Source organism: Schistocerca piceifrons, chromosome 2 (assembly GCF_021461385.2).
Source record: "Schistocerca piceifrons isolate TAMUIC-IGC-003096 chromosome 2, iqSchPice1.1, whole genome shotgun sequence".
Classification (NCBI taxonomy): domain Eukaryota; kingdom Metazoa; phylum Arthropoda; class Insecta; order Orthoptera; family Acrididae; genus Schistocerca; species Schistocerca piceifrons.
Window position 1 is genome coordinate 94,073,360 of NC_060139.1, and position 72,089 is coordinate 94,145,448.

Consider the following 72,089-nt stretch of genomic DNA (forward strand, 5'->3'; position numbering starts at 1 on the left):
ATCAATATCATTTACCTTACCTCTTGTCCACAAAAACTCCAATAATCATCAACTTCATATAATCTCTATACCTCAATAATACGTCGCTACATATAAACCTCAGCACCAATATCATTACACTTCCATAACAACTCTTTCCTCTAGTCAGTCTCCTTGAACAAGTACAGATAAAATCCTAATGCAACCTCAATTCAGCATCCCATACAATCCGAAGACACAGTGTCCACACACAACCTCTGTGTAATCCATCTGACCCAAGTTTTCTACTCATTATAAATTATAAGATACATTTTGGTTCCTTGTCCATCATTAAATAAAAGAAATGCATACCTGACCTCTAACAGACTTAGTTCGAATAACTCTCAGTAATTAAGTACGATTACGGAGTGTGAATAATCATAATGTTTCACAGTGTGTACACCACTTCAAGAATTATGGCAGACAGAAGCAAACATGTGGAGTATTTTTTGTGTCAATTGTCACTTCCTATTTCAATTGCTCACGAAAATGCACTGTAATACTGTCAATGGTCTAAACCTAGTTTCGGTCTGTCATGTCGTTAGCCTCCTTCCTATTAGCATAAATTTATACAGCTTCCATAAAACCTCAGCTCATGTGACTTCTATGACTTTCTTGTACTAATGTCGTTCCTCGAATTATAGCAGTTAATTTTCTTATCTTAAAAATATAAGGCACTGAGCGTAAGCAAAACAAGCAATAGCGAGTAAATATACCAGTAGAGAACAGAATGTCAACAAGTGGATGCAGCACAATCCCTACAACGAGGCTCTGCCAAGTGAACAATCTATAATTAATACCACAGTGTAACCTAAACTCTATGTTCGTACACTGTACAACAGCATTGCTATATACCAAATTAAAGAGCAGTTATGGCAACAAAACAGAAATGTGTAAATATGTAATCCATACAAAAAGCAGCAAACATATATCTTACGTAATAAACAAGTCATTAGCATCATATCAGCCTGAGCAAATAAATGTTCATATGTCATCTTAGCAAGTAAACATGGATGCGCAAGCAGATAAATCCAAAAAGTATAACTTACATACATAATCACAGTCAGCACAATTAATCAGGTTACAATTATAATCCATACGTAAAGCAGTAAACATGTCATTAGCATCATATCAGCAAAAGCAAATAAATGTTCATATGTCATCTTAATAAGTAAACATGAAGGCGCAAGCAGATAAATCACAAAGTATAACTTACATACCTAAACACATCAGCACAATAAATCAGGTTACCATTACAATTTAAATAAATAAGCACAGCAGGCACATAATTAAAAAAAATATGACATCAGTGAAAAAGCATAGCAGCCAAGCGATGCATAATATACACAAGTTACAACCCAGTTCATTAATAATCATTGTCAAATTCAGTTAACGTACGCAAGCGCGTCGCTTCACACGTAAATTCATAGAACATGAAATTAGCACAAAGTATGAATCACGTAATCGCGAGCAGCAAATTACGTCTAAGTACGTACCTAAGTGGAAATATGTTACCTGAAAAATAAACTCAATTAATAGTTACCTTTTTTAGTTTATTAGTTTCTTCTTCGAAATTACATTCTTCCTGAAAATTTCTCGATAGCAAGTCGTCTTAACGTCGGACACGCACAGAATTTACCTGAAGTTCTTAAATATTTTATACAACCGTATCCTGAAAAATACTGAATGTTAATAACAGAATTTATCAAGTCACTATAGCTTTATACTGAATTTAGTCGGAGAAATTAGACTGTGTGTTTGTTTACGGCTGTCAGTGCATTCGCACTGAGCGCTCGATCAGCTGTAGGCGCGTGACGTAGGAAGCAATTGTTTTCGGTCAACGACTGCCTTGTGCGGCGCGCAGACTTGACTGTTGCTTTGAGTATGTGCCGCCGCCAAAACACAGCGCGGTATCCTTGTACTCTCCGCATGTTTACATCTAGCTGTTAGTTCTCTAAAGTATGTCATTCCATAAAAATTTTTCAAAAGTATATCGTTCCACAAAAATTTTGAAAACTACGAACCTCACGTTTTGTGGTAGGAACAGCATAATTACGAACAGCGTTTAATTTTTTTGGATCAGGAAGAATACCTTCTATAGAAATAATGTGACCGAGAAATTTCACCTATGAACGACCAAATTCAGATTTTTCCAAGTTCACAGTAATGCCAACTCGTGCAAAAATACGTAACAATGAATCCAAAATTTTGTTGTGCTCACTCCAAGAATGTTTAGCAATAAGAATGTCGTCAACATAAGAAGTAATGTTGTCACGAAGATAAACAGGTAAAATTTCATTTATACGACGAATGAATGCTGCAGTAGGTACAGTAAGTCCAATCGGTAATTTCCAAAGTCACTTTTGGGTAAAACAGTCATATCCGGTTATTGTTCTTACTCACTAGATAGATTGATAGTCGAAGAGTTGGTTTGACAGATGTAAAGAATAGTAAAAGAGTAGGCAGCGGTCCAGAAAACTAAAAGAGAAATAGCACCACTACAGCTCGGGGCCCTATGCTCGCTACGGCACATATTCACTTAGAGTAGTGAATCCCCTGAGGACATTAATAGCTGCACATAATTTCTAGTTTGTAACTTAATGGCAACTTTGGCGGTAGTGCGTACGTAAATTGATCTAGCCATGAACATGGATGTATGTCATTCTTAGAGTTGCGGAAGATCTTAAATTTCCGGACAGTCATAAAGTGTTTATAATCAAAGTTTTCGCCTCGTGGCGACAAAGACCTACCGTGTCTGTCCCGGTCCGAATGTCGATTATTGTCAAGTTCACGCGCCTGGCGCTCTCTTGTTGCTTCTCGTAAATGAAACAAATTATTTTCTTCAAACCCCTCTGCTACCTGTGATTCTAAGTTCCTTCTGCTATCTTTTCCTACAATTTCGCCTTCGATCTGCTTGACTTGCTTTCGTAATGCCTCAAATTCCCTTTTCACGCGTTCATTAAATTTTCCCTGATTTTCAACATGCTTATTTATGTTCTGATACTCTTCGGTTTCTGCAAATGGTAATGGAGCTGTATCATCCGAATCTCTGTCCCCATGTAAACTAAGATTTGTCAATTTATCTGAAATTTCCTCAACTCTTTCCGATAAGTCACCTAATTGTTCTTTCTGTTTATTTACGTCTTCCGTAAGTGTCGCGACTCGGGTTTCAGTATTGTCACATTTGGTAGTTAACTGTTCATATTGTCGTGTTAGATTATTTATTCTATCATTTGGTACGGATTCCTCGATTCTTTCAAATACTTCTTTCTTATCGTTTGCACGTTGTAAATTTAACTCTGAAAATTTTTGTACTATCACGCGATCTCTTTCTTCCTGTTCTCTATCCTGTTCCCTTTGTCTGATTTCTACTGCAATTAATCTATTATTGTGAGAATTCAGAATCGGTTGTACTTCTTCCCTGATTTCTTTCTTTAATTTATCTTTCATATTTTTGAAACATGTCCCTATTCGTGAATCTATCCGTGTTTCCAAAGTTCCCATCTCTGTTTTAAATTCAGATCCTAACCGAGTTTCCATTGTTCCCATATCAGTTTTTAATTCAGCCCGTAAAGTTCCCATCTCTGTTTTTAATTCAGATCCTAACCGTGTTTCCATTGTTCCCATCCGTGTTTCCATTTTTAATATAGCACTCATCAGCTGCCCCATGGTAACTGTCTCAAAATTATTTTCGCCCCTAACATTTCCCGCAAAACCAGTTTCCTTCGTCATAGCTGTAAAGCTATCTGTGTTCGATACTATTTCAGAATCTTCTATCGTTAATCTCGGATTCTGTGAATTTTCTGATTGAGAAAAATTTTGAAATGGTTCCGGACTATTTTCCCGACTTATTACATTGTTTTCAACTCCATTATTCATCATACTGTCGTCCTGTGTTGGCGAGTTCGCCATGTTAACAATTTCGTTCTCACTATTCATAATTTTTGCCTTTTTCATTGATCGCGTAATCATTTACAAAATATACAAAAGATTCGTCACTGTACGAAAATTACACACAATGACTCTTTATCTCCAACAATACTATTCACACGAGATGTTTCCTTCAAACACGATTAACGAACAATTGAAATAATTGCACAAAATTGTCAAACGCGTATACAAGGCAATAAAAATACAACAAAAAAAAACTAAATTTTGAAAAATACCATTAGAAGAATGCCAATTACCAAATCTACACACTCAATATAACCTACAATTACTAAACTACAAATTACTACAACAATACTACAGTCTACAATTTTCACAATCAGAAGAATCCAAGGGACGATCCGAGGCAGCGGTCGCCACGTGCATGGGGGCTTATTTAATATAATGAAAATGATTTTGATTTTTCGTTGCTGTATGTCCGATTACGCAGTGTCTCGTAATCGGTTGGCCCTGACTAGAATTGTTACGCTATCTGACCGCAACAAACACTGTAAGAAAATTTTCGTAAACACAGTTAATTAATTAAGTCCCCAGCAACTATAAAACCTACAAAACCAATAAGCACAAGAGTAACTGTTCTGTATGTGGGAGTGTGACTCAACGTCCACATCTGGCACGGTTCTTTTCCAACAAGACAAGAATTTTTAAATACCAACTATGCTGACGTGACAAAAGAAATTTAGAAAAACTATAATTACGCAAGAAAACCAGAATTCACTCTAATACAAGAACACAAGCCAGATGCTTTGTTGACTGAACCTGTAGTGACGCATTATTTCAGACACACAATTAATAAAAGAACATTGTAGTTTTTACCTTCATATATATTGACGAAATGCACTCATTACAATAACATCTGCTTAAAACAAGGAACAACACTCTTTACTACCACATCTCACTCCGACTTCACGACAAGCAGTGCCCACTAGCACATCTCGGTACGAACTCTTAACACATACTGCCACGAGCTCTCGACAAGCACTGACCTCTACGATCTCTTCACAAGCACTGACTGCTACGAACTCCCGACAATCACTGACTGCCACGAACTCTTAACAAGCACTGTGAAGGCGGCTTAATAGTACTCTTTGGCGCAATCTCTGGCGCAGTGGCACAGTGTAGCCACCTTTCAAAGAATTGGCGCCGTTTGTGTTTGAATAAGTTAGGATTTTGTTTTCTTGAAAGACACGACATTGGGCACATGAACCACAGAGCATACTCTGTTTTTTTTTAAATGTAAGTCGACACATAAATGCCTTAGAACATGGGCACTTCCACCTCAGCAATACAACTTTGAAATTAAACTTATGCCAGGAAAAGAGAATATTAATCTCAAGGTAGTTTGACACTTACTTGAAATTCTAGAAGAAATGAATGCAGCCAAACCAACAGTGAAGAAAATCTGTATGACTAACATGAAATGTGTAGGAGAGAAACACATTACGAATTTGCTGCGGAAAATGATCCATTAACTGCCACATCTTTACCTTCAATTAGCATTTATTTCTGGGTTACCTTATTGACACATTACCAGGGAGAAGCAATGTGAAACGAAGAAAATTAAACAAAAAAGTTTAAAATAATTCCTAAATTTTAGTCGATCCAAAGATTGAGATCATGAGATATGCAAGTCTCATTTTACATTATATTTTATTTTTGTGCCAGCCAAATAACGTTCAATAAAGAGTACCAGTTTGCACACACACCAGTGCCTCCTTACAACTCTCTCGCAAAGTCAACATTTTCAACGTTTCGCCGGTGTCATATGTTCAATCACAAGTTCAGGTTCATATGTGCTGAGCCCGAATGGAACATGTATGATGGTCGTCTAGCCCTTTTTGGATCAGCGGCTGCGGACGATTGAGAAAGATAAGCTTTCGTCAACCTCATTCTGGACTGGAGCAATGGAATGTTTTCATTTGTGAGGTAGCAGGTATCTGGCCTTTCGCCAACACTATTATCTATTGTGTTGTTGAACAATGGAAAGTGCCATATCTTACCTAGAATTTATTGTCACACTATAATTCGACACACTCCCATCCAATTTTCCTCCCCCCCCCCTCCATGTCCCTCCTGCATTCTGTTATCACTCTTGGCTGTGGAATTTGTAGTTCCTGTCTCTCACCTTTGCTCCACCGCTTTATTTGGCTTGATGGGTGAACTACCTCACACTGTAACAAGTCTTAGACAGATGTTGTCTTTTCGTATTATTGACACCATCTCTGGATTCTTGTCCGATCTATAGTAATACGTTCTTCTTCATTCCGATCTTGTCTTGTTCTCACTTTCTATGGGATAGTTATTCATTCAGTTAATTCACATGGTTCCTCTTGCCATTTCTCTCATTACTGACTGCTCTTAGGTCAAATATAAACTCATAAAAAACCTTTGAAAATAGATTTTGTGAAGTAGAGGACACTGCAAAATATAAATGGTATTCAGTACAACTTATTTGCCAAGCCCCAAAACTGAAACATTACTTGGGTCCTTCGATTTTCCATCATACGCTGACATAAGGTAATAGTAACCTTTTCAGTAACACCATATACCCCATTGAATTCGAATCTCACAGGTTTCCCACGAATAAAGAGTCATCCATAATGGTGGCCATAAAACTAAGCATCAGCTCATGAACTCTTAGGCTATCAGAAAATACATGAAATATCATGGAATTATTGTACATCAAGTCCAGTAATGGATGAATTTTGAAAAGTTTATTCCTTTTTTCAACTTGTATTATGTTTAGATGTTGCTGTCGCTGAAGTGAAGGGACACTTGAGTTCCATATATTTCTTGCAGCTCATACACTGTCGTTTGTGCCTTACGTTAAGTCTCCATCATCAAGCCTATGTAACTGTTCTTGTGGGAGAGCATGTAACCAGCGAAGAGCAGTATACCAAAGAAATTTTTTATGCATTCAGTGGATAAGTCAGAGCTGTGATTCTTCTTCTCTGTAGCATGTCATACACTTTCACTGCCAACGAAGTTCAGTACTTGTTGATTAAAATATTAATCGAAGCTCTCTGCTGCTACGAAATTGCATTCATGCTGTTAGGTTTCTGCTAGATCTGAGTTGGTTTTGTGGTAAGTTGCACTGCATTTTGCTCGTCTTCGCTTACTTCATTAGAATGAATTTCCAATTCACTAGAGGCATGGGTATATTCCAATATAATTTTGTAGATACCATTACAGTGAGACATGTCATCTAGGCGATGTGGAGGGAACAATTTATTTATCTTACAGAAACTGCTTGACAATGACCATGTGTGCCTGAGGAGAAAAGATAAAAACAAAATGTTACTCTAAATGGAACCTGCCATAAGACCCAAATGGCGATCGTAATTCAGGATCCTCATTGGAAAATAGAATAAACTTTTTAAAGACGTAATCGGTAAAGATCTTCCAGATCTAGTACATAACATACCAGTACACAAATTCTGCAACTTATTTACATAATAATAACACTTGACTGATGTGAACATACTGAACTAGTATAACTCTGAAAAACTTTACTTCTTCACACCGTTAATTTCATTGCAGCTCACTCTTTTAACAACAAGTGACTGACAGTCAATGCATAAACTTGGCCAAAGTGTTATCCAAAATGAAAAATCGTAATAAGTGCTGCTAACATAATTACAAATATTACATTTCTGTTACAAAGACAATTCCCCAAATGGAGATCATGGCGAACAGAATCAAGATGAGATCTTGTAAATGATTAAACACATGTGTGATAAGTTGTTAAAAGTCAAGGTTGGCGCCTATAAACGTAAACAGCAGTATCTATCATACCAAAAGGCTCCTCCAAATTCAGATCTTTGTAGATTATATATGTCCCTAAGTACCCTGGATTATTTTATGAAACATATACACCAAATGAACAAACGTTTTGGGTCCAAAAACTGTCCAGTAAAGTTGCAGGGATCTGTGACTTCTAATAACATGTCTCATAGGTATGCGCACTGCTGAAAATGTGCGGTCTTTGGTAGAAAATGGAATTCCAATCTACATAACATAAGAAAACCAAGTGTCATGTGATCCCTGATAAATCAGAACATTTAACAGCATAGGATGTTTTTGGCCTACTGCTGAAATGTAAAGCAAACTGTTCGCAAGCTTTTCTTAGGGTACACAAAATTTTACCAGTTCTGAAAAGCGACCAGTAGCAAGAAGATAATGAAATATTATTTTGTGAGACAGTACTTTGGCATGCATTGTTCCATAACATGAATGAAAATGTTTTTCGAAAAAAAGAATGTTTAACAAGTACTGATCTCTGCTTATCACTCTGGATCCAACAGAGCGGGCCATGCAATTTATGAGCAGCTGTGAATGTGTAGGAGACGTCTTCAAAAACGTGGGCCAAAAAATGATTTAATTTTGAAAAATTCACTAATAACCTATGACATTCTATGAGCAGTACCAGTCTGCTGCTTTATACTATGTTATTTAAAGCAGAACCAAGCAGTAATTTAAAAAAAACACTTATCATGGGCCCTGCACTAGAAGAACTACAGCAATTAGCACTAGTTACAACAAAAGGGAAGACAGATGAATGCAAACATCCCCATGAGAAACAACTGTTCTGTTACATATCAAGTTGGCAATCAGACCATCATTAAGTCATATTCCAAGTTATTGAAGGGAAAAGAATGAATCCGAAAATATAATCCTGGGTTCATTGTGGATTAGAGTAAAAGGACGTCCAAATTCTGTCAAGGTAGTGTATTTGAACTTGCAAAAGATATGATGTACACCATGTGGTGACGGTCAAAACTTGTCATCATGACAAATGAGACAGTAAGTTATGTAATTGGTATTTTGTGTGTTCAAGAAATGCCTACAGAGCTTAATTTTCAATAATAAAATATAAATTATCACAAACTATTACTATAAATCCTGATAGTTCCTTATATTCTAGAATAGATTTAATACATTAACATAAGAATGTGGTTTTGGATGTTGGGTTCTTATCAACACAAATTAAATCTTTAATTCCTTGACAATTTGTAGATTTTTCATTTTGTTTTCTTCATTTTGTGAATATGTTTTGATCATTTCTGCTTTAATTGTGGATAGTATTTTTTCAGTGTTTACAGTCAGAATTTGTTTAAGATCTTCTTTGTAATAATATTTTACCCATTCTCAAAGAATTTGATTATTACATAATCTTTATAATATTAATTTAAACAGGATCTACACATTGTTCTGTAACCATCTTCTGCATATTCCTGTGAACTAAATATATCAGTTGATATCTCCACTTGACAAGCTTTGCATTTTATTTTAGATTCAATAGCTCACATGTACTTAGACAAAAATTTAGTGCAAGAAATAAAAACAAGTCGATAATATCAAGAATAGAAGAATTAAAATATTAAAAATTGAAATAATTAACGAAAGAAGAAATTAAAAATCAACAATGTTAACAATTAATTATAATAAAAAAGGGGTATTTAAAGATAAAAAACTTCGCACAAAAATTTTTGCTGAATTAATGAACAAATTAAATACAATAAACTTGTAGTTAGTAACCAAGTATATTAATTTTAGCTGTCGAAAATAATAATCACGGGTGTAAAGCAAAAGAAGTTTCTGGAAATGTACGATATAAAGATTCAAAGCAAGACATAAAAAAACATATTCACGAAGGCAATAAGATTAGTTATAAAAATCTAAAGGGCATCTGCCAGACAGGGTTAAATTGTGTTTAATAATACTAAATTTATTAATATATTTGTTAATGAATCCGGTTTATATTCTGTAATTTACTCTCAATAAATCAAGTAAAAATTTATAAAAAATTTCTACTAATGGTGTTTTACGATCTACAAGAAAACTTGGTGTGTACACAATTAGAACAGAAATAATAAATAATACAGAAAACAAACAAAACACAAAATTTATTGTATACAAAAGCTTTAACAAAGAATTTTAAAATATGAAGAAATGAATAAAATTAATGAAGAAATAATTAAATTCAAGGGGGGACAAATAGAAAACGAAAGAGACACTGCTAATAATTCTTCAAAGTTAATAAGTGAAAAGAAGATGAAGACGTAAATAGGCTATTGCTGCACACAATTTCTTGAACAAATAAGAAAGATGTAAAGCTAATGTTTGTAATTAAAATATTTACAGTGATACCCTTAGATAGATTCATTATTTTATTAGAGTACAAAGAACGAGACTAGATGTGCAATAAACGAAATTAGAAATGTTAAGAATGGGTTATTACTGGAATTCAATAAATTTATATCATCAAATTTAAGAAACTTTAAGAGTTGTATGTTTTATTTATATTATATACAACATAACGCTTTATTCATGGTGTTCCATCTCGAGTTTAATAATCTGCCCTTTCATAAAATAATTTTAATATTAATCACTTATGTTACTCAATTGTTAATATTTTTATACAGCAATATTTTTTGATACTGAACTACTAAAAGCCTTATCAAAACCAAGTGTTACTTTTTATATAACATCTATAAGATGTATTTCAGGAAATTTTATTTTTTATTACTTCTTCATACAAAATTATTTTTATTTCTTTTAATTGACATGGACCTCTATCTGAATATGTACATCTTCAATTTATACAATTTCTGTTAACATGATAGATGGGTAGATTCTTTCAAAATTTCTTTTAATTTACTGTTTTCGAAATTTAGCTCTTATTTTATGTTTTAGTTTCTTATTATATGCATTGAAAATTTTCATATTTTTTCATTAACTTCAATTGGCTTCATTTTTATTGTTGAATTTTTTTAATTATTATATGGATAACCAGTTTTTAAGCTGTATCATCCTATTTATAAATGCCTTAAAAAGCTAATTTTATCTACTTTTCTTCCTTTCGTATTCTATTACATGTTTCAAAATGGAGCCTCTAACTGGAAAAAATGAGTTGATTAATTTTAAATTATGTGATAAGTTATTGAAAATTTTTATCTGTTTGTACTTTTCTTGGAGTTCTTAGCGCTAAGTTTTTTTGAAGAGCCCCTAAAATATTTTCACCAGTTTTATCTTTAATTGAAATACCTACACAAAATGTTGAAAAAAATTAAAAAGTATTTGTATCCTTTGTTTATTTCTGAGATATCTTTGAAGACTCCATATTCAATTTCTACTAAATGTGTTTGATGATCACCTATACCAAAAGAAATAACATTTCTTCTTTAAACTGAAACAATATATTTAACAAATTACTTCTATATTTTTACAAACAGTACAAAACCTTCAACTCTATATCAACCATTTTTCATTTTTGTTCTGTTTGGGTGTAATATATTAGTAAATTTTTTATTTTTCCAACACCAGATATGTTTAAGTGTATCCATTGATATAAGATTAAATTTCATCTAATAAAATTACTTTAGAACTACTAGAACACTGAACATTATCTCATAATTTTAGAGTTAGAAAATGATATATTTTTCTTGAATGGTTAGCAGTAGTAACATTGTAAAAAAGTTTTTCTAATAGTGATTGTAATCAAATTTTATTCGATATCTACTAAGTATATGTATTTTTATCAACTTTTGACCGTAAGATTTCCACTAATTTTTCACATCTTTTTCTTATTCTATTGTCAAAAGTGTCCATTTATTAAATTTATGACATTATTACATCTGTAATTATGTGAGAAGAGTCTTAGCCAAATAGTCATAAATGACCACAAATAAATTCGTCAAACACATGTACCCTTTCAACAATACAATTTAAATCACTTTCCATATGTAACTGATTTATTCTTGGTTTATTGCCACTCAATGAATCTAGATCCATTTTAGTATTATTTGTTTCATAATATATAATCCAATGAATGCAAACATTATCAGAAGCATCTTAATTGACTATCACACAGTCAAAACTTCTTGATTTCTTAGATAACTCATCAATCATAAAAACGCCTCTAAAATATTTAGTATTTAATTGCTTCACTAAATTCCTTTATCGTAATTTGATAAAGATTTATTATATTTCAATTATGTTCAAGAAATTTTCCATTCCACATCTTTTACACTAGTGATTTCTTCTCTACTGGCAAATTACATCTTTTTGATTTTCTCAATTATTTATCATCTTTTTTATTTATTGCTCTATTTCGAAAAACAGCTGCTGCACAAGCTATTTCACCAGCAGTTGCTAAATATGGTAATGCTTTCAATAGTAAAGCTAGTAATTCACTTTGTTGTTTCTTTCGTGTTAACTGTTTAATACCTGTTTTCACAACAGGTATACAGACTGTTAAAAGTAAGTTCTTCCTTTTTTGGGCATCTGTCAAAAATTATCAGTTGTAATTAACTGTACAGTAAATATTTATTGCTTTACATTTACTATTATTGCTGGGCAGCGACAAATATCTGACACTAAAATTACTCATTTGTATAGATTAAAATTGTACTGTTTTATCGAATGAATTACCTTAAAAATGTAAAATTTCGAAAAAGTCTGATCTAAAATATTTATAAAATAATCTTATTTACAAAAATTTTTTAAACTCCAACCATATTCAGCAATGTGCCCATTTAATTTTCTTCTGTCAAGCATTATTCTTATTACACTGTTAATGCTAATTTTCCTCCTGATATTGAATCTTCATGATATATTCATTTCAATCATTGATAAATATCAGCATTTTTTGGCTTATACTCATTTTTTAACATTTGCTTTTTCTGCATCTTTTAACTGTTTTGTATTATTAACCACTTCTTCATACTTATTCAATACAACTTTTATTACTGAGGTAATTATGCAGGATGTACCGAAAAATATGAAATTAATTTAAATGGTCATTACAGCCATATTTACTAATGTAATAATCTAAAATTTGGTGTGTGTAAAGCAAAAGAGCTGTGTTGTAATGCATGAATATAATAAAATATTCAGAATTGCATTTTTCAAGAAATTTGAATTTTTAAATTTTTATTGTCTTTTCTATAAAAAGCCATAACTCAAATAGTAATCATGTGATTAATCTGAAAATGTTGAGTAGTGTCCTAAGAAGGTTATAAGAAGTCTGAACTACAGTATTAATTTATGACACAAATTGTATCATTAACAGAGTTTTTAGTTTTTCACTTCCAAATTAACTTTTTTCCTATGTACAGTCATCTAAAAATCAGAATGTAATTGTAGGATCTGGTTTTTTATAGTTCGAGGGAGACAGCAGCACATAGCAAAACTTCATAGCATTAGCGCATATACTTTTTGAGAAAAGGCTTCTAATAACGTAAACAATGCTGAATAGAGAAAATGAGGTTAAAACATTTTCTTCTCATACTTTTACATGTAATAAGCTTACCTCAGTTTTAAAATCCCCCGTATTCATTCTCCTCATTCTCCAGGTGTCTCTTCTCTCTTATTCAATCTGTACGGCCTATATTTGCAGGTAATACACTGATCTATTAGCTTCCTTGACCCTGATGTCATCGATGGTATTAAATGCTTTTGTTGTAAACACGCCAGGATATATAACAACTGTCTTCAGCACTTCAATTCTCCCTTTATTTCCGTTATTGTAACATAAAATTGTATCATAGACACCTCTTTTGGGTACTTCAAGTCCATAGAAAGTCCTTTTTGAGCATCTAATCCAAATTAAGTTACTTAGGCTTTCCGTTCATTTTGTGTGTTTCTGTGAAGACACTTCCTCAATAAATCAGGGTTTTAAAGAAACCTGAATGTGGGCTTAGTTTCATTCATAGCAGGTTCTGGTAATAAGTGTTTATATGAATACATCTCATTTCTGTTGTTGAACTTACACGAATCGTCTTTCGGACACACATTGTGCATTGGTGTTAGGTCAGTGGATAGCTTGTAGAAAAAACTGGAAACACAGCGCACCTCATTCACTCTAAATTATGTGTAGTTTTCTGATAGTGGTGATAAAATAACTGAAGATAATCAGTGTCTTTCAGAGTAAGCCCACCTTTTCCCACTAGTGGGTTTCCATCATCAATTACTTCACATTTCTTCTCTTTCAGCAAGTGACGAAGCCCTCCACCAGTCCCCTTTAGGATGAGGCCAACACAGTCAAACTTTTATATTGTTGTATTGTATGGATTTTTATCTGTTACATCTTTGAATGAAGAAGAGTCCCCATCACCAAAGAATTTATTATATCTAACGCCATACTGGTCCTTAGATCTGAAGGACATCCTCACAACTGTGGTAGCCTTCATGCCCCCACTTGAGCCACTATAATTTTTAGAGGTGCTACTGCATACTTTCCTTGCCACAGTTTCTCACTCCCTTCATTGTTGGATATTTTCCTTGTTGCACATTAGTGGCAGTATTTAGACATACTTTCTACATCTAAGAATTTACCTGAGTCAATACCAATAACAGACGCAACCTCATGCAGAAATGTGTGACCCTTTTCATCCAGGTCACATCTACAGACACACGCACGTCAGTAACATTTGCAGGAGGTTTACTGTCATGAATATCTACCCAAGGTTCTATTTATTTTTCAATTATTTCCGTCTATTCCTCCACTGCTTTTTTCACAGAAATTTTGACAGTATCAGATGCAGCAGCAGAAAATTCTTTATTTATTTCGTAAAACGTTACTGAAGGTGGAGGCATGTTCAGGACATCTACGTCTACATCGACATTCATATTTATGTGACATTCATATTTATGTGAGAGGCAGAGGCTTGACCCAGCCACCTTCACAATTCTCTATTATTTCAGTCTCTTATGGCGTGCGGAATGAACGAACACCTATATCTTTCCGTCCGAGCTCTGATTTCCGTTATTTTATCTTGGTGATCATTTCTCGCTATGTAGGTCGATGTCAAAAATTTTTTTTTCCAATTCGGAGAAGAACGTCGGTGATTGCAATTTCTTGAGCAGATTCTGTCGTAACGAAAAACGCCACTGTTTTGATGACGTCCAGCCCAAATTCTGAGTCTTTTCAGTGACACTCTCTTCCATATTTCGTGCTAATACAAAACGTGCTGCCCTTCTTTGAATTTTTCCGATATACTCCCTCAATCGTGTATGTTAAGGATTCCCCACTGTGCAGCAGTATTCTAAAAGAGGACGGAAAAGCGTAGTGTAGGCAGTTTACTTAGTAGATCTATTACATTATCTAAGTGTCCTGCCAATAAAACACAGTCTTTGGTTGGCCTTCCCCACAACATTTACTGTATGTTCCTTCCAATGTAACTTTTTCGTAATTGTAATTCCTAGGTATTTAGTTGAGTATACAGCCTTTTGATTTGTCTGAGTTATCGTGTAACCGATGTTTAATGGATTCCTTTCAGCACTCATGCGGATGATCTACCACTTTTCTTTATTTGGGGTCAAATGCGAATTTTCGCACCTTTTAGATGTCTTTTCTAAATCATTTTGCAATTTGTTTTGATCTTATGATGACTTCATTGGTAGATAAGCGACAGCAACATATGCAAACAACCTGAGGCGGCTGCTCTGGTTGCCTCCCAAATCGTTTATATAGATAACAGATAGCAAAGGACCTGTAACACTACCATGGGGAACGCCAGAATTCACTTTTGTTTTGCTCGATAACTGTCGGTCATTTACTACAAACTGTGACCTCTCCGACAGATAGTCACAAATACAGTCACATAACTGAGACGATATTCCATAAGGACGCAATTTCATTACAAGCCGCTTGTGTGGTACAGTGTCGAAAACCTTCCGAAAATCCAGATATACTCAATCAATCTGAAATCCTTTGTCAATAGCACTCAATTCTTCATGCGAAGAAGGAACTAGTTGTGTTTCACAAGAGCGATGTTTTCTAAAGCCATGTTGACTATGTGTCAATAGACCGATATCTTCGAAGTAATTCATAATGCTCGAACACAAAATGCGTTCCCAAATCTGGCTGCATAACGCCGCTAATGATATGCACTTGTAATTTAGTGGCTAACTCTTATTATTAGCTTTCTTGAATATTGGTGTCAACTGTGCAACTTTCCAGTCTTTCGGTACGGATCTTTCGCCGAGCGAAAGGTTGTATATCACTGCTAAGTATGGAGTTAATGCGTCAGCATAGTCTGAAAGGAACCTAATTTATATACGTCTGAAGCAGAAAACTTGCTTTTATTAGGTGATACATGTCGCTTCACTACTCGGAGGTTATTTACTTCTACGTTACTCATATTGGCTGCTGTTCTTGATTGGAATTCTGCAATACATACTTCGTCTTCTACTGTGAAGGCATTTCGGAGGGCAGTGTTTAGTAGCTCTGCTTTGGCAGCACTGTCTTCGATAATGAGATTTTGTACTCTGCAGTTGAGTGTGCGCTGATATGAAACATCCTGGCAGACTAAAACTGTGTGCCGGACCAAGACTCGAGCTCGGAACCTTTACCTTTCGCTGGCAAGTGCTCTACCATCTGAGCGAAGGTTAGGAGGAGAGCTTCTGTTAAGTATGGAAGGTAGGAGACGAGGTACTGCAGATGTAAAGCTGCGTAGTTCAGATGGTAGAGCGCTTTCCCGCAAAAGGCAAAGGTCCCCACATTGAGTCTTGGTGCGGTACACAGTTTTTATCTGCCAGGAAGTTTCACTATCTTCGATAGCACCTCCATTACGCCGGATAATATTGTGTTTTCCGGCCTCCAGCTCGAGTGCAATCAATGCTGGGCCTTGTTTAAGACAACCTCGGCCTGAGGAGACCAGGAGTATATAAAATCCCGTGCCAATGTGGGAAGTCTTATATTGGCCAGATGTGTCGTACGGTCAAAATCAGATGCGACGAACATAAACATCACACGAGGTTGAGTCAGCCAGAGAAATCTGCGCTTGCTGAACACTGCCCTGACACGGGACACGACATGAATTATGAAGAAACCAAGATCGTCTCGCATGCTTCCACATACTGGGACTCCATCATCAAAGAGGAGGTCGAAATACGTATAGGCAGTGACGTAATAAACAGAGACACAGGGTTTCAACTAAGCAAAGCTTGGGAGCCAGCCTTGGCGGCACTAAGGAATCGTCAGCCGCAGATTAGCAATCGCACCGAGTGAACGCAGATGGGGAGCCTTAGCGCAGATGGTTAAATCGCGCACCAACACCTCGCGAGTGCGAACGGCGTCCGTCGAAACCGTCCCCATTTCCCGCGCTGCGGTGCGCTCCCGCAGACCGCGACCCGTTTCTCCAGCAGAGGGCTCTGGTATTCGACGCTGTCTCTGATTGGTCTTCGATAACGTTATGCCCCGCTGGCACCTGCGTGGTTCTAGAAAGCCAGCATATAAATTGGCGAGCTTCTCAGCGACACGACAGTAGCACCTGAAGATGATGGGCAGTTGTCTCGCTGAAATATTGTGCGGTTTCTACATTATCATCCAGGGTAATTCCTGGGAACCTATCAAGCAGATGCAGTGCTGGGAGAGCCTCAAACAGCACAAGGCATCTATTGTTTCTTGCCGCTAACGTATTTCACATACGACCAGAATTTCTTCAGATTTTCTGCAAGGTTTCGAGACGAAGTATCACTGTGGAAGCAATTACAAACACCTCGCACTGAAGTCCTTGCAAAATTTCGAGCTTCTGGTAAAGACTGCCAATCTTGGGGATTTTGTGTGTCTTTAAGTTTGGCATGTTTGTTTGTGCAACAGTGTTCTGAAGCGTTTTATGTACCAAGGAGGATCAGCTGCCTCGTTTGTTAATTTATTTGGTATAAATCTCTCAATTGCTGCCGATACTATTTCTTTGAGTTCAAGCCGTATCTGGTCTGCATCTATTTTATTAATTTGGAAGGAGTCGAGAGACCACCTCTCTCTTAGGAAGGTGTCAAGTGAATTATTTAACTGCTTTTTTTAATAGGTATATCTTTCTTTTTTTGTGGGTTTGGGGGTTACAATTTAATCTCGCTACAGCAACTCTGTGTTCACTAATCCCTGTATCCGTTTTGATGCTGGCTATTAACTCAGGATTATTTGTTGCTAAGAAGTCAAGTGTGTTTCCAGAACCATTTATTATTCTCGTGGGCTCATGAACTAACTGCACGAAATAATTTTCAGAGAATGCCTTTAGCACAATTTCTGATGATGTTTTGTACGTACCTCTGGTATTAAACAAGTATTTTCGCCAAGATATTGAGGGTAAATTAAAGTCACCACCAATTATAATCGTATGAGCAGGGTACGAGTTTGAGACCAAATTCAAGTCTGTGGTTGTTTTGAAGGAGGATACCAGACAGTCAGGTCATCGGTCTCATTGGATTAGGAAAGGACGGTTAAGGATGTCGGCTATGCCCTTTCAAAGGAACCACCCCGGCATTTGCCTGGAGCGATTTAGAGAAATCACAGAAAACCTAAATCATAATGGCCGGACATCGGATTTGAACCTTCGTCCTCCCAAACGCGGGTCCAGTGTGCTAACAACTGTGACAATTTTATCGGTCAAATTCAAGACTTCTTTGAACCTTTCAGCTACTGTATCACCTGAAATAGGAGGTCGGTAAAACGATCGAATTATTGTTTTATTCCCGTTGCCAACAATGACCTCTCCCCATAATACTGCACAGAAAATGTTTTTGTTGTTGTGGTCTTCAGCCCATAGACTGGTTTGATGCGGCTCCCCATGCTACTCTATCCTGTGCAAGCTTCTTCATCTCCCAGTACCTACTGCAACCTACATCTTTCTGAATCTGATTAGTGTATTCATCTCGTGGTCTCCCTCTACGATTTTTACTCTCCACGCTGCCCTCCAGTACTTAATTGGTGATACCTTGATGCCTCAGAATATGTCTTACCAACGGATCCCTTCTTCTAGTCAAGTTCTGCCACAAATTTCTCTTCTCCCCAGTTCTATTCAATACCTCCTCATTAGTTATGTGATCTACCCATCCAGTCTTCAGCATTCTTCTGTAGCACCACATTTCGAAACCTTCTACTCTCTTCTTATCTAAACTGTTTATCGTCAATGTTTCACTTCTATACATGACTACATTTCATTCGAATACTTTCAGAACAAATTTCCTGACACTTAGATCTACACTCAATCTTAACAAATATATCTCTTCAGAAACTTTTTCCTTGCCGTAGCCAGTCTACATTTTATATCCTGTTTAATCCGCCAATCATCAGTTACATTGCTTCCAAATAAAATAACTCATTTACTACCTTAAGTTTCTCATTTCCTAATGCAATACCTTCAGCGTCACCTGATTTAATTTGATTACATTCCACTATTCACGTTTTGCTTTTGTTGATTTTCTTCTTACGTCTTCATTTCAAAACGCTGTCGATTCCAGGTCTTCTGCCGTCTCTGACAGCATTACAATGTCTCACCAAATCTTAAATCTTTTATTTCTTCTATACGGATTTTAATATCTGCTCCAAATTTTTCTTTTGTTTCCTTCAGTACTTGCTAAATACACATATTGAATAACATCAGGTATTGGCTGCAATCCGGTCTCACTCCCTTCTAAACACTGCTTCCCTTTCATGTCCCTGTGTCTCTTATGACTGCCATCTGGTTTCTGTGAAAACTGTAAATAGCTTTTTCCTCCCTGTGTTTTACACCTGCCGCCTTCAGAATTTGAAAGAGAGTATTCCAGTCGACATTGTAAAGGCTTCCTCTAAGTATAAAAATGTTATAAATGTAGGTTTGCCTTTCCTTAACCTAGCTCCTATGATAAATCGTAGGTTCAGTTATGCCTCTCGTGTTCCAACATTTCTACGGAATCCAAACTTATCTTCCCCGAGGTCGCCTTCTACCAGTTTTTCCATTCGTTTGTAAGGAATTCGCGTTAGTATTTTGCAGCCGTTACTTATTGAACTGATAGTTCGGTAATTCTGACGCCTGTCAACACCTGCTTTCTTTGGGATTGGAATTGTTATATCCTTCTTGAAGTCTGAGTGTACTTCGTCTGTCTCATACAGCTTGCTCACCAGATGGTAGAGTTCTGTCAGGGCTGGCTCTCAAAAGGATGTCAGTAGCTTTGTCTACTCCAGGATCCTTCTTCGACCTAGGTCTCTCAGTGTTCTGTCAAACACTTCACGCAGTATCGTATCTGGGTTTCCATCTGAGCTCTAGATATTCATATAAGTGGTTCTCCTTTCTCCAAAGGTCTCCTTCATTTTCCTGTAAGATCTATCTCACCTCTAGTAAGATATGCCCCTACATTCTTACATTTGTCCTCTAGCCATCCCTGCTTAGCCATTTGGCACTTCTCATAGATCTCATTTTTGAGACATTTGTATTCCTTTTTGCCTTCTACACTTATTGCATTTTTATATTTTCTCCTTTCATCAGATAAATCCAATGTATCTTCTGTTACCCAGGTATTTCTATAAGCCCTCGTCTTTTCACCCACTTGATCCTCTGCTGTCTTCACTATTTGATCCCTCAAATGTACCCATTCTTTTTCTACTGTATTTCTTTCCCCCATTCCTGTCAATCATTCCCTAATTCTATCCCTGAAATTCTCTACAACCTCAGGATCTGTCAGTTTATTCAGGTACCCAACTCCTTAAATTCCCACCATTTTGCAGTTTCTTCAGGTTTAATCTACAGTTCATAGCCAATTGATTGTGGTCAGAGTCCACATCATGTCTTGCAATGTAAAACCTGGTTTCTAAATCTCTTATCTTACTATTATATAATCTATCTAAAACCTTCCAGTATCTCCAGGCCTCTTCCATGTATATAACGTTCTTTCATGATTCTTGAACCAAGTTTTAGGTGTGATTAAGTTATGCTTTGTGCAAAATTCCACCAGGTGGCTTCCTCCTTCATTTCTTACCCCCATTCCATATTCACCTACTACATTTCCCACTCTTCCTTTTCATACTATCGAATTCCAGTCACCCATGACCATTACATTTTCGTCTCCCTTTACTATCTGAATAATTTCCTTTATCTCATCATACATCTCATCAATCTATTCATAATCTGTGGGTGTAGTTGGCATATAAATTTGTACTACTGTGGTAGGCATGGGCTTAGTGTCTATCTTGGCCAGAATAATGCGTTCACTCTGCTGGTTGTAGTAGCTTACCTTCACTGCTATTTTTATTCATTATTATATCTACTCTTACGTTACCCCTGTTCTTTTTTTGTATTTATAACCCTATATACACCTGACAAGAAGTCTTGTTCCTCCTGCCAGCGAACTTCACTAATTCCCACTATTCTAACATTAACCTGTACATTTCCCTTTCTAAATTTTCTAACCTACCTGCCTGATTAAGGGATCTGACATTCCATGTTCCGTTCCGTAGAACGCCAGTTTTCTTTCTCCTGTTAACAACGTCCTCCTGAGTAGTCCCCACCCAGAGATTCAAATTGGGAATTATTTTACCTCCAGAATATTTTACCCAAGAGGACACCATCATTATTTAACTATACAGTAAAGCTGCATGCCCTCAGGAAAATTTACAGCTGTACTTTTTCCTTGCTTTCCACTCTTAACAGCAAGGCCGTATTGGTTAGTGTTACAAGTCCAGATCAGTCAGTCATCCAGACTGGTACCCCTGCCACTAATGAAAAGGCTGCAGCCCCTCTTCAGAAACCACATGTTTGTCTGGTCACTCAACAGATACTCCTCCATTGTGGTTGCACCTATGGTACAGCTACCTGCATCACTGAGTCACGCAAGCCTCCCCACCAACAGTAAGGTCCATGGTTCATGGAGGAGACACAGAAACTATCTATTTCAATTCCATGACCAGATAAACGACTTGTAACTGCAACAACCTAGCCATCGCCGACTGTGTTTAGTCTGTCCTTTCGGAACACCGTTAGGTATATTGAAAAAATTTTGGATGAGCTTATCTCCAGCTTTAGCCAGCTTTCAGTGTCTATAATGATTAAAAGCTTTCTAATTGCGCTTGGAGCTTTGGTATTTTCCCAACACATCCACGACAATTTACATCTCTTAAACCGATCGTTCCTGTATCTACGTTCATCCTGTGTTCACCTGCACCCTTTGTGACTGAAGCCCTTCTTGTGTTTTCCTGAGGCACTCTAACCTAAAAACCACATAATAAAATAACTCCTTCCTTGTCCTGTCCAAGTCATCTCGAGGCATATGCTAACCTAAATTTTCTCTCATAGGTAAAATTGGCAGTTTTTGTTTTGCTGGAGGAAACTGAAAGTTCATAGACACACGAATTACAAACTAATTTAAAAACACAAGCAATTCCTACTCTTCTGTCTTCAACAACAATCATCCATTCTGTATTTTTGAAGCTAACACATGAATATGAAAGCCTTATAACCTGGCAGAGAAGCTTTAAATCAGTAAGTCTGAATCCAGTGGAATCCATATTAACATTATTCAAGGAACTGTACAATTCTCAAGTTGCGATGGAGAGGCTGCGACCTAATGTTCAACATTTCGAGCTGCTTCCTCGTTTTTGTTGGTAAATCGATTTCCATGGGACAATTTTTCCACCACCCATTATACTTAAATCTTGACATCCACATAAAGGTTTATAAATTCGACCTTTGACGTACTGGTATGTGTTTGTATTGTCAAAATATAAATACAACCCATGCAAGAAAGTTTTCAGGCAAAAATATATTTGTCAGCCAGAGATATAGATGTCAGCCAAAGATATCGAAAGAAAATAGCTTTTACACCAACAAAAATTGCGCTGAAGAAAGCAGTTTCCCAAATTTCAGAAAAGGTGTAAGTGGCCACCAGTGCAGAGTTGATAATTTCAACCATTTAAAGGCATTTCTAAAGCTGCTATCACGATAAAATTCACACACAACATAGATTAGACTGTGTAGTTCAAGGAAATGATATTGTGAAAAAAATTTTTTGTACCAAAAGTCATTACATCCCCCCTTAAAACAATTGTACCTTTATATGTCCTTTCACAAACATGTAATTTATCTCCATCATAGTAATTCACAAACAAATTGAAATCTACCAACAGCTGTTAACTGAAATACTTTATCATTGATATATTTCTACATTTTTTCATTTATAATAATTTTCTAACATTTGCCATTTCTTCATCTCTTAACTGATGTATATTTTTAACCTCTTCTTCATATTTATTCAATAAATCTTTTATTACCGATGCTATTGTTTAATTCTTGGTATGTCATCAACTTCTTCGAAACATTTGTGATGATAATAACTAACCATACGTTTACATCCTCTCTACTTCCTTCTACAGGTTTTAACACATTGTCACCTAATCCCACAATTCCTTCTTCATCCTTTTCTATTGTAACAATATCTGTCCAATCTTCTTCTTTTAATAATTTTTTCTAAGTGTTCTGTATTTTTAAATTGTAGTTTTTTTTTCTGTTTCGTCTAGTTTTTATGACGCCCTCAGGCTCATATTTTGCTAGCATTTAATAAAGGTAAAGAACATTATAATTTATTTTTTAACAGCTTTTGTTTTGACATATATTATGTTTTACTTTTTGTTTTATGTTTATTGCTTTATGTGTTTATGTTTTCAAATGTCACATTTTCAAGGTGTCTGTTTTATATCGTTAAAAAAGCGTTTAACTTTTTTCCTGTATTACCTTCATTGATTTTTCTTGTCATATCTATTGTAATAAATATAAATTTGTCATTATTCCAAAATTTACTACACATGTTCATAAAATCATGAAATTATAATCACCACCAACGAACTCATTGTATATATGATTTAAATTTGTATCATCTTGTCTAACAACATTCTAAAGACTTACAACATCTCTGTTTTGGAAAAATGCTTGGGCTTAATAGAAACAATCTGTTACTGTATGTCTACCTCTAGGAAAATATTGTTTGACTATATCATCACTTTCATGAGCAAAATCATCAAATAAAGGGATTGAATTATATTCATATTCATCTAATGATATAATTTCATCATAATTTTCAATGAAAGTAACATGGTCAACGAATCCATCTATAAATCGTTCATCACTTTTTTTTCACAAATTCTTAATAGTTTAACTGATCTAAACTTTTGAAACCTACATATAAATGATTAATGTAACTGCAGGCTAACTATCCTTAAGATATAACATAATTATCAATCATTAATGTTGCTTTACCACATCCACATAGTCCTGTTTCAGTACATCAAATATAATTTGGTAAAAGTGTACCATAGTTATATTTATTTTCTCTTGTATAATTCTTATTTTTAGTACCAATCAGTTTTCAGTGAATTAAATACTTTTTGTTAATATTAATGATTTTAATTAATACTGAATGAGCATTAAAGTCAATTAAAAAGTAACCCATCACTCCTCAAAAATGATTATCTTTTCCTGTGAGAGATGGTTATAAAACACTGCAATAGTTGGTTTTCATTCATTTCTAGTTCCAAATATTACTTAAAAAATGATAAATTGTATTTAGATGGAAAAGTGATGGTACTTCTACTCAGGACTATAGTATCCGAAGTGTAGAAAAAACTGTTCATTTTAAATACTAACAACATGTATTAAATAAGATTAAATGTTAAGTAAAGTTAGTATTGAGTTAATATTAAATTAAATTTGGATATACAAGATAGTGCTGGAGAAGTTTTAGACTTTAATAAGCAAATTGTTGTAGCTAAGAAGGACAATATCGCTAACAGTTAATAAAAATTATACCATCTGAGTTAATAAATATAAATTTTAATGTAGCTGATGGAATGTTTGATTAAAAAGAGTGAATGTTTTTATCAAGAAACTAATATAATTGCTTCTTTTAAACCGAGTGAGGTGGTGCAGTGGTTAGCAGACTGGACTCACATTAGGGAGGACGATGGTTCAATCCCGCATCGGGCCATCCTGATTTAGGTTTTCCTTGATTTCCCTAGATCACTTATGGCAAATGCCGGGATGGTTCCTTCGAAAGGGCACGGCCGATTTCCTTCCCCATCCTTCCCTAATCCGAGCTTGTGCTCCGTCTCTAATGACCTCGTTGTCGATGGGACATTAAACAGTAATCTCCTCCTCCTCCTCCATGCTTCTTTTAAACCTAATTTTAAATTTGCATCTACCATAATTTATAAACCATAATTTCTTTTACTTCTTCCAAATAACGATAAATTAATTCAGGATTTGGAAATAAATGTTACATATGAAAATATTAATTTGCTTGACATTTGATTGTTGCTGATGAAACAATTAATTTCAAAATGTATTAAAAATATTTTAATCCTTAGAAATAAATTAAAAATTTTGTTGCTATAAGTTTTAATCATGATAAATAAACAAGTCTGAGAGGTGTGAATTTCATTCTCTTCCAGTGAATAAGAAAAGCAATAATTATTAAAATATTAATATTAATATGAAGATACTGAAAATTAAATACGACAAATTTATATATATGGGAAGTATCCTATAGGTTTTGCTGAATGAGTCTGAGTATCAACATGTCTGCATACAACATTGTAGGTAGGGTAATCACAACTATTGGGTATTAATAAACTGCGTCAGCTGTATTTAGTCCTTTATGTTTACATCACTGTGGGTGTCTTGGCAATAAAAGTCATATCTTCAAGTGAAAAGCTTCAGTTGAAGCCGTTTTAATAACCAAGACTTAAATATATGACAAAATGACAACAAGTTTTGAAGGCACTGACTTAAAAGCTTGCATTTAATACACTGTCAAAGGACCATGGACCTTAGGATAATGAAAGAACTTTCAGTCTGGTATGTTTATCCATTCCTCAGGAAGCGAATTTTTAACTGTTGGACAGACAGAGAGAGTTGGACCAAGAAGTGTTCCCATAAGGTTTCGCTTTCACTGACTGAGGTAGGTTAACTAGCTAAAGGAACAACTTCAAAAGGAAATCAAGTACTGCAACTATATCTCATAAAGGTATGCACATACTGGTAAAAGTTAAACAAAAACTGTCAAAATGCTGGTGAAGTATTTAACTGACTCAGTTAAACATAATGCACACATGATTGGCCTAGAGGGTAACTGGAAATATGGTGTAATAGAGACACAACCCTCAACAACCGTGACATTTAAAAGATGTGGCAGAAAGTATTGCTTTTCCCACAGTACAGGGAGTGTACTGTTGATACATGCACAGCAACCAACACGTGCACATAGAAACAGCAGAAACAAAATTTGCTGGTCTAGAGGTAGCGTCTTTGATTAGCAACTGAACTGTCATCTGTCATGGGTGCGAACCCTGCCACCACTTAAATTTTGAGTAAATATCGCCAACAGTGGCAGCCGAAGACTTCTGGCATTGTAAGTCATCATCTTTCACCAAACAGCCTTGTCAAAGAGTGAGGAAGAGTGGACAGAGCATAAGAGCATTCTCTAGCAAGCGAGCTCCAATATAAATTCCACTAGCAAAACGGTAAAAGATCATGGAGCCAACGTGGTAACGATTGTGTGACATACCAAATGTTCGTCGAGCAGGAAATTCAATGAACTGAAAATGGATTCTGAATAACTGTGTAAACCGATGGCGATCCTCAGAGGAAACTGAGGAGTAAATACAAAATCAGCAAACATCACGTCGACAGTCGAAGAAGGTGAACCACTCTCCAATAAGAAAGCTATTGAACCCCAGCCTATAGATCAAACGGATTGTAAAATTACCTGTCATCAGTGTAAGAAACGGAGACCTCCATCGAAAAGAAATCGAAGTGCGTAAGAGCGATAATATTCTTGTAGGCAGAACTAAAAGAGATATGGAGACGAACCAAAAACTACACTGACGATACAGACAAGGGCGATAAGGAGATTGATAGTAAAAATGCCAATAGTAGGAGCAATAGAGAGAAGGAATGCAGTGACTCGAAGTGGCTAGGAAGAAAGGAAACCGAGGAACGGAAAGCAAGCCTATCCCTAGCCAAGGAAGACATAAAGATTAATATACTACTAAATTCAGAAAAAGTTGAAAGTGCGTTAAATGCATGGTGAGAGAGCTCACATCACGTTGTAGTAGTGGAGTGTGGTAGCAAGCAACAGTTTGTTGAGGAATATTTTCAAAATAGTAAAAATGCCAATAGTAGGAGCAATAGAGAGAAGGAGTGGAGTGACTCGGAGTGGCTAGGAAGAAAGGAAAACGAGGAACGGACAGCAAGCCTATCCGTAGACAAGGAAGACTTAAAGATTAATATGCTACTAAATTCAGAAAAAGTTGTAAGTGCGTTAAATGCATGGTGAGAGAGCTCGCATGACGTTGTAGTAGTGGAGTGTGCTAGCAAGCAACAGTTTGTTGAGGAATTTTTTGAAAATAGTAAAAACGCCAATAGTAGGAGCAATAGAGAGAAGGAATGGAGTGACTCGAAGTGGCTAGGAAGAAAGGAAAACGAGGAACGGACAGCAAGCCTATCCCTAGACAAGGAAGACTTAAAGATTAATATACTACTAAATTCAGAAGAAGTTGCAAGTGCGTTAAATGCATGGTGAGAGAGCTCACATCACGTTGTAGTAGTGGAGTGTGCTAACAAGCAACAGTTTGTTGAGGAATATTTTGAAAATAGTAAAAATGCCGAAGGTAGGAGCAATAGAGAGAAGGAGTGGAGTGACTCGAAGTGGCTAGGAAGAAAGGAAAACGAGGAACGGACAGCAAGCCTATACCTAGACAAGGAAGACTTAAAGATTAATATGCTACTAAATTCAGAAAAAGTTGAAAGTGCGTTAAATGCATGATGAGAGAGCTCGCATCACGTTGTAGTAGTGGAGTGTGCTACCAAGCAACAGTTTGTTGAGGAATATTTTGAAAATAGTAAAAATGCCAATAGTAGGAGCAATAGACAGAAGGAGTGGAGTGACTCGAAGTGGCTAGGATGAATGGAAAACGAGGAACGGACAGCAAGCCTATCCCTAGACAAGGAAGACTTAAAGATTAATATACTACTAAATTCAGAAAAAGTTGAAAGTGCGTTGTATGCATGGTGAGAGAGCTCGCATCACGTTGTAGTAGTGGAGTGTGCTAGCAAGCAAATGTTTGTTGAGGAATATTTTGAAAATAGTAAAAATGCCAATAGTAGGAGCAATAGACAGAAGGAGTGGAGTGACTCGAAGTGGCTAGGAAGAAAGGAAAACGAAGAACGGACAGCAAGCCTATCCCTAGACAAGGAAGACTTAAAGATTAATATACTACTAAATTAAGAAAAAGTTGAAAGTGCGTTAAATGCAAGGTGAGAGAGCTCGCATCACGTTGTAGTTTGTTGAGGAATATTTTGAAAATAGTAAAAATGCCAATAGTAGGAGCAATAGAGGGAAGGAGTGGAGTGACTCGAAGTGGCTAGGAAGAAAGGAAAACGAGGAACGGACAGCAACCCTATCCCTAGACAAGGAAGACTTAAAGATTAATATACAACTAAATTCAGAAAAAGTTGAAAGTGCGTTAAATGCAAGATGAGAGAGCTCGCATCACGTTGTAGTAGTGGAGTGTGCTAGCAAGCAACAGTTTGTTGAGGAATATTTTGAAAATAGTAAAAATGCCAATAGTAGGAGCAATAGAGGGAAGGAGTGGAGTGACTCGAAGTGGCTAGGAAGAAAGGAAAACGAGGAACGGACAGCAAGCCTATCCCTAGACAAGGAAGACTTAAAGATTAATATACCACTAAATTCAGAAAAAGTTGAAAGTGCGTTAAATGCAAGATGAGAGAGCTCGCATCACGTTGTAGTAGTGGAGTGTGATAGCAAGCAACAGTTTATTGACGAATATTTTGAAAATAGAAAAAATGCCAATAGTAGGAGCAATAGAGAGAAGGAGTGGAGTGTCTCGAAGTGGCTAGGAAGTAAGGAAAACGAGGAATGGACAGCAAGCCTATCCCTAGACAAGGAAGACTTAAAGATTAATATACTACTAAATTCAGAAAAAGTTGAAAGTGCGTTAAATGCAATGTGAGGGAGCTCGCATCACGTTGTAGTTTGTTGAGGAATATTTTGAAAATAGTAAAAATGCCACTAGTAGGAGCAATAGAGGGAAGGAGTGGAGTGACTCGAAGTGGCTAGGAAGAAAGGAAAACGAGGAACGGACAGCAAGCCTATCCCTAGACAATTAAGACTTAAAGATTAATATACTACTAAATTCAGATAAAGTTGAAAGTGCGTTAAATGCATGGTGAGAGAGCTCGCATCACGTTGTAGTAGTGGAGTGTGCTAGCAAGCAACAGTTTGTTGAGGAATATTTGGAAAATAGTAAAAATGCCAATAGTAGGAGCAGTAGAGAGACGGAGTGGAGTGACTCGAAGTGGCTAGGAAGAAAGGAAAACGAGGAACGGACAGCAAGCCTATCCCTAGACAATTAAGACTTAAAGATTAATATACTACTAAATTCAGATAAAGTTGAAAGTGCGTTAATTGCATGGTGAGAGAGTTCGCATCACGTTGTAGTAGTGGAGTGTGCTAGCAAGCAACAGTTTGTTGAGGAATATTTTAAAAATAGTAAAAATGCCAATACTAGGAGCAATAGAGAGAAGGACTGGAGTGACTCGAAGTGGCTAGCAAGAACGGGAAACCAGGAACGGACAGCAAGCCTATCCCTAGACAAGGAAGACTTAAAGATTAATATGCTGCTAAATTAAGAAAAAGTTGAAAGTGCGTTAAATGCATGGTGAGAGAGCTCGCATCACGTTGTAGTAGTGGAGTGTGCTACCAAGCAACAGTTTGTTGAGGAATATTTTGAAAATAGTAAAAATGCCATTAGTAGGAGCAATAGAGAGAAGGAGTGGAGTGACTCGAAGTGGCTAGGAAGAAAGGAAAACGAGGAACGGACAGCAAGCCTATACCTAGACAAGGAAGACTTAAAAATTAATATACTACTAAATTCAGAATAAGATGAAAGTGCGTTAATGCATAGTGAGAGAGCTCGCATCACGTTGTAGTAGTGGAGTGTGCTAGCAAGCAACAGTTTGTTGAGGATTATTTTGAAAATAGTAAAAATGCCAATACTAGGAGCAATAGAGAGAAGGAGTGGAGTGACTTGAAGTGGCTAGGAAGAAAGGAAAACGAGGAACGGACAGCAAGCCTATCCCTAGACAAGGAAGACTTTAAGATTAATATACTACTAAATTCAGAAAAAGTTGAAAGTGCGTTAAATGCAAGGTGAGAGAGCTCGCATCACGTTGTAGTAGTGGAGTGTGCTAGCAAGCAACAGTTTGTTGAGGAATACTTTGAAAATAGTAAAAATTCCAATAGTAGGAGCAATAGAAAGAAGGAGTGGAGTGACTCGAAGTGGCTAGGAAGAAAGGAAAACGAGGAACAGACAGCAAGCCTATCCTTAGACAAGGAAGACTTAAAGATTAATATGCTACTAAATTCAGAAAAAGTTGAAAGTGCGTTAAAAGCAAGGTGAGAGAGCTCGCATCACGTTGTAGTAGTGGAGTGTGCGAGCAAGCAACAGTTTGTTGAGGAATATTTTGAAAATAGTAAAAATGCCAATAGTAGGAGCAATAGAGAGAAGGAGTGGAGTGACTCGAAGTGGCTTGGAAGAAAGGAAAACGAGGAACAGACAGCAAGCCTATCCCTAGACAAGGAAGACTTAAAGATTAATATACTACTAAATTCAGAAAAAGTTGAAAGTGCGTTAAATGCAAGGTGAGAGAGCTCGCATCACGTTGTAGTAGTGGAGTGTGCTAGCAAGCAACAGTTTGTAGAGGAATATTTGAAAATAGTAAAAATGCCAATTGTAGGAGCAATAGAGAGAAGGAGTGGAGTGACTCGAAGTGGCTAGGAAGAAAGGAAAACCAGGAACGGACAGCAAGCCTATCCCTAGACAAGGAAGACTTAAAGATTAATATACTACTAAATTCAGAAAAAGTTGAAACTGCGTTAAATGCAAGGTGAGAGAGCTCGCATCACGTTGTAGTAGTGGAGTGTGCTAGCAAGCAACAGGTTGCTGAGGAATATTTTGCAAATACATTGATCATAGCAACGGGAATTACGAAATGGATAAAAACAGTGATGGACATGACATGAATGATGGATGAAGTTTGTGGCCGGATAGGCAGCCTTTTATGAACTGTATGAAAATACAATGAGACTGTCTGAACTACAGAATACACATGTGTTAGCCATAGCAATAAGACACCCGGTCAGGCACATTCATGCAAAAGGCTGTACCATAAATTTTCCTGTAATGGAGAAAGTTGATACGGAGGGACTGCAGATTCTGTTTGATTCTTGATACTGAGCTCAGTGTCAACAACTTGGCTGCAAATACGAAGAGACTGCAGATTCAATTTGACTCTTGATACTGAGCTTCTGTACACACAGATGAAAAAATGGTAGATATCGAAAAAGATGATAGAGGGATAGAAAAACAATTAAAATCTCTCAAAAGAGGAATGATGGCAGGGCCTGATGGGACACCAGTTAGATTTTACACAGAGTACGCGAAGGAAATTGCCCCCCCTTCTTGCAGCGGCGAACCGTAGGTCTCTAGAAGAGCATAGCGTTCCAAAAGATTGTAAAAGAACACAAATCATCCCCGTTTTCAAGAAGGAACGTCTAACAGATGTGCAGAACTATAGACCTATATTTCTAACGTCGATTAGTTGTAGAATTTTCGAGCACGTTTTATATTAAAGTGTAATGATTTTTCTGTAGTCTAGAAATCTAGTCAGTAGGATTCAGGATGGGGTTCGAAAAAGAAGATCGTGTGAAACCCAGCTCGCGCTATTTGTCCACGAGACTCAGAGGGCCATAGACACGGGTTCACAGGTAGATGCCGTGTTCCTTGACTTCCGCAAGACGTTCGATACGGTTCCCCACAGTCGTTTAATGAACAAAGTAAGAGCATATGGACTATCAGACCAATTGTGTGATTGGATTGAAGAGTTCCTAGATAACAGAACGCAGCCTGTCATTCTCAATGGTGAGAAGTCTTCCGAAGTAAGAGTGATTTCAGGTGTTCCGGAGGGGAGTGTCGTAGGACCGTTGCTATTCACAATATATATACTCCTGGAAATTGAAATAAGAACACCGTGAATTCATTGTCCCAGGAAGGGGAAACTTTATTGACACATTCCTGGGGTCAGATACATCACATGATCACACTGACAGAACCACAGGCACATAGATACAGGCAACAGAGCATGCACAATGTCGGCACTAGTACAGTGTATATGCACCTTTCGCAGCAATGCAGGCTGCTATTCTCCCATGGAGACGATCGTAGAGATGCTGGATGTAGTCCTGTGGAACGGCTTGCCATGCCATTTCCACCTGGCGCCTCAGTTGGACCAGCGTTCGTGCTGGACGTGCAGACCGCGTGAGACGACGCTTCATCCAGTCCCAAACATGCTCAATGGGGGACAGATCCGGAGATCTTGCTGGCCAGGGTAGTTGACTTACACCTTCTAGAGCACGTTGGGTGGCACGGGATACATGCGGACGTGCATTGTCCTGTTGGAACAGCAAGTTCCCTTGCCGGTCTAGGAATGGTAGAACGATGGGTTCGATGACGGTTTGGATGTACCGTGCACTATTCAGTGTCCCCTCGACGATCACCAGTGGTGTACGGCCAGTGTAGGAGATCGCTCCCCACACCATGATGCCGGATGTTGGCCCTGTGTGCCTCGGTCGTATGCAGTCCTGATTGTGGCGCTCACCTGCACGGCGCCAAACACGCATACGACCAACATTGGCACCAAGGCAGAAGCGACTCTCATCGCTGAAGACGACACGTCTCCATTCGTCCCTCCATTCACGCCTGTCGCGACACCACTGGAGGCGGGCTGCACGATGTTGGGGCGTGAGCGGAAGACGGCCTAACGGTGTGCGGGACCGTAGCCCAGCTTCATGGAGACGGTTGCGAATGGTCCTCGCCGATACCCCAGGAGCAACAGTGTCCCTAATTTGCTGGGAAGTGGCGGTGTGGTCCCCTACGGCACTGCGTAGGATCCTACGGTCTTGGCGTGCATCCGTGCGTCGCTGCGGTCCGGTCCCAGGTCGACGGGCACGTGCACCTTCCGCCGACCACTGGCGACAACATCGATGTACTGTGGAGACCTCACGCCCCACGTGTTGAGCAATTCGGCGGTACGTCCACCCGGCCTCCCGCATGCCCACTATACGCCCTCGCTCAAAGTCCGTCAACTGCACATACGGTTCACGTCCACGCTGTCGCGGCATGCTACCAGTGTTAAAGACTGCGATGGAGCTCCGTACGCCACGGCAAACTGGCTGACACTGACGGCGGCGGTGCACAAATGCTGCGCAGCTAGCGCCATTCGACGGCCAACACCGCGGTTCCTGGTGTGTCCGCTGTGCCGTGCGTGTGATCATTGCTTGTACAGCCCTCTCGCAGTGTCCGGAGCAAGTATGGTGGGTCTGACACACCGGTGTCAATGTGTTCTTTTTTCCATTTCCAGGAGTGTATAAATGACCTTGTGGATAACATCGAAAGTTCACTGAGGCTTTCTGCGGATCTCGCCTTGGTATATGGAGAGGTTGTAACAATTGAAAATTGTAGTGATATGCTGGAGGATCTACAACGAATTGACGCTTGGTGCATGAAAATGCAGTTGAATATCATTGTGGACAAGTGTAATGTACTGCGAATACATAGAAAGAAAGATCCTTTATCATTTAGCTACATTATCATCAACTGGAAGCAGTTAATTCCATAAATTATCTGGTCGTAGGCATTAGGAGTGATTTAATATGAAAAGACCATATAAAATTAATCGTATGTAAAGCAGATGCCAGACTGCGATTCATAGGAAGAATCCTAAGGAAATGCAGTCCGAAAACAAAGGAAGTAGGTTACAGTACACTTGTTCGCCCACTGCTTGAATACTGCTCATCGGTGTGGGATCCGTACCAGATAGGGTTGATAGAAGAGATAGGGAAGATCCAACGGAGAGCAGCGCGCTTTGTTACAGGATCATTTTGTAATCGCGAAAGCGTCACGGAGATGATAGATAAACTCCAGTGGAAGACTCTGCAAGAGAGACTCTCCGTAGCTCGGTACGGGCTTCTGTTGAAGTTTCGAGAACATACCGAGGAGTCAAGCAGTATATTGCTACCTCCTACGTATATATCATGAAGAGCCCATGAGGACAAAATAAGAGAGATTAGAGTCCACACAGAGGCATACAGACAATCTTTCTTTCCACGAACAATAAGAGACTGGAATAGAAGGGAGAACCGATAGAGGTACACAAGGTACCAACCGCCACACACCGTCAGGTGACTTGCGGAGTATGGATGTAGATGTAGATGTAGATCACAATATCTGTACGTAGCTGTAGGATCACATGTACTCAGGGTACAACTGGTATAAGTCCTGATATTTTTATTGATGAGTGAGGAAAGTGTGCAAATTACTACATCAGTATTTGTGGACTAATAATTAGAGGTATTATGATGGTTTGTTTTTAGGTTGGTAGTACCTCAAATTAAGTGTGGTAAGAGCAAGACATTTCTGTTTATTTTCCTCCCAGGCAGCGAAGTAATTACTGAGTTGTGGATTGTGGAAGTACAACGATTCGTCTATAATGCAGATGTAGTCCACTTAGTGGTCCAGTTACAACTGTGCTGAAAACTTCAGTTAGTGAATTATGTGGTGTGTCTGTAGGAGAACTGTTTGATGCAGAGAAAAAACAACCAAAACACAAACACACACTACCATATATTTATACAGGGTTGAAAAAAATTGGTCACGAAATTTTAACCCTGGATAACTGATTCCAGTAGGAACCAAAATCACTAAAGTTTCTTACGCCGACAAATCACCGTTTTTAATCTACGGAAAATGGACGCCATGCGCTCCGATTGGCCATGAGATTGCCCTGTTGCCGTTCGTTGGTTGACGGGCAGCGCTATGGTTATCGGTTCAGACATACAAACGTTCCTCGCCCCGTCACTGCCTCAGCGTGATAAAAACATGTGTCGAATAGGTTTTGCTGTTTGTCTCCACCTTACGTCAGAGGCATGTAAGCTTCGCTTCGGAGCACACACACGTCACCTGCGGTTTAATCATACAGTAAGCATGGCGGCACAGTATTCGTTTGAAGAACAACAAGATATGGTTTTCGTTAATGCACTAGCCGACGGTAATGCCCATGAAGCTCGACGTTTGTATGAGTAACGGTATCCAGCGAGACACCACCGACACCCATAAACGTTTACAGCAGTTCACCGGCGACTTGGCGAAATAGGCTTGTTAGCGGGATATTATGGCGATGCTGTCGAACACGACACGAATCTGCTTTTGATCAGATTGTTCGCGAACGCTTCAAGAAAGCACCTATGATAAGTACTCGAGCAATTGGACTCCAAATCTGAGCACTCATCGGTTAGCCTGGGAGGTTTTGAGGGATGACGGTCAGCATCCATTTAGTTTCCACCCTGTCCAAGGCCTAAATCCTTTGTCGGACTATGGACAGAGTCTAGGGTTTGGCCGGTGGTTTCTGCGACGTGTTGCACGAGATCCCGACTTCCCCGCCATTTTGTTGTTTGCCGACGAGAGCACCTTCCATCGGGATGGCGTTTACAACAGTCGAAACTGGACTGACGTACTTCCACGGAGACCAGGAAGAGCTTTCGCTCAACATTTGGTCAGGAATCGTGGGTGACCATCTGACCGGGTCGGTCCGTCTACCTCCTCGACTTACCAGTGCAAATTTCCTCCACTTACTGCAAGAAACTCTACCTGGCCAGCTGGAAGATGCTCCTCTGGATATACCGCTACGCATATAGTTGAAGCATGATGGGCGCCCGCACATAACAGTCGTGCTGTGCGCGGATATGGCCGGGTAATTGGCAGAGGTGCTCGGAAGACATGGCCCCCGCTATCACCAGATCTCACGCGACCGGACATTTCCTCTGGGGATTCTTCAAAGTTCTAGTTCACCTACCCGGACGCGAACCACCTGGGTGAGGAATCGAATATATTGCTTCCCCCTACTTATACCTCTCGATCACAAATGTAAGATTAGAGAGATTCAAACGCGCACAGAGGCTTTCCAGCAGTCGTTCTTCCCGCGAACCATACGTGACTTGAACAGGAAAGGGAGGTAATGACAGTGGCACGTAAAGTGCCCTCCGCCACACACCGTTGGGTGGCTTGCGGAGTATAAATGTAGATGTAGATGCAGAAACGAAGAGGAGTCAATGGATCGCATTTCACGTGCCACCAATCATATCAGGGTACTGCCAGAAATCTTTGAAAGAGTTCGGGAAGACCGCGTTCGACGTTACCAAGCTTGTCTCGTCAGAAGGTCGCCAGTTCGAGAACCTGTTTCCAGTAAACAATGTCCTAGCTACAAAAAAGTACCTTTTGAGGCCCATCACTATTTGCTGAAGACGTTCTGTACGCGAACTAACAGCTGTTGACGGGTCTGTTCCCGGTACGTCTTTTCATGAGACTACAAAGGATGTGTCAAGACCCGAGCGGATTCGCCCCCAGGCCCCCCAGAGTGGAACTCTGACGCGCTACCACCGAGCATGCAGGCAGCCTTCGACACATCGTGATCTGTGGCAGGCAAAGCATTCGTGATCGTACGTTGTCCAGAGCATCCAGCAACAGGGCAATCCCGCGGCAAATCGGAGCGCGTGCACCAAGATTCCGTAGTTTAAAAATTGTGCGTTGTCGACCTACACAACATTAGTAATTTTGGTTCCTGCAGGCATCAGCTATCCAGGGTTAATATTTCGTTACACAATTTTTCTCCAACCTGTATATCACAGTACGATAAACCAGCTACTAGGCTGACTGCACCTACTTCTGCTCTAACTGATATCTGCCTATGCTTACTGAAATAACTGGCGGAAATTAATCTTAAACGACCTAATGTGACAGCAAGGGGATGTCTCATTCATAGTACAATAGTGAAACATACACCAGCATCTTTATACATTCACTTAATAATTTCCCTCTTTGTTACCCTTCGTTGCACGGATATGTCTGGCTTGGGAATCGATAAGGAATGCGGGCCCATATTACTATTCGTTCATTATGAAAACTGAGGAGTACCATGATACACTTCCTTTCGAGAGGCTTACTACCTTCGCATTCAGGCAGTGAGTGGCAAAGCAGATGTACAGTCCAGAAAGGCAGAAATGTATATGAGAGGAATCTGACGGATTCACGATACAGGGACTCCCTGATTTAGCTAGTTCTCTTCCTTGCGCGTTCGGTACCTAACGGACATCGATTCCAGGAGACAATAACGCGCCTGCCAAAGACGTTCCACGTTCTACGTTTCAACAAGTGCAGGGCAGTTGTAACTGAAAGCCGTTATTTTTATCGAGAGTACTGCTTAACCTTTGGCTGAAAGCATTCAATGATAGCACTAGTAGTTTCAAAGCACTCACCTTCACGTGCTCACTGAGGACGAAGAACTCATTCAGTAGTTTTGCAATTAGACCGCAGAAGTTCAGTCGTCGTCCCAGCCGAGAGATAGCCTTTCCTCATGTGTATGTGTGGCGTGTTTTGCAGTGACGATTGTGTGTTAAAGGTAAACCGCGACAGTGAAAGATTGCATGTGTTTTGCTCCGTTTTCCGACTAAAGATTTACAATCTGTTCTCTTTTGCAGAAAAGACTGTTCGAATCACGCACCTCTGTAGTTTTATTTACAGTTGTGAGTACATGCGAAAAGTTGCATTTTTCAACACGGTGGAGAACTACGACCTTGTGAATGTTTGAAAAAGACTCCATGTATATGAAAGCAGTGTAGCTTCAAACATACAAAAGTATTGGGCCAGTTCGGCCGTCGCTGGATGTTTGACGAGCGGCTGTTGGAGGCCAGATTAAACATGTGTTGAAGGTAAAAGAAAAATGAAACCCTAAAAGTAAGTATAAAAAGCACCCAGACGATCTATGTGCTTGCAGGCACATGATATATTCTAAGATGATGCTTCTTTTGAAATCTTTTTAGACTTCTTTGTGTGCAAGTAAAGGATCCACTACTGGCCATTAAAATTGTTACACCGCGAAGATGAGATGCTACAGACGCGAAATTCAACCGAAAGGAACAAGATGCTTTTCAGAGCATTAAACCGGTGTTCCCTGGTGCAACGTTGTTGTGATGCCTCGTGTAAGGAGGAGAAATGCGTACCATCACGTTTCCGACTTTGATAAAGGTCGGACTGTAGCCTATCGCGATTGCGGTTTATCGTATGACAACATTGCTGCTCTCGTTGGTCGAGATCCAATGACTGTTAGCAGAATATGGAATCTGTGGGTTCAGGAGGGTAATACCGAACGCCGTGATGGATCCCAACGGCCTCGTATTACTAGCAGTCGAGATGACAGGCATCTTACCCTCATGGCTGTAACGGATAGTGCAGCCACGTCTTGTTCCCTGAGTCAACAGATGGGGACGTTTGAAAGACAACAACCATCTGCACGAACAGTTTGACGACGTTTGCTGCAGAATGGACTATCAGCTCGGAGACCATGGCTGCGGTTACCCTTGACGCTGCATTACAGACAGGAGCGCCTGCGATGGTGTACTCAACGACGAACCTGGTTGCACGAATGGCTAAACGCCATTTTTTCGGATGAATCCAAGTTCTGTTTACAGCATCATGATGGTCGTCGCATCTGTGTTTGACGACATCGCGGTGAACGTACATTGGAAGCGTGTCTCGGTCACCTCTTGTTCGCATTGACGGCACGTTACATTTCAGATGTGTTACGACCCGTAGCTCTACCCTTCATTCGATCCCTGTGAAACCCTACATTTGAGCAGGATAATGCACGAACGCATGTTGCAGGTCCTGTACGAGTCTTTCTGGACACAGAAAATGTTCGACCGCTGCCCTGGCCAGCACATTCTCCAGATATCTCACCAATTGAAAACGTCTGGTCAATGGTGGCCGAGCAACTGGCTCGTCACAATACGCCAGTCACTACTCTTGATGAACTGAGGTATCGTGTTGAAGTTGATGGGCAGCTGTACCTCTACACGCCATCCAAGCTCTGTTTGACTCAATGTCCAAGCGTATCAAGGCCGTTATTAAGTCCCGAGGTGGTTGTTCTGGGTACTGATTTCTCAGGATCTATGCACCCAAATTGCGTGAAAATGTAGCCACTTGTCAGTTCTAGTATAATATATTTGTCCAAAGAATACCCGTTTATCATCTGCATTTCTTCTGGGTAGCAATTTTAGTTGCCAGTACTGTTTCCCTTGGAAACCTTGGAGGCCTAACATTCGAATCATTTTTATGACTTCATTCTTGTAGGATAGGTGCTGCGAAAGAAGATGAAACTTTTTGAAACGTGTTGGGTTGTGCGGGTGTCTCTAACTGGAATCGCAGACGCAAGGCGCGGTGACCTCACTCACTACCCGTTGCCCAGCTAGCAGCCTGGGCAATTAAGACGTGGACCTGGTGTTTATCGCTCACTGCTGCTACCGCCAGGCGCTGCTGTTTCTGCAGCTGCTGCTGCTACGGCTGTTGGCACTCGTGCGGTTGCGTACCCACGGGCTGACATCGGTCACCGACCACAAAGTGCTCGTGACGAGCTCTGTAATGACGCTGTATGCGGGTGTCGGCGGTCCGGCAGTGCGGCGTTGCTCGGCTCTCGGTAATGCGTCACCACTCCGCTCGCTCAACTGCTTCACCGGCCATATGCGAGTATTTGCGTTTTAGTGACACCAGTTTAATTTATTCAAGCGTTGACGCAGGTCGTCGCAGCAAGCTGAAATTAGCGACGGCTAAAATATCAACAATTTATCATGTGTCACTGATACTTCTCCACGGTACTGCAAATTTTTAATTTTCTCTGATCTATTTTGTGCACCTGGTACCACGCATCTTGCGCATACTTAAAGAAAGTTATATTTAAGAACCACCCACAGCTGTTGATGAAATGAATCTTTATTCACGACCTAATTCGATCAATCGATCATCACAGGCCTGTACAGTATCATCTTACTACGGCGTCAGAAGCCAAATAAAATCAAATAACGAACTGTATAGTACTTCATTTACTGACTTTCCAGTAAGAACGATATTTGTAGAAGCTGCTTTAACTAATTTAATGTCATCTAATGAGCGACTGATAGAAATTGGCAACGAATGAACGTTTATTTCATCTGCAGCTGTTGGTGGTACTTAAATATGAGTTTCCTCTCCATCCAACGTGCTGCATTTAATTATTTCTTATCGATCTTAGGCAACGAAGCGATTCTGAACATAAATAAAAAGTATTGCACGACTTACATTAATCGAAATAATTCAAAGACGGTGGTGCAATTATAACTGAGACAGGGACAAGATTATCGTGAGGTATGTCTTTGAAAGTTGTTCAAGTGTTTCAGGTACACTATAAGTTTGTGGCAAAAAACAGTCTATACCGTCGCTGCGCGATAGCGATGGAAATGTTACGGAGTTACGAAAGAAGACGAAGTAAATATTCCAGAAATCGAAACCAGAACATCTGTCAGCATGAGTGACATAAAAATAGATATCTTAGGTGTCGCGAAACAACTCAAATCACTTAAGAAAGGCAAGTCTTCCGGTCCAGATGGCTTACCAATCAGGTTCCTTTCAGAGTATGCAGACACAATAGTGCCTTTCTTATCAATCATATACAACCACCCACTGGACGAAAGGACTGTTCTTAAGGACTGGAAAGTAGTACAGGTCACACCAATATTCAAGAAAGGAAATAGGAGTAATCAATTGAATTACAGACCCATGTCACTGACCTCAATTGGTAGTAGGATTTTGGAGCATATACTGTACTCGAACATTATGAATCACCTTGAAGAAAATGATTTATTGATACATAACCAACACGGATTCAGAAAATATCGTACTTGTCCAACGCAGCTAACTCTTTATTCCCATGAAGTAATGAGTGCTGTCGACAAGGGATATCAGATCGATTCCATATTGCTAGATTTACGGAAGACTTTTGATAGATATCTTCACAAGCGATTGTTAATCAAATTGCGTGCATTTGGAGTATCGTATCAGTTGTGGGACTGGATTCGTGATTTCCTCTCTGAGAGGTCGCAGTTCGTAGTGATAGATCGCAAATCATCAAGTAGAACAGAAGTGATATCTTTATATTAAAAATGAAGAAATTCATCCAGCTGTATTTAAGGTGTTGATTTTATTTCGGCAACTAATTTCAACGTTGTAACAACGTCAACTTCAGGCCCACACACTTGTTGACGTCAACTGCATGCGACTGATACTAGAAGTCAGTGGTGAGTATCACGATATAAGTGCAAATTTTTATTTTTATAATTATATATTTTGTGATTTTTGTTCGGGGTGGCTTTAAATATTGTGGGCTAGCATGAGACTTTTAGTTACCTTATATCGCGATAACACTCGTACGGACATCGGCTGCCCCGAAGTACGTACGATATAATATTTTTTAAAGACAGCGCGCGACTCACAGCCTTCTAGTAAATAGTTTGCGTGAGCGCTGCTATGTAGAAAAGGAAATATGCGTATTATTACGCAAACTGTAATTATTAATACGGGTCTCAGGGGCTACTGGTCATTTATTTACCAAATTGCATAAAGATCAACTGAGATATTGCGGAATGTAACGATTTTCTATATTTCTTGTTCATTATTTGCATGGCAAAATTGGAGAGAATCTCGTCTGCCGTTAGGTGGCCAAAATGAAACATACTACTGCATTCAGTGCTGTGAATTTTAGTAAATGAAATTTATCACTACTGTCTTTAACTTTGAAATTAATGAACGATCAAAACTGAGAAGTCTCTCGCATTTACATCTATTATTATGATATGAAATTTTAATTAAATAATGCAGTCTGCGTATTGGCCGACTAAATCCTGGTAGGGGAGATGAGCTCCCTGCACTACGAAGTTCTGTAAAAACTTTGTAAATCATAATTAATGGTTGCGATCATGAGAGGTGACAACTAAGTCAATAATATACCCTTTCTAATAACAATTTCTATTATATTTTTCAAAAATACAAATGAAATTTACGTTAATTACCAGACAGCACTACAATGGCGACCTCCTGCTAGACGACACAAAAACAGGAGAGCTAGTTCAATCAAAGCATTGTCTCTGATCTTCATGGCCTATGTTACACCGAGATTATACAAAAAAACTGTGTTTTGTTAATTACATCGAAATTTGTGTTTCGATAGTAATAACTTACGTTCTTTACTATTTTATATACACCGCACACACGTACACAGTCTTGAAATAATTTATAATTGACACGTCTCATAACAAAAACTTACTGCCCCTTTCTCCAAATGTCCATTTATGTGACGTTCCGTCACATGAGATATGGACGTGCTCCGTGAGGAAAGTGGGTAGTTAATATAAATTTATACCATCTGACGTCCCACTGTCCTCCATTTCAACTATGGATGTACGAAGAAGTGATATCTGGTGTTCCGCAAGGTAGTGTCATAGTCCCTCTGCTGTTCCTAATTTACATAAATGATCTAGGTGATAATCTGAGAAGCCCCCTTAGACTGTTTGCAAGTGACGCTGTAATTTACCGTCTAGTAAAATCATCAGACGATCAATTCCAATTACAAAATGATCTAGAGAGAATTTCTGTATGGTGCGAAAAGTGGCAATTGACACTAAACAAAGATAAGTGCGGGGTCATCCACATGGGTACTAAAAGAAATCCGATATATTTATGGTACACGATAAATCGCACAAATCTAAGGGTTGTCATTTCGACTAAATCCCTAGGAATTACAATTACGAGCAACTTAAACCGGAAAGACCACATCGATAATATTGTGGGGAAGGCGAAACAAAGACTGCGCTTTGTTGGCAACACACATAGAAGATGCGACAAACCCACTAAACAGACAGCCTACACTACTCTTGTCCGTCCTCTGCTGGAATATTGGTTCGAGATGTGGGATCCTTACCAGGTAAGATTGATGAGGACATCGAAAAAGTGCAAAGAAGGGAAGCTCGTTTCGTGTTATCGCGCAGTTGGGGTAAGAGTGTCACTATTATGATACGCGAGTTGGGGTGGCAGTTACTGAAACAAAGGCGGTTTTCTTTGTGGAGAGATCTATTTACGAAATTTCAATCATCAACTTTTTCTGCCGAATGCGAAAATATTATGTTGGTACCCATCTACGTAGGGAGAAATGAGCATCATAATAAAATAAGAGAAATCAGAGCTGGAACGGAAAAAATTAGGTGTTCCTATATCCCACCCGCCATTCGAGAGTGGAGCGGCCGAGAAGTAGTATAAAATAGGTCGATGAACCCTCTGCCAAGCACTTAAGTGTGAATTGCAGAGTAACCATGAAGATATAGATGCAGATGTAGATTAAAAGAAGAGCTCATAGAAATTCATCAGCCTTCTGACGGAATAGCCCGTACACTCATCATCCTCAGTTATTTCTTGTATATATTCCGACTGGATTTGGTACAGTAAGTTCCCTCGATGGATACCTATAGTATTATGAGGGATATTCCCTGATTTTGTTACTTAGCGAGTTTAATCGGCATAAGGGTGTTACAGAAGTGCTCCCACATGTTACAAAGGAGACTTTAAAAGATGTAAATTGCTCTGTGTTCGCAAACAGAATAAGGAATGTTTCTCCATGCCCCGATCACGACAAGTTATTATGCAATTCCGTTGCGTCTATCTCACATTTTACTTATGGACCACAAGAGTTATGTGAAGTATATAATAAGCATATGGAGGCTTAGTGACAGTGGTGTTTACCGTGTTTCAAACCCGAATGTAACAAGAAAGATGGGAACAGATAATTGTTCGAAGTAATTTCAGCGACACAACACTACAGTCAGCACTTGACACATAATTTTAGTTTTTGAATTTATTTACTGAGACATCAGATTTCTGACTGGTCTGATGCGGCCCAACACGAGTTCCTCTTCGGTGTCAAACTTTTCATCTCGCAGTGGGATTTGCAGCCTACATCCTCAATTATTTGCTGTATGTTTTAAAATCAGTGTCTTCCCCTACAACTTTTACTCTCTACAGCTCCCTCTGATACCATGGAAGCTACTCCTTAATGTTTTAACGGATGTTCAATTAACCTGTACCCTTAGCTTTTCAGTGTTTTCCATATACTCCTTCGCATCGATTCTCCCGAGAAATTCCACATTCCTTAATTTATCAGCCAACTTATTTTCAAGAATATTCTGCAGCCCCACGTCTCAAATGCTTCGATTCTCCTGCGTTCCGGTTTTTCCACAGTCTGTCTTTATCTACCATACAAAACTGTGATCCTTACGTACATAATCAGAGATGTTTTCCTCAAATTAAGGCATATGTAAGATACCAGTAGATATCTCTAGATCAGGAATGCCGTTTCTGCCCGTGCTTGTCTGATTTTTATCTCTTCCTTGGTTCGTCCGTCATGGGTTCTATTGTTGCCCGGATAGCAGAATTACTATATTGCGTCTACTGAGTGATCACCATTTCTGTTGCGTTATGTTTCAAGATATTCCCATTTTTGCTACTTTTCGTTACTTTTCTTTTATTTACTCTTAGTCAATATTTCATATTCACCAGACTGTTGACTACATTCAACAAATCCTGTAATTCCTCCTCATTTTCACTGAGGACAGGATTAACATCAGCGAATCTCATCACTGATAGGCTACCCTTTCACCTTGAATCTTAGTCTCGCTCTTAAACTTTCCTTTTATTTCCTTTTATTGCTCTTTCGATGTAGACATTGAACAGTATCAGCGAAACGCTACCTGCCTCTCTTACACCCCTTTCGAATCCAAGCAGCTTGTACTAGGTCTTCCACTCTTATTGTTATCTCGTGGATCTTGTACAGATTGTTTATTACCCGTACTTCCCTATAGCTTACCCTCCATTTACGCAGAATTTCTAGTATCTTGTACGTTTTAATCCAGTCGAACGCTTTTTCCCGGTCGAAAAATGCTATGAACCTGTCTTAATATTTCTTCAGCCTTGCTTCCACTATCAAAAGCAACGTCAGAACTGCCTTTCAGGTGCCTTTACCTTTTCTAAAGTCTAACTGATCCTATGTAACATATTGTCAGTTTCCTTTTCCAGTCATCAGTATGCTATAATTAAGAGCAAATTGAATGCATGAGCTGTTAAGCTGATTGTGCGATAATTCTCCCACATGTCAACCCTTGTAATGCTGGGAATTGTGTGGATGACATTTTTTTCTGAAAATCTAATACTACACTCCTGGAAATGGAAAAAGATCACATTGACACCGGTGTGTCAGACCCACCATACTTGCTCCGGACACTGCGAGAGGGCTGTGCAAGCAATGATCACACGCACGGCACAGCGGACACACCAGGAACCGCGGTATTGGCCGTCGAATGGCGCTAGCTGCGCAGCATTTGTGCACCGCCGCCGTCAGTGTCAGCCAGTTTGCCGTGGAATACGGAGCTCCATCGCAGTCTTTAACACTGGTAGCATGCCGCGACAGCGTGGACGTGAACCGTATGTGCAGTTGACGGACTTTGAGCGAGGGCGTATAGTGGGCATGCGGGAGGCCGGGTGGACGTACCGCCGAATTGCTCAACACGTGGGGCGTGAGGTCTCCACAGTACATCGATGTTGTCGCCAGTGGTCGGCGGAAGGTGCACGTACCCGTCGACCTGGGACCGGACCGCAGCGACGCACGGATGCACGCCAAGACCGTAGGATCCTACGCAGTGCCGTAGGGGACCGCACCGCCACTTCCCAGCAAATTAGGGACACTGTTGCTCTTGGGGTATCGGCGAGGACCATTCGCAACCGTCTCCATGAAGCTGGGCTACGGTCCTGCACACCGTTAGGCCGTCTTCCGCTCACGCCCCAACATCGTGCAGCCCGCCTCCAGTGGTGTCGCGACAGGCGTGAATGGAGGGACGAATGGAGACGTGTCGTCTTCAACGATGAGAGTCGCTTCTGCCTTGGTGCCAATGATGGTCGTATGCGTGTTTGGCGCCGTGCAGGTTGTGGGGCGGCGAGTAAGTTTGTAAAATAATTAATCTATTATTGGATAAACGCTTGCGTGTTGAATCAGTTTCTAGCTTTTAGAATGTTGTTAATGCTATCTTTTGCCGTTCTCAACACTGGCTCTCTATTTACTTCGTGGCCCCCAGAAAGTGATTTAATAAAACTTGGAGCCAGTAAATAGATATCCTAGTGCCCACTTTACCTGAGAATGTTATTATAACTGCAGCTTATAGCTCTGAGGAATTAGGAGATTGTCCGGGATTTCTAATCAAAAACGGTTTCCCAAAATAGTTGAGTATATTCTGAAATTCACTGATAAAAAACACAAGTATCCCTACAACCTAACTAACAGAGCAGTTCAGAGCCTAATGCGCTGATGCAATTATAAATGTCCGAATTAAATGTTAAAAAGAATGCTCGCCATAATTTGATGAAAATACTTCATCAAACGCCACGCTAAATATTTGGTAGAATATCTGTCCCGCGACGGCACGTGAAAATACGACAATACGCAAACTGAAGCTAGATAATGAAAATCATTCCAGAATTAACACTTCACATGAAATGTTTTCATGGTTCCGCGTATCTCTAGTAACTTAATACGGCACCCGAGGCTGTTTGTAGCAGATACACTGATGCGACGCGACTACCGACACAGATGGCGTGTCATTCAGCGTCTGGAGAGAACTGGGGCCTTGCTTCCTCGCGTAGCGTCCTTATATATAAAGCCGCGGTGCGGACGGCTGAGGGATCGCCTGATCAAATCCGCTCTCCCGACTAGCTGCTGGGCTAGTAACGCACCACTACAAGTTACATAATAATTTATAGCTTCTTTGGCTGATGGCCGAAGAAGCTCTTAATTTAAACGTGCATTCAGCACGCAGGTAAGTATTGATAATAAAATTTTGACGTGGCTAAGTTAAATACTTTGGGCGAGAGAATTAATTAAATTACCCTGCACGCAGCAGGTGAGCTCTGAACTGTCCCTTTTGAGATCCGCTATCGCTATAATTTTATAGATATTAAAAAGAAACTTTACACATCTTCATAATCATAGCGGACCTCCAACCTATTTAAATCTAAACATCCTAGCCTTATTTACTAGCCTACTTAATCTATCTTGCTTCCTTCAGTTTTGAGACGAAAACCAGAAAATCATGAATTTCCACTAAAGTCTTAATTTGTGACATCCAAAGTACCGTTTTTATTAAATCATTATGAAAAATGAATCTAAATATAAATTTTGAAGTCTCTAGCTCTTTTCTGTTGCGCCAATGATTTTTCCAGAAAAACGTCCAAATCTCGGAAATGGCTGAAGTTATCGAACTGATATTTAACACACATTAATTTAGTATTATTTCTGACATGCTAGAAAAGTTTTAGTTCATTTGCTTGATTTTTAAGGTATTGCGCAACATTTATGACGTCAGAGCTAGTTACAGCAGACTGACTTGCACATAATGGAAACTGATGTGAATTTACTATACCGTGAGTAGGCTGCTTCCCTACAAGGTGAGCGCCACAATCAGGACTGCATACGACCGAGGCACACAGGGCCAACACCCGGCATCATGGTGTGGGGAGCGATCTCCTACACTGGCCGTACACCACTGGTGATCGTCGAGGGGACACTGAATAGTGCACGGTACATCCAAACCGTCATCGAACCCATCGTTCTACCATTCCTATACCGGCAAGGGAACTTGCTGTTCCAACAGGACAATGCACGTCCGCATGTATCCCGTGCCACCCAACGTGCTCTAGAAGGTGTAAGTCAACTATCTTGGCCAGCAAGATCTCCGGATCTGTCCCCCATTGAGCATGTTTGGGACTGGATGAAGCGTCGTCTCACGCGGTCTGCACGTCCAGCACGAACGCTGGTCCAACTGAGGCGCCAGGTGGAAATGGCATGGCAAGCCGTTCCACAGGACTACATCCAGCATCTCTTCTTATTTCAATGTCCAGGAGTGTATATCGACGGTCTCATACATTCTATGCACCAATGTGAATAATCGTTTGGTTGCGACTTTCCCCAATGATTTTAAAATATTCGTTAGAATATTATCTATCAGTCCGTTCTGCCTTACTTGACCTCAGGTCTTCCAAAGCTCTCCTAAATTCTAGTTCTAATACTAGAGGCCTATCTCTTCGTATCGACTCCTGTTTCTTTTTCTACCATGTCATCAGGCGAGTTCTCTTCCTCATAGAGGGGTTGCACTCTTTCCACCTACCCGCTCTCACCTCTGCATTTAACAGAGTAGTTCTCATTGTACCCCTAACGATATTTCACTGAAGCTTGTATTGACCTTACACACTTAGTCAACCCTGCCGACAATCACTTACTTTTAATTTCTTTATATTTTCGTTGAGCCATTTCACTTTAGCTTCCCTGTACTTCCAATAAATTTCATCCTTGAGGGACTTGTGTTTATGTATTCCAGAATTTCTGTGGACAATTTTGTACTTCCTTCTTTCGTCGATAAACTGAAGTATATCTTCCGTGACCCATGGTTTCTACGCACTTGTACCTATGTTTTTCCTTCCAACTTCGGTGATGGTACATTTTGGAGGTGCTCATTACTCTTCAAGTGAATTGCCCACTGAGCTACTCAATACCGCAGTACCTACAGCCTCAGAGAACTTCAAGAGTATCTCTTCATTTCTTAATACATCAGTGCTCCATTACTTTGAACATTGATTCTTTCTTACACCTACCTGTTGGTGTCTAAAACCCCTGCGACGGTGATGATGAATCGTAGCATGGACATCGCTTAATGGTGAAAGTGATAATTTGAGTAAAAATGCGTGAGTCCAGAGGCTATTGATCCGCCAGCGAACTTATTTTCTCACAAGTATATGCTGACGTTTGGGAGCCATCCGAGAACATGAGAGCTCAACCCCTCAACCCCCACCCTGATCTACATTGGGTCCAAAGCGTTAACATGTCTTTCGGTGGAGTCTCGCCTGTGATCAATAGGCCTAAGATGGGGTAAGCTCCATGGCTACACACGTACTCACACGTGTCCATGGTACCTTTGAACACTGGAATTTTGAAGTGATTATCGATAATCTTTTAATGTGAAGTTTTTACACAATAAAAAACTGTCTATTGCAGTTATGATTGAGGACTGTTATAGTGATTTTATTTCATTTATGGACACCCTCCTAAGAGATGAGTGCTTTCCAGTACACGATTTTGGGGTGATGAAATGGTGCAGTGTCTTGCTAAACGTACAACCTGTGCAGCCCTGCTGGCAAACAGATTGATGCAACTTATCAGATAGTAGGTGACGGATAACATGGAAGTGGCCCCGCTCATAAATGTAGGTGTCGGTTTTCAAGTGCAATACATCCCCGCAGTCAATATATGCCTACGATTACCGGCACTTAGCAGTTTCTCAGAACTTTGAGAGTGGCGGTGTTCCTGCACCTGATGCTGCTATGTAACCTCTATTTTGTCAAGTTTTCTTGTTAAACTAAAATGCCGCATTTCTCTTTGCAGTATTCAACAAAGAGATTCTTTGGTCGACTTCGATTAGTATGAGCCAGACTCTTTGAGTCACCTCTTTATGACACTTCCGAAGCGTGCTTTACACTTCTGGAAGTTTTTTACTCGCGCTAGCCAATGGCGGGCGCAAGAGACTCGAATGGACCACGCGACTGTAGAGATTCGAATACATATTCTACTGCATTCTATTTTGTGTTCAGGAGTCCACGTGAGGTGGTTCGGAGGTCTGTAATATTGGAGATTCTGGGTAACATCTTTCCAATTACTTTGCCATGGTGGTTGGTAGATGACGGTAGGTCATTCCTGTTGTGTGAGTAAAATATTCACACATTTATTTTGCAGTCACTCCACGTGCAGAACTTGAAGTGAATTATTTAATGTAGAGTACGGTATGCATGCGAGTAATGACACAAATGACTACAGGTCGGTCTTCATTCACAAACTGGAAGCTAATTTATGGGATCAAGAAATATCTGTTTAAGTTGCTGCACACTATAGTGAGTCTTATCATCCTTCCCTGCAGTATTAGTCGTTTATTTCCTTTCTGAAAGACGTGCCTGCATGACATGCAATTTCTCGACATTTACCGGAAGCTCAGTTCATGTTACGAGTACTTGGAATCTATGTGGTTTCCGTGATCTATCTGCACAATTTCGAGAACGTGAATTCTTGATGTAACTTCGTTCATTTCGATCCCCGAGTCATGTTGTTCAGATACATTCAGAGTACTACTACATACGACACTGTCGTTCATCTTTGGATATGTGGTAGAATGAACATTTTAATGACACTCATCACTATCGTAAATCATTCGTGAATTGTGGACACTTTACGGTTGCTCACTAGTTCATTGAGAAATAGCCTAATATTAGAGCGGGAAATCTGAAACCTAACGACTCTGGACGTCGCTAGTTATGGAAGTAAGAGTAACTACTGCAAGGAGCAAACTGTGAAGATAGATTTATGCTAGTCAGCACATTAATTGTAGTCAAGTTTTATTATTTCAAGTAGATAATAATTTTGACTTGCGAAACGCATCTCGCTTCCGTTTGAACAAATGCTGAGACTGAACAGTGAACATTTGGTTTCCGAGTTTCTCGTATGTTGAAAATTCTGTAGAAACAATCCGTGTGAGGTATAGTGTATCGCCAGAGATCGGCGAGTGAATATTGTTGGTGTTTTCTAATTCTCTCTCTGTACTTTTCGGGTATAGTGAAAGTGATTGGCTATTCGGCGCCATGATCATTACTCAATAACTATAACGCACGCCATCAGCGGTGTCTCCATTTGTAAATGCTAAGTTTGTCAATTGCATTTGTATCACTTATGTTTGAGACTGTCTAAACTGATGTCTCCATTACAATACCCGTACTATTTCACACTGTATGCAAAGTAACACAAGTGTCTGCATATGAGAAGTTAGAGTAAGCTTTAGTAGCGGTTTTTGCATTTACACTTTGTTCTATATGCGCTTTAAAAGATTTACAAATTTGTACTAGTACACAACCATAGAAGCTCACTAGTTGCATTAAGATATATATATATATATATATATATATCACTGCCTATGTCTTGTTTGTGGTGAATATCTGTTTCTGTAACTGACAGAGTGTTCTAAAAGAGTCTCGACTACTTTCGTAGATGATAGTACTCATCGAAACAAGAAAAAGAGGTCCAATAAACATGGGTCCAGAATAGCGTACTTGCCGAGATAAACACGTGTATACATAAGGGCTGCGCGACGCTTCGTTGCAGATATTAGCACAGTCGTTGCATTGGCGCTCCGTAAAATGTGTCGGCAGGTTATTGTGATATTTTACTCATATTACCCTACCTACCATTAGATGGTCTGTAGTCAGTTGTGCGGTTCGAGACGTGTTGTAGGCTAAGTTAGTTTTCGTCATATCTGTGTGCCTTATTGTACAGTACTGTCAACCATGGGTACGTATCATAGTGTTTTAACTTCTTCCATCGGCGGATTTCCTTATGTCTTTACTGTTAGTGCGCTGTTTGTACGTACAAAGGGTGTAGTACATCTACATCTTCCCTCTTCCATCACGTGTTAGCAATAGAAGCCTACTACTCGACAAGTGAATGGCGGGTATGATAATCTGCTACGGTTTAGCAAATGGTTGTAGCCCGCGAGGTCGTGCCCTCTGCGCTGATCCACCTCACAGAGTGTCCTATGATAAGCTGTTCGGCAGACTTTTCCAGCGTCTGAGGGACGCAGGTACCCTCGCATTCCGGAATATTGACAGTGGAAGGCCCCACAATGTCTGCACGCCTGACGTGGAGGTGCGTGTGCTATGTTCGGAGGAAAAAAACCCAGAGACGATTATCAGCAACAGTGGTGTGTTTAACCCTCTGATCTGGGGGGGGAGGGGGGGGGGGTACTTCATGAAGAATTGCTGTACCCATTGATCTAAAGCATGTTCGGGCCATTAGGTCACAGGATCATCATGTCAGATGGCGGTTCTGTCAATAGCGGTTACAGAAGTGTGACGCTGATCCACTGTTCACATCCTGGACTTTATTTATCGATGAGGCAGGATTAACGAGAGGTGGTGTTGTGAACTTCCGTAATGAGTATGTATGGGTGGACTTAAATCCCAATGAAATTCAGGAAACAGGGCATCAACTTCGATTCTTAATCAAAATATGGGCATGCATACTTGGCGCAAGATTAGTATGGCATTAAGTGCTCCCACAAACGTTAAGTGGGGTGCATTATCTGGACTTTAACGTATTGCCTACTTTTCTGGAGGCTGTGCTATTGCAGTAGCGAATACAAATGTGGCTCATCCATGATGGAACACCAACACACCTTCGCCACAACGTGCGAGAACATCTGATGCATACATTTCAGCACCGCTGGATTGAGCGGGGTGAGGAGCGGAGGGTAAAAAGAGGTGACGGTGGGGGGAGGGGAGGGGGGGGAAGGCTCACACCTTGACCTGCTTGTTCCTCAGACCTCAATCCTCTAGAGTTTTGGTTACAAGACACTTGAAGAAATTGGTCTGCTACACGCAATCAACTACAGCGTCGCATCTTCACTGCTTGCCAGCAGGTACAACTGGATATACATCTAAGGGTGCGTCGTTCCTTGCGCCGGAGGGCAGAGGGGTGCACTGTCATGACTGGATGCCACATTGAACACCCCTTGTAGACACATGTTTATCGCAGGAAGCATGCATTTCCGAACCCATTTTTACTGCGTTTATCTAAGCAATTACCAGACCAATGTTTACTGTATTTATTCTTCCTGTGTCGATGATTTCTACCACATCCTTAGGTACTCGACACTTTTTTCAGCACTCTGTATAAATGTCATTCTTTTTGTTCAACATTATATTTTACGTATTAGGCCTCGGTTAATATGGAGTGAATAATTTGGTTTTGCAGTGTCATAGTGTGGATAGAGTAATTAACTGCAAATTTATTTAATTTGTTTTATGTAAACCTTAATAACATTTCATCTACGTGTATGTGATTCTATCATAGCACTATCGTAATACATGAACGTTATAAGAGTACTTAGTATATACATCAAATACTGTTGTTGCTGGTGTTCTCATTGTTAAACCAGAATGAAAATTGCTTTGTCATAAAATAAAAATAGGCGAATGTGCCCTGGACAGAGTTGAGGATGTAAATGAAGGGAACTAGCTTTTCGACTTACGTGGCAGCTTCAAAGACATCTTTACATATTCACACTTTTTTGCTTGTTAGTATTAGTAACTGTGCAATGTAATATAATTCATCATGTCAACTAAAGTAACATCATACATACCGCAGTGTCGCATTACATGACACATGCTATCACGTCATGTTTATTACGGCTGCCGAATGTTCTGGTTTTTCTTCACAACGCCAAGGAGCTTAGCCTATGAATCGCAAGATGCAAATGTAGCAAAACCTTGCAGCTAAAAGAGATCACTGTACTGGTATGCAGGATTAACTCTTAAAAAACCGCGAATATGTCAGGATGTTTTGATTTAAATGTCTTTCAAGCTGCCAGGTAAGTCGAGAAGCTATTTCACCTCTTTTAAATCCCTAACTCTGCCCAAGACATATTCGCCTTTCTCTATCCTACGATAGGAGTATTTTTCATTCTGGTCCCCAGCTTTTACTCTACTATAATTTAGACATTAGATAACCGTAGCTTAGTAGCCGATGTAGATTTTTGTTGATTCGACTGGGACAGATCCAGTATAGTTTATTATCGTTTTCGCAATCATGTTGCTTGTATGGTGGAAACGGATAACGCTTTCACAAAAGAACTGGACCACCATTCATTTCGTATGTATTCCTTTGTTGTTGTTATAGTCTTCAGTCGTGAGACTGGTTTGATGCAGCTCTCCACGCTACTCTTTCCTGTGCAAGCCTCTTCATCTCCCAGTACCTGCTGCAGCTTACATCCTTCTGAATCTGTTTAGTGTATTCATCTCTTGGTCTCCCTCTACGATTTTTACCCTCCATGCTGCCTTCCAGTACTAAATTGGTGATCCCATGATGCCTCAGAACATGTCCTACCAACCGATCCCTTCTTCTAGTCAAGTTGTGCCACAAACTCCTCTTCTCCCCAATTCTATTCAATACCTCCGCATTAGTTATGTGATCTACCCGTCTAATCTTCAGAATTCTTCTGCAGCACCACATTTCGAAAGCCTCTATTCTCTTCTTGTCTAAACTATTTATCGTCCATGTTTCACTTCTATACATGGCTACACTCCATACAAATACTTTCAGAAACAACTTCCTGACACTTAAATCAATACTCGATGTTAACAAATATCTCTTCTTCAGAAACGATTTCCTTGCCATTGCCAGTCTACATTTTATATCCTCTCTACTTCGACAATCATCAGTTATTTTGCTTCCCAAATAGCAAAACTCCTTTACTACTTTAAGTGTCTCATTTCCTAATCTAATTCCCGCAGCATCACCCGACTTAATTCGACTACATTCCATTATTCTCGTTTTGCTTTTGTTGATGTTCATCTTATACCCTCCTTTCAAGACACTGTCCATTCCATTCAACTGCTCTTCCAAGTCCTTTTCTGTCTCTGACAGAATTACGATGTCATCGGCGAACCTCAAATTTTTTTTTTCTTCCCCATGGATTTTAATACCTACTCCGAACTTTTCTTTGGTTTCCTTTACTGCTTGCTCAATATACAGATTGAATAGCATTGGGGATAGGCTACAAACCTGTCTCACTCTCTTCCCAACGACTGCTTCCCTTTCATGCCCATCGACTCTTATAATTGCCATCTGGTTTCTGTACAGACTGTAAATAGCCTTTCCTCCCTGTATTTTACCCCTGCCACCTTCAGAATTTGAAAGAGAATATTCCAGTCAACATTGTCAAAAGCTTTCTCTAAGTCAACAAATGTTAGAAACGTAGGTTTGCCTTTCCTTAATCATTGTTCTAAAATAAGTCGTAGGGTCAGTACTGCCTCACGTGTTCCAACATTTCTACGGAATCCAAACTGACCTTCCCCGAGGTCGTCTTCTACAAGTTTTTCCATTCGTGTGTAAAGAATTCGCGTTAGTATTTTGCAGTTGTGACTTATTAAACTAATAGTTCGGTAATTTTCACATCTGTCAACACCTGCTTTCTTTGGGATTGGAATTATTATATTCTTCTTGAAGTCCGAGGGTATTTCGCCTGTCTCATACATCTTGTTCACCAGATGGTAGAGTTTTGTCAGAACTGGCTCTCCCAAGACTGTCAGCAGTTCTAATGGAATGTTGTCTACTCCCGGGGCCTTGTTTCGACTTAGGTCTTTCAGTGCTCTGTCAAACTCTTCACGCAGTATCATATCTCCCATGTCATCTTCATCTACGTCCTCTTCCATTTCCATAATATTGTCCTCAAGAACATCGCCCCTGTATAGACCCTCTATATACTCCTTCCACCTTTCTGCTTTCCCTTCTTTGCTTAGAACTGGGTTTCCATCGGAGCTCTTGATATTCATGCAAGTGGTTCTCTTTTCTCCAAAGGTATCTTTAATTTTCCTGTAGGCAGTATCTATCTTATCCCTCATGAGATAAGCCTCTACATCCTTACATTTGTCCTATAGCCATCCCTGCTTAGCGATTTTGCACTTCCTGTCGATATCCTTCCTTTATGTTCTTAAAAAGAACATAAAATCCGGAGGAAGCTATATTTTTCACAGTGCGGTTTACATTTTATAGTAAAAAGAATTTTTTTATTTATCTGATTCGGCCTAAACCGTTCCTGCGCATCCTGCGCCTTCAGTTCACGTAAGAACTAATTTAATGTACTACATTCCGCATGACAGTAAAACGTCATGTCCCCACAACAGATAAAGATTACTGGATAAAGAACCGTTTTCACTTTAATCATTTATTTCACTTCGCTCAAAGCTTAAGTCGAGTCGCATATGTTTAAAATATGGATGTGGCGCTCTTCAACATCGCATAAAAAGGTTATTTGCATATTTTTGCACATAAAATCCGAACCGGACTCGTAGATGTGAGTAGACGGAACTTGCAACGTGAACTGGCTTTGGCCAGCGAGATTTCTGCTCGACATTCAGACGCGAGTGCTAGGCGGTGGTAAAGTAATGACTCACTGCTGGGAGATCATAGTGAAGAATTGGGCAGATGTCGAAAGGGTACAGGCAGCTGATGAGGCGGGCCTTGCTGCCATATTGAAGGATGTGTCCACTTGAGCATTAAGTACTGAGAGAGTGAGAGAGAGAGAGAGATGAACCTAGAATCTCCAGCCGGTACCTCCGCTGCTTTCCGCATCTACACTAAGAGTATAATAATATGGGCCAGCGTTACAAAGACTGATGCGATAGGGACGCGAAGTTAATTCACTCCCTTCAGAAGCCAGTTTTAACGTTTCACAGCCAGCTAGTTGCACCCATTACTCATTCTGGTGAACTTTTAGCTGTTCTTACCTATTTTCCCGTGTTATTTGTGGCACTGCTCGTATCCGTGATATATTCTCAGAACTATACCTCTGTCACACCCACCCACGTGCGCCAAGGTTAGCTGTCATGACTATAATCCATTGCTCAGTTATTAAATGTTCATTCAGTGATATTAGTGGGTAAATCTCATACTGATGTTTATGATAATAAATTTCATTGTTATAGTGCCCACTTGTTTCGGTTATAGATTGACAATCCCATCTCTCATTGATATATCTGTGGTGTGGAATGCATATTTTTATCCTTTGCTGGGCCACGCCTCTTAATCATCTTTACATTAAGGTGTTTACATTAGTTTGACGTTATAATTTCCTTTAAATTAATGCGCATGATCATATAGGGTGTTTCTTTTCTCTGAAGTTCAACAGGGTCACACCACAGCATTATAGAGGTATGCTGAACAGCACAGCCGGTACCGCACAGCTGACTCAACGCAGTTCTTCAATGCTCTGAGTGCCAGCCATACATGCAAGTCTATTTAACCAGGTGCCAGCCCATTTTCTCTCTCTCTCTCTCCTACACTCAGTGCCTGCCATTTTTACAGTAATTCGTCCGTTTGGTACAGATTCAGTAAAAACCATAAATATGTTGTTCTTACACGGCAATAAGGTTTATCATTTCCTCTTCAAATGCCTGTCACTATAGTGTAATGTTTTGTAACCTTTCATCACAAGCAAAATAAAAGAAGCTGTTTTAGGATAGAAGAAAAAATGTTTTTGCATGTTATGCGCTATTTAGTAACACAAATTGCCGATGTTATGTATTTATATGAAACGACCATCGCCGTCTTGCACGTTTTCTGCCGCTCCCACTTGACATCTACGAATGCTTCAGAGAGCCTGAGGGCTCTGCAGTGGCAACTGGCATCGTGCTTTCACTGTCAGTGCTCGATTCGGAAATAATATGTATATTTTGAAAGAATATGAACGACATTTAGCATAAATAGAAAGTAAGTAGTAAGTAAGAACATGTGCAGGAAATATATGTGAAAAATATAAAAATTCACAACAATTATTCTTCCTGCTCCTGATACAGAATGTGTAGGATTTTCATTCAGATCATCTCCGTCAGAAATATCACTCAGATTATCTTCTGATTCTTCAATATTGCGGAGAATCTCAGATTCAGTCAGTGTGGCACTGATTGACATGTTGTTTCGAAAGAATTCACTCGCACCGCTGGCTCACAGTTGACTGCCACATACACATGTTTCACAAAGCCTAAATCTCTGTGGCGCGTCCAAGTGAGAGAAATGTGTACTACAGGTGACTGTCTCCCTTCTGAGTACTCCCGAAGTATTAACATTACGCGCAGGAGCTAGGACTTGAATGACGAGGGCTGCCCGTACTATGAAGGACGTCGCAGTTCTCGTTCAGACGCAGCGAATGTAATTTTACGGGCGCGCATTCTTCGCACCGCCGAGAGCATTGTAATATTACGGGCATGGTACTCCAAGTGTTAAACATTGTGATGCTCGTCACCTGTTCTATTGGCCTGGGTTTTATAGACAACCACAATTTGCTGATCAGTGCGAAAAACAAGCACTGCCGCTTATTTTCATTGTCATCGAATTCGCTCGCTAATGTGAAGGACCGTACTCCTATGTACTTCAGATACAATGATACTTTGTAGAGGATGGTCAGTGCCCACAAATCTTGGCCGGTGTTGAGGACGCTGTCGGTATAGCAAAATGTTGCATCGGCTGGCTGCAGCTAACGCGCTGGAGATGGCACTGAGCTATTGCTGAGGCCTGCGTTGTTATATTTTCTTCGTCCTCGAACAATCTGCCCCACCAGATTCCTGTTTTATAACCTAGCTACAACAGAAACGCTAATGTAGTTACTGTTGTTGTTACTGCCCTCGCTTACTTGCACGAGTCACCTTCCAAGTAGCCCTTAACTTTCGGCATTTTCTTTCCCTTTTCTATATATATGTTCACTATCTCTCTTCCATGATGGATAAACGCGAAATTTCTTGGACCGAATTTGAACTATCTTACTTCAACTCTTCTTTAGTGAAGAGCTTTCTATACTCTCACGTGGGAAAGAGTCGATTCAGCCTGGCTTACTAGCACTATTATGTCAACAAAATTTTTACTCCTTTCAGTATGAACTTCTAGAGGTTCACTTTCATTACTTCTTATCTATCTGTAACGATTGTCAAGTAGAATACACGCACCGGGTCCAAGGCTGTGAGGAGCAAAACCGACCTATACGGACTACGTTGTATGTGCACCGTCTTATTGTTTGGCAGTACAGGTCTGCATGAACTCTGCAATTTGCACACTATCCTGCTGTATCGTATTTTATATCTTAGTTAGCAAAAATTAATTTATAACGGTAAGAAAGTCATAACTATATTTTACTCGTGATTTTAAGACATCTTGAGTGGAAAATCTACCAGAACTTCCATAACCTATAAATCTTTATTAGTTCCTCTCACTCCGAGAATTTTTTTTGTAATAGGCTCACATTAAGAGCTCCTGATAACACTGACCTACCTATAGGCACCAATACAACCTTCACTTGTGCGATCCTATAAGCTTATTAACGCTCACATGAAACAATCAAGACATTTAATCAAGAATCAAATGCTAAACTTGTGGTGTCACCGCCAGACACCACACTTGCTAGGTGGTAGCCTTTAAATCGGCCGCGGTCCGTTAGTATACGTCGGACCCGCGTGTCGCCACTGTCAGTGATTGCAGACCGAGCACCGCCACACGGCAGGTCTAGAGAGCCTTCCTAGCACTTGCCCCAGTTGTACAGCCGACTTTGCTAGCGATGGTTCACTGACAAATTACGGTCTCATTTGCCGAGACGATAGTTAGCATAGCCTTCAGCTACGTCATTTGCTACGACCTAGCAAGGCGCCATTATCATTTGCTATTTATCTTGTGATGCATGTACCGTCAGACCGATGTTCACCAATTATGGATTAAAGTATTCCAACAGATACGTACTTTATTTGTTAGTCTCAATTACTTTACCTGTTCCAGACCTCACGCCAGCCTGCGTGAGCTTAAACGCGTGCCTTTCGGCTTCCTCATAGTGGCTTGGCTGTCTTGCCAGGCCACAACAAAACTAACGAAACATATCGTGATAACGTGACTGAAATCATTATTGCTAGAATGAATTACCGTCGCAAGACCACTCTTGGCAATAATACCTTCAGGCGTTACTAGATCGCGGGATAAGCGAAAACTCCAAAATCGAAAAGAATCACGAGTGCAATCTTTTATTTAATTTTCAGTTGACGTTGTTATGCATGAACTGCACCCTAGAAGACATTTCAGTCCAAACTTTTTCGATTCACACTTCACAGCTATTTTTATTATTAATGGATTAAAAACGTTAAGACAGGTCATTCCGATACTACCAGCAAAGTCCACTGGGTGACAGGCTGTTCAAAAGATCGAACAGACACCGAGATTTCCGGAACCGTGGTGTACACTGTTGAACAGTGCGAGTCATGTTCTAACACAGCAATAGAAATGTAGGCGTCAGCTTTTCTCAGCTCATTCCAGCAATGCCAACTTAAATATTTGAAAGTAAAAAACTCATCCTACAAAACTGTTTCATTTCTGCATCTATTTGCTCTTTAATTATTGTACACTGACGGAAAAATCAAATGGTTCAAATGGCTCTGAGCACTATGGGACTTAACTTCTGCGGTCATCAGTCGCCTAGAACTTAGAACTACTTAAACCTGACTAACCTAAGGACATCACAGACATCCATGCCCGAGGCACGATTGAAACCTGTGACCGTAGCGGTCGCGCCGAACGGAAAAAATATCACAACATCGAGAAGGAGTTGTGTTACATAAACAAAAGAAAGATGATGTCTATTCAAATTTCGCTCCAGTCGCATAAGAGTGGTGCTAGTAGCGCCAGTATGAGGATGCGTATCAAGTTTGCTTTAAAAATGCTATAACGATCCTGAGCTTAGTTACCTTTGAGAGTGGACTTGGTAAGTTTCTGTTAGTCAAGAGTGCCTTTAAGGAGACGAAGGCGCCATTATCAACACCACGCTGAGTTTGAACGAGGTCGTGTAGTAGGGCTGCGAGAAGCTGGCTCTTCCTTCTGTGATACTCGAGAAAGACTTAGCAGGAATGTAGTCATTGTACATGACTGCTGGCAGCGCTGATCGCGAGAATGTACTTTCGCAAGAGAATCGGGCGTCGAATGACCAAGTGGCACTACGGAGAGGGACGACCATCGTGTTCGACGTGTGGTTCTGGCTCATCGTACTGCATCTGCAGCAGTAATTGAAATAGTAGCTGACACCACATCGAAAAATGGCCTGTCAAAAATTGATTACTTCAAGGGCAGATCCGAGCCAGAAGACCTGTAGCATGTATTGGCTCTGAGCACTATGGGATTTAACTGCTGAGGTCATCAGTCCCCTAGAACTTAGAACAACTTAAACCTAACTAACCTAAGGACATCAGAACCATCCATGCCCGAGGTAGGATTCGAACCTGCGACCGTAGCGGCAGCGCGGTTCCAGACTGTAGCGCCTAGAACCGCTCGGCCACTCCGGCCAGCTGTAGCATGTATTCCACATACCCCAAACGACCGCCATTTACGACTTCCGTAGTGTCAAATGAGAGCTCGTTGGAGAGCAGTGTGGAGGTCTGTTGCGTTTCCTTTAAAAAAATGGTTCTGCCTCTTGGCCAGAGCTGCCATAAGTTGGTCTGGAGGCCATCTGCGGGCCTGCAACCAACCTGTCTGCGTGATAGACACAATGGGGATTAACCTGGGGTGAGATCTCGTACGACAGCAGGAGCACTCTCCTGGTATTCCCATGCATCCTGACACAAATTTGTACGTCTGCTGCTATTCATGAACGGCATTCCATGTAGTGTTTTCCAGAGGGATAACGTTCGACTGCATATCGCTGTAGTAATCCAATATGCTCTACAGATTGTCGGCATGTAATCTTTCCCTGCTTGATAACCACATCTGTCTCCAATCGAGAAGATAAACATATGGAACATCCCCGGAAGACAACTCTAACGTCACCACAATCAGCATTAACCGCCTTGCGTTGAGCGACCAAGTGCAACAGGCTTTGTACTGTATCTCACAAACTGAGATCCGGCCCTGTACAGCACAATGCATGGCGCCTTAAACCAGTAATTAATGTAGCACCAATTCACATTTGCAACGAATTATACCACATTTATGTTTACCTGTGATCATGCTTCGTTAATCAATTAAACATGTAACTTTTACAAATGTATTCTTGAAATTTAATTACTCTTAGGTAGTTGTATTTTAATAAATGAAACGCACCAGTTTGCTTTTGTTATACGATATTACTTTTATTGTTAACCGGTTTTCGGCTTACAAGGACATCTTCAGGCATTTACTGAGTATTATCACCAAAGAAGTTAAATGTTAGCAGACAACATTGGAAGAGAAGTAACACATCTAGACTGAAGTAGAAACATACAGTAAGTAACATCTTTGCAACTAAAAAGTAAAAACTGAACTGTGCATAAATAACAATGGCGTAGACAGGAAAACCTTTAGCACAAAATAGGAATAGCATGCTGAACATGAACGCAGCTGGAGGTTGCAGAACTCACACTCTGCATTTCACGAGCATGTACTGAATGATGGTCAAAACTACCAGCTAGTGTCCCATGTACTTCACTTGGCAAACAAAGGCCATAAACTCAACCTGCTGGAAGCCCTGGATATTAACAAACATCTTTCTCACAGTCCAGATCTCATCCTAAATGATCAGACACAGCTCAACAATTCCCCTCTCCTAAACTTCATATAATGATTTTTGTTGTTCATTACTTCTGACACTCTCTCCTCCTACATATTCCCAGTTTCCTGTATTCATTAAGTTGTTTTGTTTTGCTGAAGTTGTCTTTGTATTCCACGTAGACTGTAGTTTCAATAGTTAAGGCTTTCTTTTAAATGCTACTTGTATTACTGTCCATGTTTAACACCCTTGTAGTTGTCTCATCAAATACTGTTCGTATTCTACTTTGCTCATTTATTTAAAGAAAACTGTTACACAGCCACTGCTTTGATAATGTTAATGTTAAAATGCAGTACTACCTCACTCTCAAACTGCAGGTTCTTTCTCAAACACCTCCAGTTTCCTACATTTACTTATTTCTGTTTTTCTTATTGCTATTGCATCAGTTCCTTATGTATTCTGTATTTACATAGATAACTGTCTCTTCTTTTAATTTGTTGTGTATCGCTCTCCATGTTTCATACCTCCTGATGCAGCCTTGTCCAGTACTAATTTTATCTTATTTTATTAGTTTTGTTTATTAATAGAAACTGTTATGTAGGCATGCTATTCCTATTTTGTGCTAAAGGTTTTCCTGTCTACTCCATGTTATTTACGCACAGTTCTGTTCTTACTTTTTCATTGCAAAGATGTTACTTACTGTATGTTTCTACTTCAGTCTAGATGTGTTACTTCTCTTCCAATGTTGTCTGCTAACATTTAACTTCTTTGGTGATAATACTAAGTAAATGTCTGAAGATGGCCTTGTAAGCCGAAAACCGGTTAACAATAAAAGTAATATTGTTGAACAAAAGCAAACTGGTGCTCTTCATTTATTATAATGTTGTTCTACCAAGAACCGACGGAAGATTCTGTTGATAGTTGTATTTCGGTGATGTGATATTTTAGCCGTCAGCGTATGTCTCTTACATATTTCAAAACATAACAATACCTCGAATAAAATGTGCGAAGATAATTAGGTAGGTGGTGTGAAGAATGCTACTGAGGTGGTTGCTACTTCTCCACGGGAACAAGAATACAGAGGCTAGTAGCAGTAAGTGGTGTGGAACAATTACGCAGCCGGCCCGCAACACGGAGAGATCTGCGTCTGCGCATTCCGCCCGTGACTGATGATGACGCCACTGGCAGCGGCACGATCTCGCGGCGGCGGCTCTGAGCGCTCCGCACACAGCAGCCGCACGAAGACGGCGCCTCTCACAGCCTCCAGACACACCGTTTCTCCGCTCGCTGCGGCTGCAACCTACTTCGCTCCTGGAATGCGAGTCTTCCGCGCTCCTCGGAAGTATTCAGAAATTTTTTTGATTATTCCGCGTGCATGAGCAGAGGGCACAAGACCGCTGAAACTCGGCGCCGCTGCGGGGAGCAGTAGTGCGTCGGCTTGAACATTTTCGTTTTGAGGGAAGGGGAAAGTCAGGGGATCTACATCTACATCTACATGATTACTCTGCAATTCACATTTAAGTGCTTGGTAGAGGGTTCATCGAATCACAATCATACTATCTCCCTACCATTCCGCTCCCGAACAGTGCGCGGGAAAAACGAACACGTAAACCTTTCCGTTAGAGCTCTGATTTCTCTTATTTTATTTTGATGATCACTCCTACCTATGTAGGTTGGGCTCAACAAAGTATTTTCGCATTCGGAAGAGAAAGTTGGTGACTGAAATTTCGTAAATAGATCTCGCCGCGACGAAAAACCTCTTTGCTTTAGTGACTTCCATCCGAACTCGAGTATCATATCTGCCACACCCTCTCCCCTATTACGTGATAATACAAAACGAGCTGCCCTTTTTTGCACCCTTTCGATGTCCTCCGTCAATCCCACCTGGTAAGGATCCCACACTGCGCAGCAATATTCTAACAGAGGACGAACGATTGTAGTGTAAGCTGTCTCTTTACTGGACTTGTTGCATCTTCTAAGTGTCCTGCCAATGAAACGCAACCTTTGGCTCGCCTTCGCCACAATATTATCTATGTGGTCTTTCCAACTGAAGTTGTTCGTAATTTTTACACCCAGGTACTTAGTTGAATTGACAGCCTTGAGAATTGTACTATTCATCGAGTAATCGAATTCCAACGGATTTCTTTTGGAACTCATGTGGATCACCTCACACTTTTCGTTATTAGCGTCAACTGCCACCTGCCACACCATACAGCAACCTTTTCTAAATCGCTTTGCAACTGATTCTGGTCTTCGAATGACCTTAATAGACGGTAAATTACTGCATCATCTGCGAACAACCTAAGAGAACTGCTCAGATTGTCACCCAGGTCATTTACATAAATCAGGAACAGCAGAGGTCCCAGGACGCTTCCCTGGGGAACACCTGATATCACTTCAGTTTTACTCGATGATTTGCCGCCTATTACTACGAACTGCGACCATCCTGACAGGGCCGGCCGCGGTGGTCTCGCGGTTCTAGGCGCGCAGTCCGGAACCGTGCGACTGCTGCGGTCGCAGGTTCGAATCCTGCCTCGGGCATGGATGTGTGTGATGTCCTTAGGTTAGTTAGGTTTAAGTAGTTCTAAGTTCTAGGGGACTGATAACCACAGCAGTTGAGTCCCATAGTGCTCAGAGCCATTTGAACCATTTTCTTCCTGACAGGAAAACACGAATCCAGTCGCACAACTGGGACGATACCCCATAGGCCCGCAGCTTGATTAGAAGTCGCTTGTGAGGAACGGAGTCAAAAGCTTTCCGGAAATCTAGAAATACGGAATCAACTTGAGATCCCCCGTCGATAGCGGTCATTGCTTCGTGCGAATAAAGAGCTAGCTGCATTGCACAAGAAAGATGTTTTCTGAAACCATGCTGATTACGTATCAATAGATCGTTCCCTTCGGGGTGATTCATTATGTTTTAATACAGTATATGCTCCAAAACCCTACTGCAAACCGACGTCAATAATATAGGTCTGTAGTTCGATGGATTACTCCTACTACCCTTCTTAAACACTGGTGCGACCTGCGCAATTTTCCGATCTGCAGGTACAGATCTATCGGTGAGCGAGCGGTTGTATATGATTGTTTAGTAAGGAGCTATTGAATCAGTGTAATCTGAAAGGAACCTAATCGGTATACAATCTGGACCTTAAGACATGCCCGTATCAAGCGATTTGAGTTGCTTCGCAACCCCTAAGGTATCTACTTCTAAGAAACTCATGCTAGCAGCTGTTCGTGTTTCAAATTCTGGAATATTCCATTCGTCTTCCCTGGTGAAGGAATTTCGGGAAACTGCGTTCAATAACTCCGCTTTAGCGGCACAGTCGTCAGTAACAGTACCATCGGCACTGCGCAGCGAAGGTATTGACTGCGTCTTGCCGCTTGTGTACTTTACATATGACCAGGATTTCTTCGGATTTTCTACCAAATTTCGAGACAATGTTTCGTTGTGGAACCAATTAAAGGCATCTCGCATTGAAGTCCGTGCCACATTCCACGCGTCTGTAAATTTTAGCTAATCTTCGGGATTTCGCGTTCTTCTGAACTTCGTATGCTTTTTCCGTTGCCTCTGCAACAGCGTTCGGACCTGTTTTGTGTACCATGAGGGATCAGTTCCATCTCTTACCAACTTATGAGGTATGAATCTCTCAATTGCTGTTGCTACTATATCTTTGAATTTGAGCCACATCTCGTCTACATTTACATAGTCAGTTCGGATATGTGACACGGCAAAGGCACATAAACTATGTATTTACCTTCCTACACTTAACATAGTACGGAAGATATACTGAACATATTTGTTTCTCGTAATGTACCAATGATTTTTTATGCTTCCAACGCGTAGTAGCTATGGTTTCCGAGGTAGTTCGTGTTGTTTCTGATTAGGAAAATTTTAATGATCACAGTGTGGAAAGAACTCAGCGCAGATAAATAGGTATTATAGCAGAAAATCATATTTTACAGCCAGTCGATTCTTCCGATTGACAGGCGTTTTGTACAGTTCCGTTAGCTCGGGCAAGCGTAGGTGACGACTGGAATGAACAAATTATCCTGTGAGTAGCCGTTACAATTTTTTATTAATCTAGACTAGGTAATTCGTGGTGCACTCAACCTCGTGATGACAATTGAGGCGCTACTCGACCGAACAGTAGCGGCTTCGGTCAAGATTACCATCTTACGACCGGGAGAGCGGTGTGCTGACGCTACGCCTCTCCTACCCGCTTCCTCCACCGAGGATGACACGGCGGTCGGATGATCCCGGTAGGCCACTCGTGGTCTGAAGACGGAGTGCTAGATTAGGTAATGTCTACATCTACGTCTACATAAATACTCTGAAAGACAGTAATCGGTGTGTGACGGAAGGTACCTCCGGTACATCTAGCTGACCACCTCGCCCTGTTTCATTCGAATTTGACGCGTGCTTGATTGTCGGAGAGCATCTCTGTCAGATCTAATAGCTGGAATTTTCTCGTTGTGATCATTTCACGTGACGGATATGGGAGGAGGTAATATGTTGTCCGGCTCTTCCTGGGATGTTTTTTCCCGAAATTTTAATAGTATAACTCTCCGTGATGCAAGACACCTCTGCCACTGGAGTTTGTTGAGCATCCCTGTAACATTCTAACGGCTCTTTGCTGGATCTTCTCTATCTCTTCCGTCAGTCCTAACTGCTGAGGGTCCCAGGTTGATGAATAGTACTGAAGAAGCGTTCGAACAAGCGCCTTGTAGACATGAGCCACTTTACTGTGTGAATTACATTTACTTAAGATTCTTCTACGAATTTTGTTTCCGCTTTAGCGTAGCTTACTATTTACTTTGTATGATCATTTCCCTTAAGGTCGCTGTAGGTAGCTACTCCTAGATATTTTACACTGGTTACTGTTTCCAGAAATTTGTGTTTGTATTGTACTGGATTTCTTTTCCTATATCTGGGAAATGTATTACGTTTATTAACGTTCAGGGTTAACTGCAAGTCCCTGAATCACCAATCATGTGCAAGTTGTTTTGCAAATTGCTACTATCAACCGTTTTTGCTACTTTAGTGTAAACAACAGCATAAACTGCTAACAGCCTTAAAAAGCTTCAGACCCTACTACATCATTTATGTACATTGTTCTATAGTAACCATCCTATCACAGTTCCTCACAGTACCCCTAAATTACCTTTGCAGCTCTTGATTTTGTTCCCTTAGGAGCGAGTGTAGAGTTCTATCTGCCAGAAAGTCTTCAATCCAGTCGCAAATGTCGTCCGACACTAGGAAAACTTGTATTTTTTCATTAAATGGCAGTGCGCGACACCGTCAAATGCCTTCCTCAAGTGAAGTAAGGTGGCACCAAACTGAGTGCCCATTACTATAGCGCCGATGGAACAGAACGAGATGAGTTTCGCAAGACCTCTGTTTGCGGAATCCCTGCCGATTTTTATAGAGTTTATTTTTGCTCTCCGAAGTCGTGGCAATACATGAGCATAAAACATGTTCCATTATTCTACAAGAGATTGACGCCAACGATAAAGGCTTATAATCACGAGCATCTGTCCTACGACTCTTCTCGAAAATGGGAATGACTTGCACTATTTGCACTATTTGCTCCAGAGACCTACGATAAGGGAGGCGGGGAGTAGGTTCTTTCGAATAATCTCTGTATTATCTTAAAGATATGTCACCTAGTCCTGATGTCTTTGCTGTAATAGGCGGTTAAGCTATTTTGTCTATTCCGCAATCATTTATTTCAATGTCAATCATTTAGAATTTCGTACGATTACTGAAAGGAGAGACCATGTTACGATCTTTAGCCATGAAACATATCTGCAAGAGCGAATTCAATATTTCGGACCTCTTTCTGTCATTTTCCCTTTAGATTTCATTATGGTCATTGACTGACAGAATAAATATTTTCAAACTGAGTACTGATTTTACGTGAGACTAAAATCGCTTGTGGTTTAAGTCAGATCAAGTGACAATGCTTTACTTTCAAAGTGATTGAACACCTTTCTCACTGCTCCCTTTCCGCTCATTTTCGCTTTGTTAAGCTATTCTTTGTCAGCTGAGTTTTGACTTCCCTTGAATCTCTATGTTTACATTACAGTATTTTAACACTGTTATTAAACCAGGGTGGACTAATCCCGTCCCTTAAGTTCTTGCTTCGAGAATACTTGTCTAAGGCTTACTGAATTATGCTTCTGAATTTTTTTGCATTTCTGCACCAAATCCTCGTCCGCAGCACTGAATATCCGATGTTGAAATTTTATGTAGCCTGCGGTTTCTATCCTGTCACTCTCGCTAAGCCGAAATATTTGCCATTTGTACTCAACATCTTCGTAGCTATTAATGAATATTTGATGTTGACCACTTAAATATGTACTCTTGCCAAGCATAAATATTTTCCTACCTGTCTTAACATTCTATATCTACATCTAAATCTACATCCATAGTCCGCAAGCCACCTAACGGTGTGTGGCGGAGGGTACCCTGAGTACCTCTATCGGTTCTCCCTTCTATTCCAGTCTCGTATTGTTCGTGGATAGAAGGATTGTCGGTATGCTTCTGTGTGGGCTCTAATCTCTCTGATTTTACCCTCATGGTCTCTTCGCGAGATATACGTAGGAGGGAGCAATATACTGCTTGACTCTTCGGTGAAGGTATGTTCTCGAAACCTTAACAAAAGCTCGTACCGAGCTACTGAGCGTCTCTCCTGCAGAGTTTTCCACTGGAGTTTATCTATCATCTCCGTAACGCTTTCGCGATTACTAAATGATCCTGTAACGAAGCGCGCTGCTGACCGTTGGATGTTCTCTATCGCGTCTATCAACCCTGTCCGGTACGGATCCCACACTACTGAGCAGTATTCAAGCAGTGGACGAACAAGCGTACTGTAACCTACTTCCTTTGTTTTCGGATTGCATTTCCTTAGGATTCTTCCAATGAATCTCAGTCTGGCATCTGCTTTACCGACCATCAACTTTATATGATCGTTCCATTTTAAATCACTCCTAATGCGTACTCCCAGATATTTTATGGAATTAACTGCTTCCAGTTGCTGACCTGCTATTTTGTAGCTAAATGATAAGCGATCTATCTTTCTATGTATTCGCAGCACATTACACTTGTCTACATTGAGATTCAATTGCCATTCCCTGCACCATGCGTCAAATCGCTGCAGATCCTCCTGCATTTCAGTACAATTTTCCATTTTTGCAACCTCTCGATACACCACAGCATCATCCGCAAAAAGCCTCAGTGAACTTCCGATGTCACCCACCAGGTCATTTATGTATATTGTGAATAGCAACGGTCCTATGCCACTCCCCTGCGGCACACCTGAAATCACTCTTACTTCAAAAGACTTCTCTCCATTGAGACTGACATGCTGCGTTCTTTTATCTAGGAACTCCTCAATCCAATCACACAATTGGTCTGATAGTCCATATGCTCTTATTTTGTTCATTAAACGACTGTGGGGAACTGTATCGAACGCCTTGCGGAAGTCAAGAAACACGGCATCTACCTGTGAACCAGTGTCTATGGCCCTCTGAGTCTCGTGGACGAATAGCGCGAGCTGGGTTTCACACGACCGTCTTTTTCGAAACCCATGCTGATTCCTACAGAGTAGATTTCTAGTCTCCAGGAAAGTCATTATACTCGAACATAATACGTGTTCCAAAATTCTACAACTGATCGACGTTAGAGATATAGGTCTATAGTTCTGCACATCTGTTCGACGTCTCTTCTTGAAAACGGGGGTGACCTGTGCCCTTCTCCAATCCTTTGGAACGCTACGCTCTTGTAGAGACCTACGGTCCACCGCTGCAGGAAGGCGGGCAAATTCCTTCGCGTACTCTGTGTAAAATCGAACTGGTATCCCATCAGTTCCGGCGGCCCTTCCTCTTTTGAGCGATGTTAATTGTTCTCTATCCCTCTGTCGTCTATTTCGATATCTACCATTTTGTCATCTGTGCGACAATCTAGAGAAGGAACTACAGTGCAGTCTTCCTCGGTGAAACAGCTTCGGAAAAAGACATTTAGTATTTCGGCCTCTAGTCTGTCATCCTCTGTTTCAGTACCATTTTGGTCACAGAGTGTTTGGACATTTTGTTTTGATCCACCTACCGCTCTGACATAAGACCAAAATTTCTTAGGATTTTCTGCCAAGTCAGAGCATAGAACTTTACTTTCGAATTCATTGAACGCCTCTCGCATAGCCCTCCTCGCACTACATTTCGCTTCGCGTAATTTTTGTTTGTTCAAAAATGGTTCAAATGGCTCTGAGCACTATGGGACTTAACATCTGTGGTCATCAGTCCCCTAGAACTTAGAACTACTTAAACCTAACTAACCTAAGGACATCACACACATCCATGCCCGAGGCAGGATGCGAACCTGCGACCGTAGCAGTCCCGTGGCTCCGGACTGAGCGCCTAGAACGGCTAGACCCCCGCGGCCGGCTTTTGTTTGTCTGTAAGGCTTTAGCTATGTTTATGTTTGCTGTGAAAATCCCTTTGCTTCCACAGCAGTTTCCTAACTCGGTCGTTGTACCATGGGGGCTCTTTTCCATCTCTTACGATCTTGCTTGGCACGTACTCATCTAACGCATATTATACGATGGTTTTGAACTTCGTCCACTGATCCTCAACACTATCTGTACTTGAGCCAAAACTTTTGTGTTGAGCCGTCCGGTACTCTGCAATCTGCTTTTTGTCACTTTTGCTAAACAGAAAAATCTTCCTACCTTTCTTAATATTTCTATTTACGGCTGAAATCATCGATGCAGTAACCGCTTTATGATCGCTGATTCCCTGTTCTGCGTTAACTGTTTCAAATAGTTCGGGTCTGTTTGTCACCGGAAGGTCTAATATGTTATCGCCACGAGTCGGTTCTCTGTTTAACTGCTCAAGGTAGTTTTCAGATAAAGCACATAAAAAAATTTCACTGGATTCTTTGTCCCTGCCACCCGTTATGAAAGTTTGAGTCTCCCAGTCTATATCCGGTAAATTAAAATCTCCACCCAGAACTACAACATGGTGGGGAAATCTACTCGAAATATTTTCCAAATTATCCTTCAGGTGCTCAGCCACAACAGCTGTTGAGCCCGGGGGCCTATAGAGACATCCAATTACCATGTCTGAGCCTGCTTTAACCGTGACCTTCACCCAAATCATTTCACATTTCGGATCTCCGTCAATTCCCCTCGATACTATTGCACTTCTTATCGCTATAAACACTCCTCCCCCTTCACATTCCAGCCTGTCTCTGCTGTATACATTCCAATCTGAGTTTAGGATTTCATTACTGTTTACGTCTGGTTTCAGCCAGCTTTGTGTCCCTAGTACTATATGGGCGTTGTGACCGTTTATTGAGGAGAGCAGTTCTGGGACCTCTCTATAGACGGGCCTGCAGTTTACTATTAGCACATTAATATTGTTATTCCCTGTTGCATTTTGCCTACTCCTACCTTGCCACGTCTCAGGAGGCGTCTTGCCGGGTCTAGGGAGGGAATTCTCTAACCTAAAAAACCCCCATGTGCACTCCACACGTACTCCGCTACCCTTGTAGCCGCTTCCGGCGTGTAGTGCACGCCTGACCTATTCAGGGGGACCCTACATTTCTCCACCCGATAGCGGAGGTCGAGAAATTTGCACGCCAGATCTCCGCCGAATCGTTTGAGCCTCTGGTTTAAGCCTTCCACTCGGCTCCAAACCAGAGGACCGCGATCGGTTCTGGGAACGATACTACAAATAGTTAGCTCTGATTCCACCTCGCGAGCGAGGCTTTCCGCCTTCAGCAATTCCGCCAACTACCTGTACGAACTGAGGATGACCTCTGAACCCTGACGGCAGGAGTCATTGGTGCCGACATGAGCAACAATTTGTAGTCGGAAGCACCCAGTGCTCTCTATCGCCGCCGGTAGGGCCTCCTCCACATCTCGGATGAGACCCCCCGGCAAGCAGACAGAGTGAACACTGGCCTCCTTCACCGACCTTTCCGCTATTTCCCTTAGGGGCTCCATCACCCGCCTAACGTTGGAGCTCCCAATAACTAATAAATCCCTCCCCCCGTGCGCCTGCTCGGACCTTGCTGAGGGAGCAGCCACATGTCCACTCACAGGCAGAGCGGGCGATGCCACACGGACAGCCTCCACATTTACCCTC